The sequence below is a fragment of the Phocoena sinus genome, chromosome 13 (assembly GCF_008692025.1).
Source record: "Phocoena sinus isolate mPhoSin1 chromosome 13, mPhoSin1.pri, whole genome shotgun sequence".
NCBI lineage: Eukaryota > Metazoa > Chordata > Mammalia > Artiodactyla > Phocoenidae > Phocoena > Phocoena sinus.
The window spans coordinates 56,716,027-56,788,115 of record NC_045775.1 but is presented as its reverse complement, the minus strand read 5'-3'; the positions used below and the strand labels follow the sequence as shown (position 1 = coordinate 56,788,115).

Here is a 72,089-nt window from a genome sequence, read left to right as displayed (position 1 = left end):
TTAAATAAATAAGAGGGTGAATTTTGTGGTATATGAATTGTATCTCTATTTAAATAAACTTTGTATGGAAAAAGATGAACAACTTCCCCTTCTCTCCTACATTATAAAAAAATGGCATCTCTCTCATCCCTTCTATTCCTTTATGGTGCATTTCCTGGGATTCACTGCCAAAAAAGAAGGATTCAAAATGCTGGTGTCTCGATAAAGTGAATGACCATAACTGGTCCTTTTGTAAGAAAGTTGGTTTCCAATTTTTTGCTATCATTGAAAATTTCAGGAAGAACTAATCAAGTTGTCAGATGGTACATCAATAAAAATGACTTTTGGTGATAAATTACATACGATTTTTAACATAACAGGATGATTTCAAGAAATTGAGTAACACTATTACAAAATTCCTTCTATTTGTACCTACTTATTTATGTGAACAAATTTTCTCAGAACTTACATTTATGACAATGAAAAGTAGGAATAAAATTGGTGTTGAAATCTTCCTCATTCTAGTAATAATATTCTTCCAAAATACATGAACTAATTGTAAAAAAGCTCTATCCATTTCATTAAGAGACGTGTTTCCAATAAATTTTACTCTTTATGTTTAATAATATTTCAAACTTTGAAATATATTTTAATTGTTTTTGATCAATTGAGTGCAATAGGTATTTGTAATGTTAACTCAAACCAGAATAAATACTTTAATGCTTCAAACCCAAAGGTTATAGGAAATTTTAAAAATAATAATGAAACTTTAATGTATATGTTTATTTTTATGACGAAGAATTATGAGTGAATAATCAATAAAAGGCTTTAAATCATAAAGCAGTAACAATAGAAAATTCCAACTGTTAAAGAAGAGCTTATTTGTGTATTTTAAAATAAAATCTAGATTTTATTATATGTATAGACATAGAGTAAAAATTTATTTTAAAAAACTTTTTATTATAAAAATATTCCAAACATAAATAGCCTTAGCCTGAGAAAAGGGTTGGGCTAAGACAGTGCATGTTTAGAAATTATCATAAGGACTCCATGCTGATAGTTTCTTTTAGGAAGTAATCCTAAGGAACAGGACAGAGAGAACAAAAATAGGGTAACAGGGAAGGAGGAAAGACCCATGCAAGGGTATATTATCGAGCTGATCACACTGGAGGTTCCACTCGACAACTCAGAGCAGCCAGGTAAGCTGTACTTCAGAATTGTCCAGAACTTCTGCCCTTCACTTGTAAAGGATTGTCCCATGGAGTGTTAACTTCCCCACATTTTCAAATTTGTTCATGCCTCAGGATGACACCAGAGGTTCCTGCAGAAGTTCCACATGACAGGAAAGATTCATGGTGCAACTGAGGCCAGGTACTGCTCCAGGGGTTGCTACTACAGTGTCAAGGGTGGATCCAAAGCGTGTATGGTAGGCATAGGAGATGCCCACTGTATAAACTAAAGGAAACAGAATGCTATAATGAACACCAATACATCCAGCGTTGACAATTATCTTGCTTTATCTGTACCACTAACCATCCTTACCTCCCATTTTTTTAATTTTTAAAAATGTTTTAATTGAATGATTCTTTAAGTTCTATAGTGCTTTACAATTTTCAAAAGTTTCATACACATGATTTCATATAATCCTATAATAACCCCGTTATAATCCCCTACCCCTATATGGCCCCTCCCCCCATCTTCTCTCCACACTGGTAACCACTAGTTTGTTCTCTGTATCTGTGAGTCTGCTTCTTTTTTGTTTTATTCACTAGTTTGTCATATTATTTTTTTATAAATTTATTTATTTTTGGCTGCATTGGGTCTTGGTTGCTATGTGGGCATTCCCTAGTTGTGGCAAGCAGGGGCTACTCTTATTTGTGGTGTGCCGGCTCATTGCAGTGCACAAGCTCTAGGCACATGGGCTTCAGTAGTTGTGGCACACAGGCACAGTAGTTGTGGCTCACGGACTCTAGAGCACAGGCTCAGTAGCTGTGGTGCACGGGCTTTGTTGCTCCGTGGCATGTGGGATCTTCCCGGACCAGGGCTCAAACCCGGGTCCCCTGCATTGGCAGATGGATTCTTAACCACTGCACCACCAGGGAAGCCCTGTCATATTTTTTAGATTCCACGTATAAGTGATATCATACAGTCGTTGTCTTTCTCTGTCTGACTTACTTCACTTAGCATCATGCCCTCCCAGTCTATCCCTGTTTCTGCAAATGGCAAAATTTCATTCCTTTTTATGGCTGAGTAGTATTCCTTTGTGTGTGTGTGTGTGTGTGTGTGTGTGTGTGTGTGTGTGTATACCACATCTTTAGTCATTCATCTTAACTCCCACTGAATTTTGAAGTGAACCCCAGAGATCATGCCATAACATCTACACATATTTCAGTAGGGAATCTCTAAAAGATAAGGACTCTTTTTAACATAACACCAATCATGGCAACCTTAGAAGATTTTATTTTTTTCTGACCTCTCAAAAGAAGTATATTATTTTATTTATAATCATCTTTCGATTATATCCTCCTCTGCAATTTTTGAGATTAACAATCCAATCTAATCAAAGACTGGTGCCTTAAAATCTAATCTATATTTACTTATGACCTTAGTTTGACTGGACCTACTGGTTCCAGGGGGAGAAAAAGACAAAAAGCAGAAGACACGAAAACTCACAACAACAACAAAACAAAAATACCAAAACAAACAAAAAAACCTCACCGCTTAACCAGACACTTGAAAAGAAAGAGATAGAGAAAAAAAAAAATCATTGGCCACATTCCCATTTTTTGCTATCAAACAGCTATTACATGTTTCCCATAGTTATTTTTAACCAAGTCCCAAAATTTAAAAATTGTGATCCAAGTACTAGGATTTCACATTTTAGATAATAGCACATTTTATTTGTTAGCTACTTGGAGTGACTCTTAACCTTCCAGCTCAAAATCTATGGAACATCTCTGTATATATGTACTCAAAAAATATAATAAAAGTAATCTTTTAATGAATCATGATGACTTCCGGGATTATCTGGTGCCTTTGTTGACATATGTCTGACTTTTGCTTTCTGTACCAGGCCTCAAGCTTCCCTCTGGAGGTACATCCAACTACCTATTAGAGATGAGAGCACGTGTTTAATCCAAGTTTAAAACCCACTAATGCTCTGTAGGTATAGGGTTACAAACCAACTTGAATCTTTTGGTGTTCAACTTTGTTTGTTCTTGGCAAAGCTCGAAAAACTTAACAGGGCTCAAAAGATTTCTTGGACATGGACTTTAAGAAAAAGTATTTTGATGAGTAAAGCATAAATGAACCAGAACCCATATGGATCAAATTTTCCTCAAAATGCACATGGTCTAATAATTAATGGAAAAAGTGCTTCTAGCATGCATTTGGGGTTTTATCAAACCGCAAATATTCAGGAAAAAATAGTTTGATAGGTTCAAAGAACCCAAACTCTGATTTGATGCACCTACATTAATATCTCTTGATGTTGAATAAAAATGAGAACGATTTAGGTGTAATGGAAAACAGAGGCAGAACTTGTTCCAAAATTATGTGAATGAAAGAAAATAACATTAATGCTACAAAGTTCATCTTTGTTCATATTTGTTTTCTTAAATCCTTCTTTTGGGAATATCCAAGAATCTTTTAACTATACTCTATCTTAGCATATTAAGAGTTTTGAAAGAAAGTATTGATTGTACTTGAAAAAGAAAACTGAATGAAATATTTTGAGATACCTAATATGTCATGAAATTTTCTAACTTATTTGCAAATATTTCTGCCAGTATCAATAAATCCCTAAAATTACAGGATAAACTGCATTAATTAAAGAGCAGCACTATGTATTTAGAACCTGGAAGTTGTGTTTTTGAATTCACAATGGTGCTGCTGTGTATCTTAGCAAAAATTAATTTTACCTCTTTTCCACTAAGGCAATTACATTCAGCTACAGAGACATTTTCTCAGCAGAACCTGAACATTTAAACTTTATGTACATTTTAGTATGTTTATATCTCAAGGAACTCCCCTAACTTTGAAGAACTTTAATTTCTATTGAGCATATGAACCCTCTACAAATCTTGAATCAATCACAAATAAAAATGGCACTATTGGGCTTCCCTGGTGGTGCAGTGGATAAGAATTTGCCTGCCAATGCAGGGGACATGGGTTCAAGCCCTGGTCCGGGAAGATCCCACATGCTGCGGAGCAACTAGGCCTGTGCGCCACAACTACTGAGCCTGCACTCTAGAGCCCGTGAGCCACAACTACTGAGCCCACGTGCCACAACTACTGAAGCCCGTGCACCTAGAGCCCGTGCTCTGCAACAAGAGAAGCCACCGCAATGAGAAGCCTGTGCACCACAATGAAGAGCAGCCCCCGCTCGTTGCAACTAGAGAAAGCCCACGCACAGCAACAAAGACCCAACGCAGCCAAAAATAAAATAATAAAAATTTAAAAGATGGCACTATTTTCTTTTTTATTATTCAATTTATTTAAACTGAAAAACAACACAAATATTTTGCCCATTTCTCTCACCCCCTCATCCCACCCCCACAACCACCAATATGTTCTTTGTATCTACAAGCCTGGTTTTTTTAACATATATATTTTTTTTAGATTTCACATATAAGAGAGATTATATGGTATTTTCCTTTCCGTCTGACTTGTTTCACTTAGCATAATGCCCTTGAGGTCCATCCATGTTGTTGCAAATGGCAAGATTTCATTCGTTTTATGGCTGAATTATACACACACCACAATTTCTTTATTCATTCATCCATTGATAGACCCTTAGGTTGTTTTCATGTCTTGGCTATTGTAAATAATGCTGCAATGAACACAGTGGTGCATATTTCTTTTTGAATTAGTGTTTTCATTTTCTTTGGATAAATACTCAGAAGTGGGATTGCTGGATCATATGGTAGTTCTATTCTTCATTTTTTGAGGAACCTCCATACTGTTTTCCATAGTGGCTACACCAATTTACATTCCCATCAATGGTGTACAAGGGTTCCCTTTTCTCCACATTCTCGCCAACACTTGTTATTTCTAGTCTTTTTGATAATAGCCTTTCTAACAGGTGTGAGGCAATATCTCACTGTGTTTTTTAGGTTTTTGTTTGTTTTAAATATTTACTTATTTGACCCCGCTGGGTCATAGTCGTGAGGATCTTAGTTGTGGCATACAGGATCTTTAGTTGCGGCATGCGGGAATTTTTTGTTGCGGCATGCAGAATCTAGTTCCCTAGCCAGGGATCAAACCCAGGCCCCCTACATTGGGAGCATGGAGTCTTAACTGCTGGGCCACCTGGGAAGTCCCTCTCATTGTGGTTTTGATTTGCATCTCCCTGATGATTAATGAAGTAGAGTATCTTTTCATGTACTTGTTGGCAATCTGTAAGTCTTCTTTGGAAAAATGTCTATTCATATCTTCTGTCCATTTTTTATCAGATTGTCTGGATTTTTCCTATTGAGTTGTATGTGTTCTTTATATACTTTGGGTATTAACCCCTTATCAGATATAAGATTTGTAAATATTTTCTCCCATTTAGTAGTTTGCCTTTTCATTCTGTTAATGGTTTCCTTTGCTGTGCAGAAGCTTTTCAGTGTGATGTAGTCCCACTTGTTTCTTTTTGCTTTTGTTCCTTTTGTTTTTGGTGTCAGATTCAAAAATTCATCTCTAAGACTTATGTCAAGGAGCTTTCTGCCCAAGTTTTCTTATAGGAGTTTCATGGATTCAGGTCTTACATTCAATTCTTTAATCCATTTTGAGTTAATTTAGGGTATCATTTGGAAGTAGTGGTCAGTTTCATACTTTTGCATGTGGCTGTCCAATATTCCCAACACCATTTTTTAAAGAGACTGTCTTTTCCACACTGTACATTCTTTTTCATAAATGAATTGACCATGTATCTGTGGGTTTATTTCTGGACTCTCTATTCTGTCCCATTGATCTATTTTTATGCCCATACCACACTGTTTTAATTACTATAGCTTTGAAATATTGTTTGTAATTAGGGAATAAAATTGCTCCAACTTCGTTCTTCTTTCTCAAGATTGCTTTGGCTATTTGGGGTCTTTTGCGATTCCATACAAATTTTAGAACTGTTTGTATTACTTCTGTGAAAAATGCCATTGGAATTTTGCTAAGGATTCCATTTATAATTTGCTTTAGGTAGTATGGACATTTTAACAATATTATTTCTTCTAATTCATGAGCACAGAAGATCTTTCCATTTATTTGTATTGTCTTCAATTTCTTTTATTAAACTCTTATAGTTTTCAATATAGAGGTCTTTCACTTCCTTGGTTAAATTTATTCCTAGGCATTTTATTCTTTTGATGCAATTGTAAATGGGATGGTTTTCTAACTTATCTTTCTGATAATTCATTATTAGTATATAGAAACACAACAGATTTTTTGCGTATTTTGTATCTGGTAACTTTACTGAATTTGTTTATTATTTCTATCAGTTTTCTGATGGAGTGTTTGAGGTTTTCTATATATAATATCATGTCATCTGCAAATAGTGACGGTTTTACTTCTTTCTTTCCAATTTAGATTCCTTTTTGTTTCTTTTTCTTGCCTAATTGCTCTGGCTAGGGCTTCCAAGACTAAGCTGAATAGAAGTGGTGGGAATGAGCAGTCTTGTCTTGTTCCTGATCTTAGAAGAAAAGCTTTTAGCTTTTCACCATTGAGTATGATGTTAGGTGTGAGCTTGTTATATATGACCTTTATTATGTTGAGGTACCTTCCCACTATAACTTCCTTGTTGAGAGTTTTTATCATAAATGGATATTAATTTTCTCAAATGTTTTCTATGCATCTATTGAGATGATTACTTTCATCTTCATTTTATTAAAGTGGTGTATCACACTGACTGGTCTTTGGGTGTTAAACCATTCTTGAATCCCTGGGATAAATCCCACTTGCTCATGGTGTATGATCCTTTTAGCATATTGTTGAATTTGGTTTGCTAATATTTGTTGACGACTTCTGCATCTATGTTCATCAGAGATAATAGCCTGCAATTTTATTTTTTTCATATTGTCTTTGTCTGGTTTTGGTATCAGGGTAGTGTAGGTCTTGTAAAATGAGTTTATAAGAACTCCTTCTTCTTCTATTTTTTGGAAGAGTTTGCTAAGTATTGATATTAATTCTTTGAATGTTTGGTAGGATTCACCAGTGAACCCATCTGGCCCTAGATTTTTGTTAATTGGGGGATTTTTGATTACTCATTCAATCTCCTTACTAGTAAGCAATCTGTTCAGACTTTCCTTTTCATCATGATTCAGTCTTGGTAGGTTGTGTGTTCCTAGGAATTTAGCAGTTTATTCTCGGTTGTCCAGTTTTTTAGCATATAATTGTTCATAGTGGTCCCTTATGACCCGTTGCATTTCTGTGTTATCAGCTGTAATCTCTCCTCCTCATATTCTGATTATATTTACTCGAGTCCCCTCTCTTTTTTCTTGGGAGTCTAGCTAAAGATGTGTCAATTTTGTTTATATTTTCTAAGAACCAGCTCTTAGTTTCATTGATTTTTTTCCTATTTTCTTTTTAGTCTCTATTTCATTTATTTCTGCTCTAATCTTTGTTATTCCCTTCCTTCTACTAATTTTAGGCTTCATTTGTTGTTCTTCTTCTAGTTCCTTGAGGTGTAAAGTTAGGTTTTTATCTGAGACTTTTCTTGTTTCTTGAGGTAAGCATTTATTGCTATATACTATGTTTTCTTCATGTAGGCTTGAGGGTTACTATAAAAAATAATAGTTAACATATTTTCAGACAATGAACATGGAAATTTCACATAACTTTCAGCTAAATTTGAGTAGGATACGTAAGACCAGTAAAATTAAGACTGAATTTTCTCGAAATGAGCTAGGCGATTGGTTCAAGATAGCAGAGTAGAAGGACGTGCACTCACTCTCTCTTGCAAGAGCACCGAAATCACAACTAACTGCTGAAAAATCATCAACAGGAAGACACTGGAACTCACCAAAAATGATACCCACATCCAAAGACAAAGGAGAAACCATCACAATAAAATCAAATCCCATAACTGCTGGGTGGGTGACTCACAAACTGGAGAACAATTATACCACTGAGGTCCACCCACAGGAGTGAAGGTTCTGAGCCCCACGTCAGGCTTCCCAACCTGGGGGTCCAGCAACAGGAGTAGCAATTCCCAGAGAATCAGACTTTGAAGGCTACTGGGATTTGATTGCAGGATTCTGACAGGACTGGGGGAAACAGAGACTCCATTCTTGAAGGGCACACATAAAGTAGTGTGCACATCAGGACCCGGGGGAAGGAGTAGTGACCCCATAGGAGACTGAACCAGACCAACCTGCTAGTGTTGGAGGGTCTCCTGCAGAGGCAGGGGTGGTTGTGGCTCACTGCAGGGACAAGGACACTGGCAGCAGAAGTTCTGGGAAGTACTCCTTGGTGTGAGCCCTCCCAGAGTCTGCCATTAGCCCCACCAAAGAGCCTGTAGCCCCCAGGGTTGGGTCACCTCAGGCCAAACAACCAACAGGGAGGGAACTCAGCCCCACCCATCAGCAGACAGGCAGATTAAAGTTTTATTGAGCTCTGCCCAACAGAGCAACACCCAACTCTACCCACCACCAGTCCCTCCCATCAGGAAGCTTGCACAAGCCTCTGAGATAGCCTCATCCGCCAGAGGGCAGACAGCAGAAGCAAGAAGAACTACAATCCTGCAGCCTGTGGAACAAAAACCACATTCACAGAAAGAAAGACAAAGTGAAAAGGCAGAGGGCTATGTACCAGATGAAGGAACAAGATAAAACCCCAGAAAAACAACTAAATGAAGTGGAGATAGGCAACCTTCCAGAAAAAGAATTCAGAATAATGATAGTCAAGATGATCCAGGACCTCGGAAAAAGAATGGAGGCAAAGATCGAGAAGATGCAAGAAATGTTTAACAAAGAACTAGAAGAATTAAAGAACAAACAAGCAGAGATGAACAATACACTAACTGAAATGAAAACTACACTAGAAGGAATCAATAGCAGAATAACTGAGGCAGAAGAATGGATAAGTGACCTGGAAGGCAGAATGGTGGAATTCACTGCCACAGAACAGAATAAACATAAAAGAAAGGAAAGAAATGAAGACAGCCTAGGAGACCTCTGGGACAGCATTAAACACAACAACATTCGCATTATGGGGACCCAGAAGGAGAAGAGAGAGAGAAAGGACCTGAGAAAATATTTGAAGAGATTATAGTCAAAAACTTCCCTAACATGGGAAAGGAAATAGCCACCCAAGTCCAGGAAGTGCAGAGAGTCCCAGACAGGATAAACCCAAGGAGAAACACAACGAGACACATAGTAATCAAATTGACAAAAATTAAAGACAAAGAAAAATTATTAAAAGCAACAAGGGTAAAAAGACAAATAACATACAATGGAAATACCACAAGGTTAACAGCTGATTTCTAAGCAGAAACACTACAAGCCAGAAGGGAGTGGCATGATATATTTAAAGTGATGAAAGGGAAGAACATACAACCAAGATTACTCTACCCGGCAAGGATCTCATTAGATTCGACAGAGAAATCAAAAGCTTTACAGACAAGCAAAAGCTAAGAGAATTCAGCACCACCAAACACAACAATTGCTAAAGGAACCTCTCTAAGTGGGAAACACAAGAAAAGAAAAGGACCTACCAAAGAAAACCCATAACAATTAAGAAAATGGTAAAAGGTAAATACATATCAATAGTCATCTTAAATGTGAATGGATTAAATGCTCCAACCAAAAGACAGGCTCACTAAACGGATACAAAAACAAGACCATATATATGCTGTCTACAAGAGACCCACTTCAGACCTAGGGACACATACAGTCTGAAACTGAGGGGATGGAAAAAGATATTCCATGCAAATTGAAATCAAAAGAAAGCTGAAGTGGCAATACTCATAGCAGATAAAATAAACTTTAAAATAAAGAATGTTACAAGAGACAAGGAAGGACACTACATAATGATCAAGGCATCAATCCAAGAAGAAGATATAACAATTATAAATATATATGAACCCAACATAGGAGCAACTCAATACATAAGGCAACTGCTAACAGCTATAAAAGAGGAAAATGACAGTAACACCGTAATAGTGGGGGACTTTAACATCTCACTTAAACCAATGGAGAGATCAACCAGACAGAAAATTAATAAGGAAACACAAGCTTTAAATGACACAAGAGATCAGATAGATTTAATTTATATTTATAGGACAGTCCATCTAAAAACAGCAGATTACACTTTCTTCTCAATTGCACACGGAATATTCTCTAGGACAGATCACATCTTGAGGCACAAATCAAGCCTCGGTAAATTTAAGAAAATTGAAATCATATCAAGCATCTTTTCTGACCACAGCACTATGAGATTAGAAAACAATTACAGGGAAAAACACATAAAAAACACAAACACATGGAGGCTAAACAATACATTACTAAATAACCAACAGATCACTGAAGAAATCAAAGAAGAAATCAAAAAATACCTAGAAACTGATGACAAAGGAAACACAACCATCCAAAATCTATGGGATGCAGCAAAAGCAGTTCTAAGACGGAAGTCTATAGCAATACAAGCCCACCTCAAGAAACAAGAAAAATCTCAAATAAACAATCTAAACTTACACCTAAAGGAACTAGAGAAATAAGAACAAACAAAACCCAAAGTTAGTAGAAGGAAAGAAATCATAAAGATCAGAGCAGAAATAAATGAAATAGAAACAAAGAAAACAACAGCAAAGATCAATAAAACTAAAAGCTGGTTCTTTGAGAAAATAAACAGAATTGATAAACCTTTAGCCAGACTCATCAATAAAACGAGGAGAGGACTCAAATCAATAAAATTAGAAATGAAAAAGAAGTTGCAACAGACACTGCAGAAATACAAAGCACCATAAGACACTACTACAAACAACTCTATGCCAATAAAATGGACAACCTAGAAGAAATGGACAAATTCATACAAGGTATAACCTTCCAAGGCTGAACCAGGAAGGAGTAGAAAATATGAACAGACCAGTCACAAGTAATGAAATTGAAACTGTGATTAAAAATCTTCCAACAAACGAAAGTCCAGGACCAGATGGCTTCACAGGTGAATTCTATCAAATATTTAGAGAAGAGCTAACATCTATCCTTCTCAAAGTCTTCCCAAAAAGTGCAGAGGAAGGAACACTCTCAAACGCATCCTACAAGGCCACCATCACCCTGATACCAAAACAAGACAAAGATACTACAAAAAAAGAAAATTAGAGACCAGTAGCACTGATGAATATAGATGCAAAAATCCTCAACAAAATACTACAAACAGAATCTAACAACACATTAAAACGATCATACACCATGATCAAGTGGGATTTATCCCAGGGATTCAAGGATTCTTCAATGTATGCAAATCAATCAGTGTGATACACCATATTAACAAATGAAGAATAAAAACCATATGATCATCTCAATAGATGTGGAAATAGCTTTTGACAAAATTCAACACTCATTTATGATAAAAAAAAAAAAAAACTCTCCAGAAAGTGGGCACAGAGGGAACCTACCTCAACATCATAAAGACCATATGACAAACCCACAGCAAACATCATTCTCAATGGTGAAAAACTGAAAGCATTTCCTCTAAGATCAGGAACAAGACAAGGATACCCACTCTCACCACTATTATTCAACATAGTTTTGGAAGTTTTAGCCACAGCAATCAGAGAAGAAAAAGGAATCCAAATTGGAAAAGAAGTAAAACTGTCACTGTTTGCAGATGACATGATACTATACAGAGAAAATCCTAAAGATGCCAGCAGAAAACTACTAGAGCTAATCAATGAATTTGGTAAAATTGCAGGATACAAAATTAATACACAGAAATCTGTTGCATTCCTATATACTAACAAGAGAAAATCAGAAGGAGAAATTAAAGAAACAATCCCATTCACCATTGCAACAAAAAGAATAAAATAACTAGAAATAAACCTACCTAAGGACGTAAAAGACCTGTACTCAGAAAACTATAAGACACTGATGAAAGAAATCAAAGATGACACAAACAGATGGAGAGATATACCATGGAAGAATCAATATTGTGAAAATGACTATACTACCCATAGCAATCTACAGATTCAATGCAATCCCTATCAAATTACCAATGGCATTTTTTACAGAACTAGAACAAAAAATATTTTAAAATTTGTGTGGAGACACAAAAGACTCCAAATAGCCAAAGGAATCTTGAGGGAAAAAAATGGAACTGGAGGAATCAGGCTCCCTGACTTCAGACTATACTACAAAGCTACAGTAATCAAGACAATATGGTACTGGCACAAAAACAGAAATATAGATCAATGGAACAGGATAGAAAGCAAAGAAATAAAACCATGCAGCTATGGATCTATGACAAAGGAGGCAAGTATATACAATGGAGAAAAGACAGCCTCTTCAATAAGTGGTGCTGGGAAAACTGGACAGCTACCTATAAAAGAATGAAATTAGAACACTCCCTGAAACCATACACAAAAATAAACCCAAAATGGATTAAAGACGTAAATGTAAAACCAGATACTATAAAACACTTAAAGGAAAACATAGGAAGAACACCCTTTGACATAAATCACAGCAAGATCTTTTTTGATCCACCTCCTAGAGTAATGGTAATAAAAACAAACAAATGGGACCTAATGAAACTTTTGCACAACAAAGGAATGTATAAACAAGATGAAAAGACAACCCACAGAATGGGAGAAAATACTTGCATACAAATCAATGGACCAAGGGTTAATCTCCAAAATATATAAACAGCTCATGCAGCTCAATATTAAAAAAACAGACAACCCAATCCAAAAATGGGCAGAAGACCTAAATAGACATCTCTCCAAAGAAGATATACAGATGGCCAAGAGACGCATGAAAAGCTGCTCAACATCACTAATTATTAGAGAAATGCAAATCAAAACTACAATGAGGTATCACCTCACACCGGTTAGAATGAGCATCATCAGAAAATCTACAAACAACACATGCTGGAGAGGGTGTGGAGAAAAGGGAATCCTCTTGCACTGTTGGTGGGAATGTACATTGATACAGCCACTCTGGAGAACAGTATGGAGCTTCCTTAAAAAACTAAAAATAGAATTACCATATGACCCATCAATCCCACTACTGGGCATATACCCAGAGAAAACTATAATTCAAAAAGATACATGCACCCCAATGTTCACTGCAGCACTATTTACAATAGCCAGGTCATGGAAGCAACCTAAGTGCCCACTGACAGATGAATGGATAAAGAAGATGTGGCACATATATACAATGGAATATCACTCAGCCATAAAAAGGAACGAAATGGGGTCATTTATAGAGACGTGGATGGACCTAGAGACTGTCATATAGAGTGAAGTAAGTCAGAAACAGAAAAACAAATATTGTATATTAACGCATATATGTGGAATCTAGAAAAATGGTACAAATGAACCAGTTTGCAAGGCAGAAATAGAGACACAGGTGTAGAGAACAAACGTATGGACACCAAGGGGGGGAAAGTGGGAGGGTGGTGGTCGTGTGATGAATTGGGAGATTGGGATTGACATGTATACACTAATATGTATAAAATAGGTAACTAATAAGAACCTGATGTATAAAAATATTAAATTAAATTTTTTTATAAAAGACTGAATTATCTCATCCTCTAGCTCCTTAAGAAGTGATTGAATTTTTGGAATTATTTTACATTCAGTTTAAATTCCACACAAAATAGTAATGATCTCTTTTTTTTATACTTGAACATCTATAAAAAGCAATGTAAAAGGAATAATTTAATATTACAGCAAAGATACTGAAGTGGAAGAACTTTTTTAAGAGACAAAGTATTTTCATCATGAAAACATCTACTTTTCATTTTTTGTTGGTGTTACTGTTTTAAAAGTATAAAGAGGAGAAGGGGAAAATATTCACCATCTTTCCTAATAGCAGTAAAGCTTGGTGTCTTGTGAAGAACTCATGTTTGAGTATTTCTCTGCCACTTTTTTTGACCTGTGGGCCAGCAAGTCAGCTATCACGAGCCTTAAGTAGTGAGTCCTCAGAAAGCATTTCTAAAGATGAAGAACTCTACGAATAGGATAAGTGTGTTTTGACCAAACACAGTTGCTTGGAACCATTTATGGATGAGCCATAAATGGAACTGAATGCCATCTCCACTCCAATTTTTCTTCCTCCTCCCGTTCCTGCACACAAAAAACCTATTGTAGAAAGCAGCCGTGTAGGTTGCCAGAAGCCCAGCAAAGCCATATTAACGATATGACCCTTTATGATACAAGTTTATTTATATTCAGTGAAGTGGGTTACTGACAGTTTGGCCATTAATTTGCTGTTTATAAATCGTATTTTCCTTGTGTAGTAACCACAAGACTTTGACATTCACAGTCGTGTTGAAAGAAACAAGTTTATTAAAGAAGGCGAAAGAAAAAAAGATTGGTTCTTTGAAGTTCACCAAATTGCACATGTCAGCCCACTAAGTAAAATTCTGGTCTTGAAAAACAGCAAAATGCCTAGTATAGGGGAAAGAGAAGGGAACGCGCTGTGTGTATTCAATTCACACGTTGAAGAGGAATCAGACCAGCAAAGAAAATCGAAGTATTCCAACCCCTAAAGAAACATAATCCGAAGTTTATATCCGATGGTTTATGGGAGTTTATTGGAATATACAACAGGGTTCATGTCGTGTGTCACAAGGTGAAGCCTGTTCGCTGGTGATTTACAAGCCACATGTGCCAGCGTTACTGTAATTTATAGAACGCAGATGGTCCCGGGGTGCCCCGCTGACTTGTAGTTGAATCAGGACCTAAGCCCCGTGTGTCATCTGCTCTGGGTACCTCAGGCTCACTTCCAAAATTACGCACCAACATATTTCTGTTCTGAACTGTAAGATTCCAGAGATCCTTACCTTGTAACAGATGCAACTTAAAAAAAACTGCAGCAGAGGTGGGAAAAGAGTTAGGCTAGGAAGGGACCCGATTTTTTCTCCCTCTGCCCAAAGAAAGGTGGTTTCAGTCTCTTTAACTTCCTCGGGCAGTTTTCATCAATAGGTGTGTCACTACTTTATTATTAACAGAGAAATAAGATGCTGCATTTCAAACTGTGTATCTCTGCTACACAGAAAAATCATTAAAAGGGAAAAGAGGAAGGCTAATAAGGTATTTTAAATTTTTGCCTATTTCTGATATAAAGTACCAAAAAGCCTCCTTCCCTAGCCACCTTCAAAACTGTTATATAATTCTGTCTTTATTACAAATCCTCTTTATTACCCTCAGAGGATATGGTTCAGAGAGATGTAATAATGTGAGATGATGGATGTCTACAGAATGGATTGACCTTTTTCAAAAGATTGTTTTATCAGCACTTTAATTCACAAATTAAGGCACGTGTTGGTTTTGAAGTGGCTTTCAGGACCTTCATCTGAAGTTTCTAGCACTCCTTGTACTGGTGTTAACACATTTCATGTTGCGTTTGAACCTCTGTCGGCCAAGGAGCAGTCAGAGAAGAAAGGACCCTTGAAGTTCCATTTGTGCTGCTCAGACATCTCCCTTCGAGCTTTTTATTGAGATATATATATATATATATATATATTTTTTTTTTTGCAGTACGCGGGCCTCTCACTGTTGCAGCCTCTCCCGTTGCGGAGCACAGGCTCCGGACGCGCAGGCTCAGTGGCCAGGGCTCACGGGCCCAGCCACTCCGCAACATGTGGGATCTTCCCGGACGGGGCACGAACCCGTGTCCCCTGCATCGGCAGGCGGCCTCTCAACCACTGCGCCACCAGGGAAGCCCCTACTGAGTTGAACAATTCGGCAATCACAAACACGTGCCTGAATAACGGGCTCTAGCACCCATGCACACTGCCACCAAGAGGTCCCACGTCTCCATTCCAGCCGGCCCTCGCAGCCCTGGGGATGGCGGAAAGGACAAGAAAAAGTATGCCCAGTGCACCCTTGCACAGTTCAGTGGGGAGCACAACACTCCAGAACAGTGCTGCCCATATAAATATCCTGTGAGCCACGTATGTCATTCTAAATTTTCTAGTAGCCACTCTCAGAAAAGTAAAAAGCGACAGGTGAAATTAAGCAATAATATATTCAGACTACTATATATAAAATAGATAAACAACAAGGTCCTACTGTATAGCACAAGGAACTATATTCAATATCCTGTAATAAATTATAATGGAAAAGAATATGAAAAAGAATAGATATGTATATATGTGTAACTGAGTCACTGTGCTGTACACCAGGAACTAACACACATTGTAAGTCAACTGCACGGCAACACAAAAACTAAAAATAAAATATTTTATACAACTCAATACACCCAAAATAATATCATTCAACAAGTAATGAATATTAAAGGTATCACTGAGATAGGTTACATTTTTCTGTACTACATCTTCGAAATCTGATGTGTACTTTATACGTACAACACATCTGAATTCAGACTAGCCCTAGTTCAAGTCCTCCATAGCCACATGGGGCTGAAGACTACGCCACTGGGCAGCGCCTTTCTAGAATGTTTCTCCCAGGAAGAAGGTGATCTAGAAAACCTGAAACATGTAATAACTTTCCATAAGAAGTAGCCATTCGTACATGTTTTAATACATTAAAAAACATAGATGTACGCCATGGGTATGTATTCACTGTTTTCTTATCAAGCAAAAAGGGAAAAAAAAAGAGTCCAAGAGGAGAGCTGTAATGGAAATAAAATTGACAGCCTCTCAAAACTCAGGTGGCACTTTCCTTTTCTAGTTAATTCCTGTTTTAATTACGTGGCTTCTTGCGACTCCTTGATACCTAATAAACCAGACTCTTCGGGGCAGCCAAGCTGGGTTTTGCTTGAACTGCAGGTGTAAGGCTCAGCATGAAACATTAATCAACTTCTTAAACATGCTTCCAAGGTGTGTTCAAGCCTTTTCTTCCTGTTTGCTGGTAAAATCACATCTTTTCACCATTGTTGCCACAGAAGTGATGGAAGCAGCTAGGAGTTGAATAATGGCTTTGTGTTTTTGTCTCCCTTGGTCTGGCATAAAACATTTTGCCTCAGATGAAATAGAATAGTAAAATATAAGATGTGATTTGTTTTCTCTCAGTCTTATGAATAATATATACTCCTAAATATTGACCATTTCGTTTAAGAAAATAAATACCTGTTGGGAAAAATAAAAATGAAAGGCCCTGGGAATACATTAGGATTTCCGGTTTGAATATTTGGAACCCAGGATATGATGGGAGATGCATTTATTCCAGGAAAGTGCTGCGTGCGGTCAATAGAGTTCAAATATGGTAGAGCATGGACCAACGGTGCCATGGGGGCTCTGTTGCCACAGAGAACAGGGACGGAGGGAAGCCTTCCTGAGGTTCTCTTTGGCTGAGAACTGGCAGCATCTGACAGCATTATGAGCAGCTTGCAATTTAGCCTCAGCAGCAGGAAAATCTGCACTTGATCAGCTCTGCCATAACCAGTAAACGTCACCATGGCAAATGTGGATTTCAATGGAAGGTTTTGCAGTGCCTAGTGATAATTCTGCCAGTTCTCCCTCCTTCCCGCCTCCATCCATAAAGAGAAAGTGCGACATATGGTATTTGCATGTTATCACAAAATATGAGATACTGGGTGAAATAAATTACGTGTGAAGGGGGTTTAGCCCATAATTTCTAGTAATTTCAAAAACATGAAAATGGCTTTTGAAGTAGGAGAGAGGGCCTTTCTCCTTGGGGAAGACTTCAAAACACATCACACGCTATATAAACACAAATGTGTTTACCTTGCCGGGGCCTCCCTTTTTTCCTCCTTGGAATTCTGGCTAATTGTCAACGATGTCTGTGTTCTAACAAGAGGTTTCTTTTTTTTTTTTTTTTTGGTTTCTTTTTTCAAACCTGAATTATTTGAATTCGAGCTCTGTAATGCTGTAATGTGAAGCGCTGTTGTGAGTAGGGAAGGGCGGGGGAGGGTTTGCCAGCAAAGGAAGCTGCTGCTGCATATGAACCATGGTCTTTTTTTTTTGCGGTACGCGGGCCTCTCACTGCTGTGGCCTCTCCCGCTACAGCACAGGCTCCGGACGCGCAGGCTCAGCGGCCATGGCTCACGGGCCCAGCCGCTCCGCGGCATGCGGGATCCTCCCAGACCGGGGCACGAACCCGTGTCCCCTGCATCGGCAGGCGGACTCGTTCTGCTTCTCCCATTAACTTTCATTGCCCTTGGCTCCTGCCTGGATTTGCCAAGGATCAAACTTAAAGACCCAAGTTGGAGGGCATGATGAAACCCTTGGAAAACCCACACATCTCTGGCTCCTAACGGCTCCCACCATTTCTGCCCTTCGGAAAATATGTCCAGGATGGGTGCATGAGTATATACAAACTCTAGGCAGGTGGGTGCTTTGTCTTTGTATTAGCAATAAAGAACTAGAAAGGCGTTCATGGGTATTATTGTAACTGTAGTCATAGCAGTTATTGGATATGTGTTATGTTTATCCTCTATTTAAAATAAATGCTGGGGCTTCCCTGGTGGTGCAGTGGTTGAAAGTCCGCCTGCCGATACAGGGGACACAGGTTCGTGCCCCGGTCCGGGAAGATCCCACATGCCGCGGAGCGGCTGGGCCCGTGAGCCATGGCCGCTGAGCCTGCGCGTCCGGAGGCTGTGCTCCGCAACGGGAGAGGCCGCAACAGTGAGAGGCCCACGTACCGCAAAAAAAATAAATAAATAAATGCTGATTACTGTGTACAATATTTGGTGAGTCTGCTCTACTGTAAACTCCAGGGGGCAGGAGAACTGTCCTGATCACCCAGTGCCTAGCACACGGTCTGTGCTCAGAAACTCCTGGTTGAACAAATAAATGAATTGGAGTCAGACTTTTCCATCTTTTCTACAGGTGAAAATAAAGTGAGGATTTCTGAATCCCAACTGAACAATTGTGCCAGGATACAGAAAAACCAAGTCCTGCTGCCATAATTAAAATGCTCATCAAGTTGTGAACAAAGGCTGATAGACTCCAGTTTAGACCTTCCCTGATTCCTGAATTCCTACATCTCTCTTCCCAGTCAGTGCTTCCCGCTGGCCAGAAACTCTAAAGAGATTATTTACACTTCAATGCCAAAGGCATCCTCCCTGAGGCTAAGGCCTAGGAAGGCAGGGATGGGGGGCGGGGCCGGGGAAGCAAAAGGAAATTATCATCAAGAAAAATGCTGCAACACAGAAATTTACTAGCAATTGGGTGGCCCTTGAGAGCTTAGAAAGCACTTCCATGGACCTTTACTTTTCAGTTAATCTACATAATCTTGTATGACAAACATCATCATCTTCATTTCACAAAGGAGGAAACTGAGGCTCAGAAAAATGAAGGGCCTTGGCTAAGATCACAATGCTGAGAGATAATAGAACGTGAATTGATACCCAAGTTCTGGAACCAAGGAATCTTTTTTGTAAGTCATATTTCAAAGTCAAAATGTAGTATATATGACAGCTTTTAAAAATCAATTACTAAAAAATATCAATTAGTGAAAATGTCTTTGTCTCAATCAGATCCCCAATCTCCCTCCCCAAGGCAACTAGAATCTAAAATTTCTTCAATATTCTTAAAGAAATTTAAGTGTGTATATATTAAGTGTGTCACACTCACGCAGACACACGTAAGTAGGGGCGTAATACCATGTTCCTCTAATCATAGCTTTCTTCCCATGACCTGTAGCTTGGTGGGTAAATATTTAAAGCTTCCCATCACTTATAGATCTACATCACTGTTTTTAATTTTACAAATATAATGCATTTCCCCTTTGGTGGGTCTTTAAGTTGCTTCTAGGAATTTGTCATTGTTAACAATAAAAATTCAGGCTCATGACAGCAACCATTTCTTTTACAAGATTCCTAGTAACTGGATTGTCCACTGGTGCTTTGAATGATGTAAAATGCACTGAGGAGGCCAAGGAGGAAATTTCAGTTCTGGGACTGCCTTTCACTAGTTGTGTGACTTTTTTTTTTTTTTTTTCCGGTACGTGGGCCTCGTACTGTTGTGGCCTCTCCTATTGCGGACCACAGGCTCCGGACGCGCAGGCTCAGCGGCCACGGCTCACGGGCCTAGCCGCTCTGCAGCATGTGGGATCTTCCTGGACCGGAGCACGAACCCGTGTCCCTTGCATTAGCAGGCGGACTCTCAACCACTGCGCCACCAGGAAAGCCCTAGCTGTGTGACTTTTAAGGAGTCCCTTGAAGTCTCTGCTGCTCAGTTTTCCCAGATGTAAAATTAGAAAGTGGCACAGCAGGAAGATCCAAAGGGATAGAGCAGTATAGTGGGAGGAGATGCAGTGTAGTATTAGGACACCTAGGTTCCGCTCTTAACAAGATATGTGATAACAAAGCCTCTCAAAGTAGGATCTCTGAGACCTCCTACCCCTCCGAATTAGTCTACAGGCGAAATAATGAAGACACTGTAACTGACACTGTGGTTGTGTCATGTGACATGTGTCCATGTCCCCTTTCTTGGATATCTGCATCTCCCCTTTACAACTCCTAAGTATTGGACAAAGCTGACATCAAGCTGGAGCTTGTGACTCAGGCCTAAATTCACTAATATAATCCTTTCTCCCGCTCACAGGTTTCGGGTCTGGGATGGTTATGGACCAATTTGGATCACAAAGACAGAGAGAACTCTGGAAAAAGAGGTTTCTCACTCTTTTAGGAGGCTTCCTGGAGGTGGAAACAGGTAGATCCAGGAAGTGTTTGTGGCCATTTTCCAACCACAAAGAGATGCTTGCCTTGGGGTAAAGTTAACACCAGAAAGGAAGGATGGAGAGAAGGAAATTTAAATGGGCCTTGGTGATACTCCTAAAACCACTGAAACACACCAACCTAAAGGTCTGCCCACTTGCTTTCCATTTGGGTGAGTCAAGTAAGTCCCTTTTTGGCTTAAGTCTTTATGGTTAAGTTTGAATTAGATTTTTCTGTTACGTACAACTGAAGGCATATTAAGAGACACAGAATGAGATATCGCTATAGATACTCACATAGATAAACACAGACTAACAGTTTCTTCATGCTTATTGAGTACAGGCTGGATATTTAGTACTTTATAAACATTATCCCCTTTAGTCATCATTGCAACCCAAAAAATAGATACTACCATCTACATCTGACAAATGAGAAAACAAGCTCAGAGATGTTAAGTAACTGTTCAGGTTATGCAGCTAATCCGCAAGGGAGGTGGGACTGCACGGTTCCAAACCCTTGCCTTAAAACGACACACCTCTTCCAGCCATGACTCGAATAGATGCGCTTACTCACTTTAGCATCATTCTAACCTACATTGTGAAGGGTGAGGCTGGTCTTTGGTGCTCTGCCCTGTCAGAACCGGTCCCCAGAGAGATACACAGGGCTCCAGATATCCCCAAACCAAAGGCAAACGAACTGCTCTAACTGGCAGGCCATATCCCTACCTCCTGAGCTTCCTGTAGCCCCACACTCACTGGATTTGGGTCCCATTCTTTTGCTGCTAAATCCCCAATCAAGTTAAATAATTAATAATCAGTAAATACATTTTTTATGATGTACTCCTCCCAAGAGCATATTTGCATTTTACCAGAAACCTCTGAAGTCTTCACCCAAAGGAGAGACTAATGGAGAACACTGCAGGTACCAGCTACATTGGAAGATGGGAAGATGTGACTTTCAAATAGTTCTTTCTCGGTGACGACATTTACCACTCACAAGACTGCACCAAGCTCATTTTACTAACTGAAAATTGATAAGTCCAGTCAAATCTGGTAAAAGTCAGGAACAAAATAGCTAATCTAAAATGATAAGAAATAATTACAAAGAGAATCAACAAATTATCAAAAGAAATGAAGTCTTCTGTGGGTATGATTGTATCAGATGGCTTATAAACAAACATACACACACATAGATATACAATAGCAGCAACCTTTTTTTTTTCTGTTTACCTGATTAATTCATAGACAGAGCTCAAATTAGCCATTGCTGTCCATTCCTTTGTTTTCATCTTTTCACAGCATATATGCTTTTAGATTAATTTCTTCCCTATAACATTATTTCTTCCCTATAACATTAGTTCTCTTTACATAAGTGAAAAGAAGGAAGAAAAAAAGAAGGAAGGAAGGAAGGAGGGAGGGAGGGAGGGAAGGAAGGAAGGAAGGGAGGAAGGAAGGAAGGGAGGGAGAGAGAGTGGGAGAAAGGGGGAGAGGAAGGAAGAAAGGAAGGAAGGAAGGAAAGGAAAAAAGAAAAGGGGAAAATCTAGTTAACATCAAAAACAATTGTTGAAACAGACTTTCAAGATAAATATAAAAACTGGGGCTTCCCTGGTGGCGCAGTGGTTGGGAGCCCGCCTGCCGATGCAGGGAACACGGGTTTGGGCCCCGGTCCGGGAAGATCCCACATGCCGCGGGGTGGCTGGGCCCGTGAGCCATGGCCGCTGAGCCTGCGCGTCTGGAGCCTGTGCTCCACAACGGGAGAGGCCACAACAGTGAGAGGCCTGCTTACCGCAAAAAAAAAAAAAAAAACCAAAAAACTGATGTTATATTTATAGACTTTCTTCTGTGCCATAATTTGGACTACAGTGCATATTTTATTAGGTTGATTACTATGAAGAAATAAGAGAACCTCACCAATAATTAATTGTGCAATTAAAATCACACACCTGAATTTTCCACACGTTTAAATAAACCATTTTTAAGAGAATTACTATGTAGTCGCTTTCCCAGATGTTCCAAAGGCAAACAGATGTGTTAATTAGCATACTTTTGGACTTGAACTGTACTTAATCTCTTCCTTATAATTTTTCCTTTTATTTTCAACTCTAAATTCCTTGGGTAAAAAAAAAAAAAGGTCAAAACCTGGCTTGGTACCAACAATTAATGTCAAAAAAAAGTCAGTACATGTTTTGGTAACCAATAATTAAAATTAAACTACAAATAGGCTATGTATTATTTGCACAGATTGGGAAAATCTATCAAAGTAAAAATTAGAATACAAACAACACAGGGAAGTAATAGTGATAGTAAACACGCCCAAATAGCCCAACGCAACTTTCACAAGTATTATCTCAAGTAACCCTCAGGACCTCTCTGTGAGAAATCTGCCATTTATTATTCCCATTTGCAATTACAGAAACTGAGCCAGGGAGATCAAATTTTCACAGCTTGTATGTTGCAAAAGCAGGTAAAACTGGAACCTAAAAGCTCCAGATCCCATGCATGCTCTTCTCACTATGCAATCCTTGCTTCCAGGAAGTGAAGATTTTGATACGTCGGAAAAGAGCTTAAGAAAGAGACGTCAAGGAAGACAGCAGGGAACATTGTTATAAAGTGGAAAGAGTCTATGAGGAAGAATCTGATGACCTGTGGCACCCCAGAGAACATGTATGTAGACTAACATGGGAAGGATGGAAAGCTCTGAAGCTTTGAGATCAAGATTTTCTGGTGAAACAAGGTAAAACTGCCCCACTTTAGCAAAATGTATTTGGTGGCACGATGGGATGAAGGCCAGTCTGGCAGAAGGAGCTCTGCTGGGCAGGTTGTAAAGAGCACTGATGTTCTGGGGAGGTGTGGAGGAGAGACGGTAGGAGGCTGCTCGTTGACCTACAGCAAGGCAGAGAGGGCTATTTCCCTCCAATATCATTTCACCAAGAGGAAGAATAACAGCATTGTTGTTATCAGAAGTTGAATCACAATTAATGAGAAAACAATCTACCGAAAAGTCCCCTGGCCTCAAATCCATCAGTTTACTTTTACAATTAAGCACACAGGCCCACCCCTAAAGCATCTTGAGAAAGAGAAGAAGCACACTCAACCAGAAAAATAAATCAAGGTGCTGGCTACACATCCTTATACCAGAATCGCAACACAGTAGGGGAGGGTTAACAGATTAAGAACACACCCCTGGAGGCTTCGAGGGGACTTCTTTTTGAAGAAGCCATATATCCAAAAGCCAAGTCCACATCTGCTTACACATTGAGAAAATATTCAAAGCTGTGACTCTGTACTTCAAAAGAGAAAACAAGTAAGTGAAAAATCCAGTAAGATCTAGAGGGGAAAGTTCACATTGGAAGGGCAAATACTTTCTTTCAAACATTTGTACATGCACAATTACCATATGGAAAAAGTGGAAATCAGTGGCCCGGTGATCTGGCCGAAGTCACATAGGAATTAATGGTCAAAGAAAGTACTGAAGGAATAGACCAGGTCTTCTGATTCTTCTGCCTAGGACTGCGGCCATTACCACACTCTGTCAGCAAGAGGAATCAAGGCCCCACTTACTGAAATGGAAACTCCAGGTGTACCGCCCGTCCCCCCATACAAACCCCCAGCCAAGTGGCTACCCTGAACAGAACCCAGAGCAGCGGTCCGCACTGTCCTGTGATTGTGCTTTCACCTTCAGTGCGTCTGTCAACTTTTCCTGGGTGAGGTCATTCGGAAGTCCCGAACCTGATTTATGAATTATTTTAATTAAAGTACCCTTTCGCTAATGTCCGTGAACTTCATTGCCTGGTGGCAATGACCCTTGGCAGGAATCATCTGTAAAAGTGCCTCTCACTTTGCAGGGTAGGTAGCTCTTTGGTTTAGAGGCAGCAATTTCCAAATGCTCCCGTTTGGATCCAAGTTATCACCAGGCCAACTGTGAGTTCCGGCTTAGAACATCACAAAATCAATCTTTTTGGGTATGTTCAGAAACAGGTCAGAGTGAAGTAAGTCAGAAAGAGAAAAACAAATGCTGTATGCTAACACATATATGTGGAATCTAAAAAAAAAAAAAGGTCACGAAGAACCTAGGGGCAGGACAAGAATAAAGACGCAGACGTAGAGAATGGACTTGAGGACATGGGGTGGAGGAAGGGTAAGCTGGGACGAAGTGAGAGAGTGGCATGGACATATATACCCTACCAAATGTAAAATAGGTAGCTAGTGGAAAGCAGCCGCATAGCACAGGGAGATCAGCTTGGTGCTTTGTGACCACCTAGAGGGGTGGGATAAGGAGGGTGGGAGGGAGACGCAAGAGGGAGGAGATATGGGCATATATGTATATGTATGGCTGATTCACTTTGTTATAAAGCAGAAACTAACACACCATTGTAAAGCAATTATACTCCAATAAAGATGTTAAAAAAAAAAAAAGAAACAGGTAATGCCACTGGGAGTGGGGATGGCCAATAACCTTTCAGAGGAGACTATGGATAGGTATCAGGCTTCCTTTCAAAAAAGATCATCTTATTAGAACAATTACATAAACACCAGTAGAGCGAGACTTGGAATTCTTTGAGAACAGAGGGATAAAGAAAACCAGATAGCTGTAGAGTTTTTGCTACTATGAAAAGCTATACTACTGCTGCGGCAGAGTAAGGAAAGTATTTACAGTAAAGACAAGGAGAGGAAGATCTAAGGCATTTGGCAGGCTTTAATAACAGTGATTTGAAAAAGCGAAAAACAGAAAACGGCCCGGAGCGCTGAAGAAGAATTACAAAGGATTTTGTCAGACTCAGAGAGAGAGAGAAAAGTCCATAGTTGGAGATGAAGTTAAGGTTCTGCTCAAAGGAAGCAGAGCAGCCTTGATGGGGAAGCCTCGAGGTGCGTCTCCTTTGACGCCCTGCGTCAGGCCTTTGAGGACTCAATAGCGGTGTGATTTACGTGGCACTACAATATACACGCTGCTTACAGATAGTCTCAAATGTGGAGCAAATGTGGAAGGAGGGGAGCAATTAACTGAGCTGGGAGAATTGAGTGCAAACCTCTGAGACAAACCTAACTGACTCGGGCCAGGAAGGGAGAGGCTGCACAAAGGTTACACAGGGCCCCAAGTTCCAAAGGGCCCCGTGCTCAGTTTAAAGCTCTGTGGTCGCCTTCTTGAAATCTGTAATAATTTTTCAACATAGAGCCTCATGTTTTCATTTGGCGCTGACCCCTACAAATCATGCAGCCCATCCTGTTCTCATAACAGAGCAGCAAATGGTGTCTGGGCCCTAGGACCCCACCCAAAGCTGGGGACCTCCGATTCCTGACGTACCAGCAGGCACAAAGAAATATAGAGAAAGTCAAGGTTGATAATTTTGTGGACAAAGTGAGAAATTTGATGAGGTGGAATATTTTTTTCTTCTTGGTCATAGCCTGACCAAGGATTTATTTTCTATTCTTTACCGATTTATTTTTTATTCTTTACATTATATCTTTCTCAAAGACATGTGGGCTGGGGTTCGTTTGACCTGGTGCAGTTTAAGAGACAGGATTGTAATCACCAGGCCAACAAGAGGAAAAATGCCCCATCAACTCAACCCAATTCAATGCATTAATCTCCCTAGGAGGAGAATCTTTGTTAGGCCCTGTGGTGATTGTTTTGGAAGAGGCTGAACTGGTTCATTGAGCTGGAGAAAAACAGCACTGAACTGGTTGGCTACCAGGCCAGGGTGAATGTTTCATGTTGACGGAAATCTTTGAAAAGTTGGTCTGGAGATGCTGAGGAATACACCACTCCTAGATTGCTTTAGATCCTATTTCACCCAGTTCCTTGCCTCTGCAACCCTTCTGCAAAGTCCTCACAAGACAGCATACTGCTTCTGTAGCACAGAAGGTCCATATAAAAATATTACATTTCCATAAATTTCAATAGATAAATAATATTTATTTATTTATAAATAAAATTATAAATAAAATATTTATAAATAAAATTAAAATTTTATTTATAAATAAAAATTATTTATTTCAATAAATAAATAACATAATTAAGAGTAACCTCTTCCACATCCCACATTCAGCACTAAAATTAAGCAAGCCCACACGTATTCCAGAGACAGTGACCGAAAGGGAGGGGGCTAAGGAAACAGATGAAAACAATATAATGCAAATCTGCTATTAGCTTGGGATAGATAAAAGAATTTCTAAATTATAGCTTTTGGTAATGTTTAAATTGAGAGTCTAGTAATCTGGTTGCAATTGTACTTAGGGGCATTTATTCTTTATTAAAAAAAACAGATTAAGGGGAAAAAAACTAGAGTTGCTAAGCCCACCACCAGAAAAATCTTTGGAGGAAGCCTCCAGACCTTTGAAGTCATGTATAAACCCCATCACCACGGGGTGCTTCAAAGTTAGGACACCGAGCCTAGGCCTGCCTGTTGATTTTTAGAGCCGAAAGTGAACCTAGAAATCACTCAATTTATAAACATTTTTTTCTGGTAGGAGAGGTCCTTGGTGAGAAGATATCTTCTGCTAAAGTCCTCAATGCACAACAGGTGGTAATGGGGAGAGAGGAGGCCTGTGTGGTCAACGCCATCATGACCCCCAAGTGACCACAATCTGACCAGTTCTCCCACAGATGGCCCAGAGAAGATGGGACTTGCTGCAGGTCTCACATCCGATAGAAGCGGGTCTGGGACTCATGCTCAGGCCTCCAGACTCAGCCCCGTCCTCCCTGATAGGAAGCAGGCAGGAGAATACCAGTACCTCCAGTCTCAGCCAAACAGGCCACCCCATCTTGCCCTCAGCCCGGACACCCTGAGGCTATACTGTGCCGAGGCCCAGGCTGGGCCATCCCTGCTCTACGGATCTAGAGGGAAGATATTCCAGGAATCCAGGCCTACAAACGGATGAAGACGGTCCTGAGAAATTACCTCTGCCCTCCCTATTCATGGGGTCACTGCAGTCAGGATCCCAGAGCTCTCTGAATGGGGCCTTCCCTATTATCATTCCTATCCCCAAATCACACACACACACACAAATATACACACATTCACTGTGTTTTGACGTGACCAGAGCCTTCTTCAGAGGAAATACTCCACAAAAATGTGATTTGGGTCTTATTTTGAAAACCCCAAATATAGACTTACCTGGTTTTGTGAGGAACTGAAGTGCTATACACCAGTAGCTCTCAAACTGGAGTGTGCACCAGAATCCCCTGAAAGTTTATTCAACAGATTGCTGGGCCCTTTCCCCAGAGATTCTGGGGTGGGGCCTGACAAAGTGCATTTCTGACAAGTTCCCAAGTGATGCCGATGCTGCGGGTCCAGGGACCACACCTGGACACACCTCTGCTGTAAAGGTCTGGGTCTGAGAGAACGTTCGCTCCAGCAGGCATGGCTTCACAATGCCACAGGGCTGAACACCCCTTCTGAAGAGATGGTATCTGTCGCCTCAGTGCTATGCTAGAGTTTGCTAGAGTTATCTTCAACATGAAGTAGCAAGGGCAAGTCTTGCTAATACGCTCAGCCTCTGACTTCCTATGATACCTCCTGCCCTGCAAAGTCATCTTAAAAGGGATGGATGTCAGAGCTCCAAAAGGACTCCTCTGGTCCTTAGAGAGTGCAAATTTAACCAGTGAGGCAGGACAGAGTGGCTGTATCAACAGTGGCAAAACCGAGAACATTGACAGGATCATTCAAGGAGAAGAGGGGAGGGCATGAAGCCATGCTAAAGGGAAGGGGATGAAACTGCCTTGAAATTTCCAGATCAGCTATTTATATGGTCTCAAATCTCAGGTTCAAGACCATGGCCCTGGAGAAGCTTCAAGGTGGCGGAAGAGTAAGACGCGGAGATCACCTTCCTCCCCACAGATAAATCAGAAATATATCTACCTGTGGAACAGCTCCTACAGAACACCTACTGAAAACTGGCACAAGACCTCAGACCTCCCAAAAGGCAAGAAACTCCTTGCTTGGGTAGGGCAAAAGAAAAACGAAAAAACAGAGACAAAGAATAGGGACGGGACCTGCACCAGTGGGAGGGAGCTATGAAGGAGGAAAGGCTGCCACACACTAGGGAGCCCCTTCGCGGGCGGAGACTGCGGGTGGCGGAGGCGGGAAGCTTCGGAGCGGCGGAGGAGAGCGCAGCAACAGGGGTGCGGAGGGCAAAGCGGAGACATTCCCGCACAGAGGATCAGTGCTGACCAGTACTCACCAGCTGGAAGAGGCTTGTCTGCTCCCCCGCCGGGGCAGGTGGGGCTGCGAGTTGAGGCTTGGGCTTCGGTCGGATTCCAGGGAAAGGACTGCGGTTGGCGGCGAGAACACAGCCTGAAGGGGTTAGTGCGCCCCGGGCTAGCCGGCAGGGAGTCCGGGAAAAGGTCTGGAGCTGCCGAAGGGGCAAGAGACTTTTTCTTGCCTCTTTGTTTCCTGGTGCTCGAGGAGAGGGGATTAAGAGAGCTACTTAATAGGAGCTCCAGAGACGGGCGTGAGCCGCGGCTAACATGGCGGCATGGGACGCTAAGGCTGCTGCTGCCGCCACCAAGAAGCCTGTGTGCGAGCACAGGTCACTATCCACACCCCCCTTCCGGGGAGCCTCTGCAGCCAGCCACCGCCAGGGTCCCGTGACCCACGGACAACTTCCCCGGGAGAACGCACGGCACGCCTCAGGCTGGTGCAACGTCACGCCGCCGCTTCCCCCGCAGGCCCGCCCCGCACTCCGTGCCCCTCCCTCCACCCCCACCCCACCCCCCACCCAGCCTGATGAGCCAGAGCTCCCGAGTCAGCGGCTCCTTTAACCCCGTCCTGTCTGAGCGAAGAACAGACGCCCTCAGGCAACCTACACGCAGAGGCGGGGCCAAATCCAAAGCTGAACCCCGGAAGCTACGCGAACAAAAAAGAGAAAGGGAAATCTCTCCCAGCAGCCTCAGAAGCAGCGGATTAAATCTCCACAATCAACTTGATGTACCCTGCATCTGTGGAATACATGAATAGACAACGAATCATCCCAAATTGAGGAGGTGGACTTTGGGAACAAAGATATACATTTTTTCTCCCCTTTTTCTCTTCTTGTGAGTGTGTATGTGTATGCTTCTGTGTGTGATTTTCTCTCTATAGCTTTGCTTTTACCATTTGTTCTAGGGTTCTGTCTGTCCTTTTTTTTTATTACTTATTAAAAAAATTTTTTCTCAATAATTATTTTTTATTTTAAAATTTTTATTTTATTTTACTTTATTTTATTTTATTTTATCTTCTTCTTTCTCTCTCTTTTTTCTCCCTTTTATTCTGAGCCATGTGGAGGACAGGCTCTCGGTGCTCCAGCCAGGCATCAGGGCTGTGCCACTGAGGTGGGAGAGCCAAGTTCAGGACACTGGTCCACAAGTGACCTCCCAGCTTCATGTAATATCAAACGGCGAAAATCTCCCAGAGATCTCCATCTCAACACCAAAACCCAGCTCCACTCGACGACCAGCAAGCTACAGTGCTGGACACCCTATGCCACACAACTAGCAAGACAGGAACACAACCCCATCCATTAGCACAGAGGCTGCCTAAAATCATAATAAGGCCACAGACACCCCAAAACACACCACCAGACGTGGACCTGCCCACCAGAAAGACAAGATCCAGCCTCATCCACCAGAACACAGGCACTAGTACCCTCCACCAGGAAGCCTACACAACCCACTGAACCAACCTTAGCCACTGGGGACAAACACCAAAAACTACGAACCTGCAGCCTGCGAAAAGGAGACCCCAAACACCATAAGATAAGCCAAGTGAGAAGACAGAGAAACACACAGCAGATGAAGGAGCAAGGCAAACACCCACCAGACCTAACAAATGAAGAGGAAATAGGCAATCTACCTGAAAAAGAATTCAGAATAATGATAGTAAAGGTGATCCAAAATCTTGGAAATAGAATGGAGAAAATACAAGAAACGTTTAACAAGGACTTAGAAGAACTAAAGATGAAACAAGCAACGATGAACAAAACAATAAATGAAATTTAAAATTCTCTAGAAGGGATCAATAGCAGAATAACTGAGGCAGAAGAACAGATAAGTGACCTGGAAGATAAAATAGTGGAAATAACTAATGCAGAGCAGAATAAAGAAAAAAGAATGAAAAGAACTGAGGACAGTCTCAGAGACCTCTGGGACAACATTAAATGCACCAACATTCGAATTAGGGGTTCCAGAAGAAGAAGAGCAAAAGAAACGGACTGAGAAAATACTTGAAGAGATTATAGTTGAAAACTTCCCTAATATGGGAAAGGAAATAGTCAATCAAGTCCAGGAAGCACAGAGAGTCCCACACAGGATAAATCCAAGGAGAAACACGCCAAGAAACATATTAATCAAACTATCAAAATTTAAATACAAAGAACAAATATTAAAAGCAACAAGGGAAAAACAACAAGTAACACATAAGGGAATCCCCATAAGGTTAACAGCTGATCTTTCAGCAGAAACTCTGGAAGCAAGAAGGGAGTGGCAGGACATATTTAAAGTGATGAAAAAGAAAAACCTACAACCAAGATCAGTCTACCCAGCAAGGATCTCATTCAGATTTGACAGAGAAATTAAAATCTTTAGAGACAAGCAAAAGCTAAGAGAATTCAGCACCACCAAACCAGCTTTACAACAAATGCTAAAGGAACTTCTCTAGGCAGGAAACACAAGAGAAGGAAAAGACCTACAATAATAAACCCAAAACAATTAAGAAAATGGTAATAGGAACATACATATTGATAATTATCTTAAATGTAAATGGATTAAATGCTCCAACCAAAAGACATAGACTGGCTGAATGGATACAAAAACAAACCCGTATATATGCTATCTACAAGAGACCCACTTCACACCTAGGGACACATACAGACTGAAAGTGAGGGAATGGAAAAAGATATTCCATGCAAATGAAAATCAAAAGAAAGCTGGAGTAGCAATTCTCATATCAAACAAAATAGACATTAAAACAAAGACTATTACAAGAGACAAAGAAGGGCACTACATAATGATCAAGGGATCAATCCAAGAAGATATAACAATTGTAAGTATTTATGCACCCAACATAGGAGCACCTCAATACATAAGGCAATTACTAACAGCCATAAAAGGGTAATTCGACAGTAGCACATCATAGTAGGGGACATTAACACCCCACTTTCACCAATGGACAGATCATCCAAAATGAAAATAAATAAGGAAACACAAGCTGTAAATGATACATTAAACAAGATGGACTTAATTGATATTTATAGGACATTCCATCCAAAAACAACAGAATACACATTCTTCTCAAGTCCTCATGGAACATTCTCCCAGATAGATCATATCTTGGGTCACAAATCAAGCCTTGGTAAATTTAGAGAAAATTGAAATCGTATGAAGTATATTTTCTGACCACAACACTATGAGACTAGATATCAATTACGGAAAAAATCTGTAAGAAATACAAACACATGGAGGCTAAACAACACACTACTTAATAACCAAGAGATCACTGAAGAAATCAAAGAGGAAATCAAAAATTACCTAGAAACAAATAACAATGAAAAACAACGACCCAAAACCTGTGGGACAGGACTTCCCTGGTGGCGCAGTGGTTGAGAGTCCACCTGCCGACGCAGGGTACATGGGTTCGTGCCCCGGTCCGGGAAGATCCCACATGCCGTGGAGCGGCTGGGCCCGTGAGCCATGGCTACTGAGACCGTCCATCCGGAGCCTGTGCTCCGCAATGAGAGAGGCTACAATAGTGAGAGGTCTGCGTACCGCAAAAAAAAAAAAAAACCTATGGGACAGAGCAAAAGCAGTTCTAAGAGGGAAGTATATACCTATACAAGCCTACCTTTACAAACAAGAAACATCTCAAATAAACAACCTAACCTTACACCTAAAGCAATTAGAGAAAGAAGAACAAAAATACCCCAAAGTTAGCAGAAGGAAAGAAATCATAAAGATCAGATCAGAAATAAATGAAAAAGAAATGAAGGAAATGACAGCAAAGATCAATAAAACTAAAAGCTGGTTCTTTGAGAAGATAAACAAAATTGATAAACCATTAGCCAGACTCATCAAGAAAAAAAGGGAGAAGACTCAAATCAATAGAATTAGAAATGAAAATGGACAAGTAACAACTGACACTGCAGAAATAAAAAGGATCATGAGAGATTACTACAAGAAGCTATATGGCAATAAAATGGACAACCTGGAAGAAATGGACAAATTCTTAGAAATGCACAACCTTCTGAGACTGAACCAGGAAGAAATAGACAATATGAGCAGACCAGTCACAAGCACTGAAATTGAAACTGTGATTAAAAATCTTCCAACAAACAAAAGCCCAGGAACAGATGGGATCTCAGGCAAATTCTGTCAAACATTTAGAGAATAGCTAACACCTATCCTTCTCAAACTCTTCCAAAATATAGCAGAGGGAGGAACACTCCCAAACTCATTCTACGAGGCCACCATCACTCTGATACCAAAACCAGACAAAGATGTCACAAAGAAGGAGAACTAGAGGCCAATATCATTGATGAACATAGATGCAAAAATCCTCAACAAAATACTAGCAAACAGAATCCAACAGCACATTAAAAGGATCATACATTATGACCAATTGGGGTTTATCCCAGGAATGCATGGATTCTTCAATATATGCAAATCAGTCAACGTGATACACCATATTAATAAATTGAAGGAGAAAAACCATATGATAATAGATGCAGAGAAAGCTTTCAACAAAATTCAACACCCATTTATGATAAAAACCCTCCAGAAATAGGCATAGAGGGAACTTTCCTCAACATTAAAAAGGCCATATATGACAAACCCACAGCCAACATCGTCCTCAGTGTTGAAAAACTGAAAACATTTCCACTAAGACCAGGAACAAGACAAGTTTGCCCACTCTCACCACTATTATTCAACATAGTTTTGGAATTTTTAGCCACAGCAATCAGAGAAGAAAAAGAAATAAAAGGAATCCAAATTGGAAAGGAAGAAGTAAAGCTGTCACTCTTTGCAGATGACTTGATACTATACATAGAGAATCCTAAAGATGCTACCAGAAAACTACTAGACCTAATCAATGAATTTGGTAAAGTATCAGTATACAAAATTAATGCACAGAAATCTCTGGCATTCCTATACACTAATGATTGAAAAATCTGAAAGTGAAATTAAGAAAACACTCCCATTTGCGACTAGAATAAAATATCTAGGAATAAACCTACCTAAGGAGACAAAAGACCTGTACATAGAAAACTATAAGACACTGATGAAAGAAATTAAAGATGATACAAATAGTTGGAGAGATATGCCATGTTCTTGGATTGGAAGAATCAGCATTGTGAAAATGACTCTATTACCCAAAGCAATCTACAGATTCAATGCAATCCCTATCAAACTACCACTGGCAGTTTTCACAGAACTAGAACAAAAAATTTCACAATTTGTATGGAAACACAAAAGACACTGAATAGCCAAAGCAATCTTGAGAAAGAAAAACAGAGCTGGAAGAATCAGGCTCCCTGACTTCAGACTCTACTACAAAGCTACAGTAATCAAGACAGTATGGTACTGGCACAAAAACAGAAATATAGATCCATGGAACAGGATAGAAAGCCCAGAGATAAACCCACGCACATATGGTCACCTTATCTTTGATAAAGGAGGCAACAATATACAGTGGAGAAAAGACAGCCTCTTCAATAAGTGGTTCTGGGACAACTGGACAGCTACATGTAAAAGAATGAAGTTAGAACACTCCGTAACACCATACACAAAAATAAACTCAAAATGGCTTTTAAAAAACCTAATTGTAAGGCCAGATACCATAAAACTCTTAGAGGAAAACATAGGCAGAACACTCTATGACATAGGTCACAGCAAGATCCTTTTTGACCCACCTCCTAGAGAAACGGAAATAAAAACAAAAATAAACAAATGGGACCTAATGAAACTTAAAAGCTTTTGCACAGCAAAGGAAACCATAAGCAAGACGAAAAGACAACCCTCAGAATGGAAGAAAATATTTGCAAATGAAGCAACTGACAAAGGACTAATCTCTAAAACATACAAGCAACTCATGCAGCTCAATACCAAAAAAAACCCAACCCAATACAAAAATGGACAGAAGACCTAAATAGGCATTTCTCCAAAGAAGATATACAGATTGTCAACAAACACATGAAAGAATGCTCAACATCATTAAACATTAGAGAAATGCAAATCAAAACTACAATGAGATATCAACCAGTCAGAATGGCCATCATCAAACGATCTATAAACAATAAATGCTGGAGAGGGTATGGAGAAAAGGGAACTCTCTTGCACTGTTGGTGGGAATGTAAATTGATACAGCCACTATGGAGAACAGTATGGAGGTTCCTTAAAAAACCAAAAATAGAACTACCATATGACCCAGCAATCCCACTACTGGGCATATACCCTGAGAAAACCATAATTCAAAAAGAGTCATGTACCACAATGTTCACTGCAGCTCTATTTACAATAGCCAGGACATGGAAGCAACCTAAGTGTCCATCAACAGATGAATGGATAAAGAAAATATGGCACATATATACAATGGAATATTACTCAGCCATGAAAAGGAATGAAACAGAGTTATTTGTAGTGAGGTGGATGGACCTAGAGTCTGTCATGCAGAGTGAAGTAAGTCAGAAAGAGAAAAACAAATACCGTGTGCTAATACATATATATGGAATCTAAAAAAAAAAAAGAAAAGAAAATGGTCAGAAGAACCTAGGGGCAAGATGGGAATAAAGTTGCAGACCTACTAGGGAATGGACTTGAGGATACGGGGAGGGGAAAGGGTAAGCTGGGACAAAGTTAGACAGTGGCATGGACATATATACACTACCACATGTAAAATAGATAGCTAGTGGGAAGCAGCCGCATAGCACAGGGAGATCAGCTCGGTGTTTTTTGACCACCTAGAGAGGTGGGATAGGGAGGGTGGGAAGGAGCGAGATGCAAGAGGGAAGAGATATGGAGACATATGTATATGTATCGTTGATTCACTTTGTTATAAAGCAGAAACTGGCACACCATTGTAAAGCAGTTATACTCTAATAAAGAAGTTAAATAAATAAATTAAATAAATAAACAAATAAGACGATGGCCCTTTCCCGGGCAGGAGGCAGTAATATGTTTCACTGGAAGCGGAAAAGTAAAAGCAAAACCCTCTTCTCTATAAATGATAAAGCTGGTGTTCATTAACATTTGAAGAGACAGTACTTTTTGTATTCCAATAACTCTTTTATTCTTTTGGATGAATTCAACAGACAGAGATCTGCTTCCAATTGTGTTCCCTATGAAAATAATATAATTGATTTCAGAGAAGTGTTATTTCCAAATTAGTTTATTTTCTCGTTTGTATATTTTAATTTCTTGCTTAATTTCTGGTCAGAAATCCTATGAGCTATGCATTTTAATTTATAATTAAATAACCAAGTAATAATAGAACATTACCAATATGCTGTTCATAAAAAGCTAGTGCTTTAAAAGAAATACATAGGGACAAAGCATAGTGAAGAAAATAGAGAAATACAGGTTAAAGTTGAAAGTTGGTTCTTAATTTGCCATTATTACCGTCTCGACTCAATTCCATAATAATTGCCTAGTTATGTGCTAGGCACTATGGGAAAACTAGTAAATTAATAGACGTAAGAGAACCTCACAAATGTTAAAATGGGGAGAAATTTGCATTATAATTAATTAACAGAAGCATAAGGTAATGTCACTGTCCTCAAAATAGTTTGAAGTACCCCTAGCAGCCAGCCGTCTGATTTAGCTTTTTCATAATATGAGCATCTTTTCTATAGCACCACTGACAAGGGCCATCAGGCACTATTTAAACCATTTCAGATGCTCAGGCAACTCAGATAATCCACACTGATGGGACATGTTGAATAAACCCAATACCTTATCCTATGGGAACCCATCAAAAACTTGAACATGGCTTTCATGGCCATCACTTTAACCTTTCAGCAGATTCAACACTGTATTAGCAGTGTTCTCCAGAGAAACAGAACCAGTAAAATACACACACACACACACACACACACACACACACACACACACACACGCACCGTGGGGCAGGAGAGAGAGAGAGAGAGGTGGGGTGGGGGGAGAGGGAGGAAGAGAGAGAAAGAATTGGGTCATGCAGTTGTGGGAACCAGAGAGGCTGCAGTCTGTAAGGCAGGCTGGAAATTCAGGTAAGAGTTGGTGTTGCAGCTTTGAGGTGAATTTCTTCTTCAGGAGACCTCAGTCTTTGCTCTTAAGGCCTTCAACTGATTGGATGAGGCCCACCCATATTCTGGAGGTAATTGACTTTACTCAGAGTCTGCTGATTTAAATTGTAATCACATCTAAAAAATATCTTCACAGCAACATCTAGACTGGTATTTGACCAAATGACTGGGCACCACTGTCCAGCCAAGGTGATGCATAAAATTAACCATCACATCATTTCACCCTTTGGTTTCATTGATACGTCAGTTAGAATTCGAGCCACTGCTAGGGACAAGGACTTCATTCCCTGGTTTTATGTTTCTCTGAGAAGAATTAGAGTCACATTGGCTGGCAGCCTGATTGTTTAATCTAGGAGACGTCGCTGAGCGTTCCTGGCTGAGTCCACACAGCGTTGGTAGCAGACCCACCTGCCTGCAGACTATGACCTTCTCCCTGCCTGTGCTGAGCTTACCCGGCAGGCTCAACCCCTTCTAGGCAGAGGCCTGTGGTTCTGGCAGCTACACTTAGTGTTTGGGTTGGGGGACCGGATTCGCATGTCTGTTTAACCACAGTTCAAGTTCTTTCTGAAAAAGCTGACATTTGGATTTCTATCTACCTGACTTCTTTGTGTGTTTCTCAGGTGAATCTGAAATCTGAGAAGACAAGGGTGTGATTGTCACCTCTAAATCCTCATCAGCCTCCCCACTGGGAATGTGCTCTACTTGGTCTATGACCATTTTCAAATGGGCTCTCAGAATGGAACCAACCTTTCCCCCATCATGTGATAGTGCAGATTAAGTGAGGCTGCCCCTCCTTTAATCCGTGGCCTTTGGGGGTCACCCCATCGGTGCTGTCTCTTCCAAGCTGTGTGACCTCAATCTCCCTTTTGATCTCAGTCTCCTTGTTCACAAAATGGGCTAATGTTACCTACATCATAGAGATGCTGTGGGGTTTAATAAATGAGGTTATGAATTTAAAGCATCTGATGAAAATGCCCCATAGATAGTAGGTGCTCAATACACAGTGGCCAATAATAATAATAATAATAATAGGGGCTTCCCTGGTGGTGCAGTGGTTAAGAATCAGCCTGCCAATGCAGGGACCATGGGTTCGAGCCCTGGTCCGGGAAGATCTCACATGCCACAGAGCAACTAAGCCCGTGCGCCACAACTACTGAGCCTGCATGCCACAACTACTGAAGCCCACGCACCTAGAGCCCGTGCTCCACAACAAGAGAAGCCACTGCGATGAGAAGCCTGCGCACCGCAACAAAGAGTAGCCCCCGCTCGCTGCAACTAGAGAAAGCCCACGCGCAGCAACGAAGACCGAACGCAGCCAAAAATAAAATAAATTAAATAAATAAATTTATTTAAAAAATAATAATAATAAAATTGTGGGCAGTTCCTATCACAGTCTTGGTTCATCTGGGGTCACTTCCAGACAAGTTCTCCTCCCACAATTTGTATTAGTTTAATGAACTGTTAGACCAAAAAGCAGAATTTTATACCTCATCAGTTTCAAAGCTGAATCATTTGGGTGTGTTACCTGTTGAAGGAATCCTTCCCACGTTCAGTAATCTCTGCATCTTACCTCCCACCCTTTCTAATTCTTATAAATCATCATATATTTATTGTCTGATTTAGGTCTGTTCTCTCTTAATTCTTTGGGAACAGTTTTCCACCAGCTATACATACCTAATTATAATCTCCTCCAGGTTTATAGTGTCCCTAGTTATCACGAGGAAGATCTTGTCAAATTGAGGCTTCAAACGTTTACTGACCCTGTTACCGTAACCAGACTCTGGGCTGGGTGCAGGAGTTGCCAAAATGCAAGATCCAGTCCCTGTCTTCAGAAGCTTCCAGACCAGTGGGCAATAGGGACACCAAAAAGCAGGTACAACGCAGAATGGCCTTCCCTGCAAGGGGAAGCAAGGAGGGTCAGACGGCACAGACGAGGGCCATCTTGACCCCCTCTGGGGTTAAGGAAGACTTCCCAGAGGACAAGGTGTCTGAGTTTAATGTATAGGAGGGGAAGGATTTAGCCAAGCAGAGAAAGCAAAGAAGCACGTTAACTTCAGAGGAAAGAATCCATCCAAAAGCAGGGCATGGAGGAGAGAGGAGATGGCAAAGGAGGGGAACTGTCCAGCTTGTTAGGGCCAGAGCCCAGGGTACCCATGGGGCAGTGGACCCCAGGGGCCCACATGAAGGGTAGGAATGCCATGCACATACTGCTCTATCACCCCACACACAAAGAAGAGCAACTGAAGGATTTTACACGGGGAAGTAACGTGATCCAAATGGCATTTAGGAAGATTACTATAGCCTTGTATGGGAGGAGAGAAAAGTTTCTTTTCAAGAAGCTTTTCAGTGCCACAGCTGAAGGCAAAGATATCCAGAAGAAAGTCTGTGGCAGAAAATTTCCTTATTTGAGGGCTAGATTTTAAAGGCGTTACGCTTGGGAGGAGAAGTTACAATGTTCTCACGGTAAAACAAGTAAAGGGAGTCATAGACTTGAGTTGGGTGGGACATCACAAGGCCACCTGGACCACGTCCCTGCTTTGATGCAGCCATGGTGTCTCAGCTGGCATAACGGTGCCAAGACAGCTGAGGCTTGGGAATCGAAGTGACTGGTCCACGTGATAGAACCTGCAGTCACGGGTGGAAGGCCGAGATGTCGACTGCCGCTATGCCTGGAGACCTCTGTCCACTGCAGGCCCTTGCCATGACGATATGGCGAGTGGAGAGGACACAGAACGGGAAACTGGCTTCTGCCTTCAGATCTGCCAGGAAGGAACGACTGTATTCAGTTTCTTGATGCACAGTCATGGCAGTGACGATCCTCACGCAGAGAATTTTCCATTTATTCCCCTTTTTGGAAAATAATAGCCAAATGGGACACTCCACCACCTGTGCTCTGGGACAAAAATTTTTGAAGAGGTTTATTTTAAGGAGAGAAGCACTTGCAGAGATTGCTTTTACTACCTTATAGATTTCTAAAGTGCATCAGGTCTTCTGAGGTACCCTTGCTAATTCGAGAATGTCAGGAAATACAAAAACACTAATTTCCAGAGACATGAGCCTTGAGCCATTTTCTGGCCCTAGCCTATCATTGATACTTTATAGGGTAAGTCAAAATGGGTCAGATCTGGCCAAGAGAAGAGCAAGGGAAACATTCTTGGAGGGAAGGAGGAAGGGAACAATCTAAGCTAAGAATGAATGTGAAAGACTAAAGCTGCAGAGATGGACTAGGGTGTTCTCTTGTCAAGACAAAAGAAGGTGACACCATACGTAACAGTAGGCAGGTGCTTTGTTTCACTGTTTAATAATAATTACAGCTAGTTTTTATATAGTTCTTATCCTGTGCCCAGCACATGCATTAACTCATGGGAGTCTCACAGTAACCCAAGGAGATGGATACTATTATCGCCCCACTTTACAGGAGAGAAAAACAAGTTGCAAAGAGATTGAGCAATTGTCCACCCTCACACAAAGAGAAATTAAACCCAGGGAATTTGGCTTTTAACCTGACACTAGGAAGAGTTGCATTTAGCTGTATTTTGTTCTTGTCGATTTTATTAATAGCAGATGCAAACAGGATTTTAAGATCATTTTGTTTCTGAGTTGAAAACACATGCCTTGGCCTTAATTCACACCTGGGGGAATTTTAATTCTTGGTTGTGCTTCCTTGAGGCCCATATTATTTTCAAAAGTATAATCGGAAAATATAAAATAATTATGGATACTGGCTTCTAGATTAAACAACTGCTGAACTTGGGCAAACAGATCAAATTAAGGCTGAATCTCTTTCTTATGAAAAATTTCCTGATTTTATATGTAGGAGTTTGTTTTTGTTCTTGTTGAACTCCGGGACTTAGAAGTAGACATATTTATTTAGTTTGACCCAGATCTAGTATGTGTTGCTTGGTCTATTCTTTTTAGTTTATTGTATCTCTTAATCTTCTACACATGCGACCGGGGACCTCAGTGATGAGGGCATTGGAAAAATCTAAACAAACAATAAATTCTGGCTACACGATTCCCTATAAATGGAGTGCTTAATAAAATAATGCTTGGAAACATGATGTTAGAATGATCAGATCTGTATGAAGTAACCAAATTATAAATTTCCAGTGCTTGCCATAACTGGTAATATTTTTTCTTATAGCCTGAAATATTTGTGATCAGTATTTTGTACATGATAAAACAAAACAGTTCTTTGTTTTGAGAAGCAAATGTGGTTCGGTATTAGATGGTTCAAATAAACCTAGAAGCCATGATGATTTACTCCTAATTCTGAAGTTTCAGTTACAAGCCCGATCTTCTTGGTTGCCCCATTGGAGTTCAGAAAACTACTCTTTCCTTGGCAATGACTGAACACCCTCACAGAAAGCTTCCCTGAACTTTCACCTGGCACAGGCCCTGGCACACTCAGGTGGCACCTGGTGTCTGTCCTCAGTGGCACCTGGTACTGAGAACAGCATTCCAAATTGCCAATAGTCTCAATTGACATAGAGCTTTGCTTTAACTTATTCACTTGTTCCTGGCTGTTCTCTTTTCCTTGTGTAGTCCAAACAGTTTAGCCATTCCACAAGTGTTTATTAAATACCTACTCTGCTCTAAGGAGTGAGGAAAGGATGTTAAGTTAGAATGACATAGCCACTGTCCTCACAGAACTGATGGTCTAGAAGGGAAGATACAGTAACAATAAAGCATGACGGTAGAAGTACAGTTTGCAATGGAAATGCGTAGAGAATATAAATATCAGAATAAATACACTAAAATGTTGAAGCAGTTCTCCTTAAGTGGTGGGACTTTAGTTAACGCTTTCAAATTTAGTACCGTATTTCAAGGTCTTTCCAAGTTTAATTTAATGGGCAAAGATATTTTTATAAAGGGAATTTTAAGAACAAAATATATTTTTAGTCTATTTAAATACTTAAGTTTTAAGATTTTTTTTTACTATTATCAAAAATAATTTTCAAGGCCTTCCCTGGTGGCGCAGTTGTTGAGAGTCCGCCTGCCGATGCAGGGGACACGGGTTTGTGCCCCGGTCTGGGAAGATCCCACATGCCGCTGAGCCTGCGCGTCCGGAGCCTGTGCTCCGCAACGGGAGAGGCCACAAAGGTGAGAGGCCCGCTTACCGCAAAAAAAAAAAACAAAAAATTCATATTTATTCTGTTATGAAGCACCATTTTTCAGACAGTGACTCTAGACCCCATTCAACCTAACAAAGCCCTTCCTTCAATTATGCCACCATTGGCTGCCTTAGACAAACACACTTCCCATTTTGAAAGGTCTTAGGCAGCCCTCACCACCACATTGCCTCTCCATGAAATCTCATCTACCTCATTCTTCCTCCTCTCAATTTCATGAACAGATGCTGAAGAATACAAACTGTAGTCACATGAAAGTTTAGACTATTCCATGAATTTATCCTCAGATTCTCTTTCAGAAGCTCTGATGTCAACAAAACAACACATAGATTATATTTGTTTATACAAGTGAAATCAACAAGATCATCAATTATAACAAGATAAAAGACCTTGATTATGTCCAAAGACCAAGATGATTTAGAAGGAAGCCAGCCAACGTGAAGCAGCATCCAGAAACTTTACAGATGCTCTGCTGTCGGTATCTGTTTGATAAGATTGCTATTTCCAATTTGAAGGTAGAAGTCTGTGGTCCTCGTTTCTTTGTAATGCTAAAAGTAAACCAAGAATAATTGCCTCAGGCGGTAAATGCGTTTTCCTAATAATAAAAGTAATAACACAAGTTTGTTAGAAAGAACTTACAGAGCCCAGAAAAAGTTTATTGAAGAAAACAAAACCCCACAATCCAACTGAGAGATGCCCACTTTCACCTTTAAATCCCTGTAGAGTTGGTTTTATACTGATTGTAGGGTATATTCTGCCCTTTTCACTTAACTTACGTTGGGAGTATGTTATTACTTTATATATATTTCTTTTCACGGCTTTCTAATACTCTATTGAATGGATATACTACTTACTTAACAATTCTCTTATTTATGTATGTTTAGATGATGCCTATTATTTTGCCATTATGTTATAATGAATATTTTGCATTATACACACATCTAAAAGACTCTAATAATTAATAATACAGATCAAATTAAAAATTTGAAGACATGTAAACATGGTTCTGCAGGTTATAAATCATAAATTATCCTTGTTTCCCACCCTCACGGTGCTTTTTTACATGACCAACCAACTTAAAAACATCTACATTTGTTAGTGCATCAACCTTTTCATTATGTGTTTTCAAATTTGTTTTAATATCCTGCTTTATTTCAAAAATTCTTTAATGGAACTTGGAAGTTTTTGCCTTTTAATGCAATATGTATAGTTATCTTCTCTGAATAATAAATTACCCCAGAACTTAGCCTAAGACAACAAATATTTACAATCTCACACAATTTCTGTGTATCAAATACCCAGGTGCAGCTTAGCTGGACAATTCTGATTCAGGGTCTCCTATGAGATTCTAGTCAAGCTATCAACCTTCAGTCATCGCAAGCCCTGAGCGGCTGGAAAATCCACTTCTAAGCTTACTCATATGGTTGTTGGTAGACTATAGTTCCTAACTGGCTGTTGGCTGGAGGTCTCTGTTCCTTACCTTATGGGCTTCTCCATAGAGCTGCACAATACGGCAGCTGTCTTCCCCAGAGTGAAAGATTCAAAAGAGACAGAAAGAGAAAGGATGCCACAAACAGAAGCTACAGTTTTTTGTAACATGTACCATCACTTTTACCATATTCTATTGGTCACAAAGACCAACCTTGGTACGGTGTGGGAGAGCACCACACGAGGGTGTGAATACCAAAAGAAGAGGCTCATTTGGATTTTATTTTGAAACCATAAAATCTTAGAGACTGACTACAACATACAGTAATCTTTATGAGGACCCAAAATACGTTTGTAATGATCTCCTGTCAAAAAATCCTCCATGAGTTGCTACTGAGAAGACAGTTTACCACTACCTAGTAAGTTGAATATTCACCGGTCCCACAATCTCAACTCTAGGTTTAACTTCCTAAAGAACGTCTTTCAGTCTTTCACATGTGCACCAGGGCACACATAAGAATGTTCTATGCAGCAGTGTTTGTAATAGAAACCAATCAATAACAGTCCAGATGCCCATCAATAGAATAAAATAACACAATTAATTGTGGGCTGTTGGTATAATAAAATGCTATACAGCAGTGAAACTGACGGACTAAGAACTACCCACATCAGTCCATTTGCAACCATTGAATGAAAAAAGCAAGACACGGGTATGATATATTTCACAATAAAGTAAATTTAAAAAGCACATCGTAGGGGCTTCCCTGGTGGCGCAGTGGTTGAGAGTCCGCCTGCCGATACAGATGCAGGGGACACGGGTTCGTGCCCCGGTCCGGGAAGATCCCACATGCCGCGGAGCGGCTGGGCCCGTGAGCCATGGCCGCTGAGCCTGCGCGTCCGGAGCCTGTGCTTCGCAACGGGAGAGGCCACAACAGTGAGAGGCCCGCGTACCGCCAAAAAAAAAAAAAAAAAGAAAGAAAAAAGCACATCGTATAGTAAAAACATTACAATGATACTTTCAATAAGAAAACGGTGGTTAACAGAAATGAAGCACTCACTATGCAACAGGCACTGCGATAAGCACGTCAAGTTGTTTTGTTTTCATTTAATTCTCACAACAGGTAGAAGGTTAAAATTAGTCTTTTTTCCCTCATTTTCCAGATGAGAAAGCTTAAACTTATAGAAATAAAAACATTTTCCCAAGTTCACACAACCAGTATGTCATAGAGCTAGGATTTGAACCCAGGCAGAATGATTCTAGAGCCAACTGTCCTAACTGCTAACTTAAAATCTGGGTTTGTTCCTAGATTTAGCTCCATGTGTCAATGACAAAATGAAACACTAAATTGCTTATGTGTTGAAATGATGTCTGAATGGATACCTAGTCCTTGCACAAGGTGAATGGCAATTCATCAACTCTCAGGTTCTCCCGCCTCTCTGCACTGTGCCCTGACAATGAAATAGACCTCACCTTTCTACTAGGATTCCAGGCGACTCTCCTGTAAACACCAACTGGATAACAGGGCATATTTATTGAGCATTTACTGTAAGTCAGGCATTCATCTAAGTGTTTAGATGCACTAACTCATTGGATGCTCAAAACACCCTCTGTGGTAGATGTTACTAGGATGCCCATTTTACAGGTAAGAGAACAGGCTTTGAGAAAACTTCCCAACAATTACACAGCTTGTAGGTGGCAGTGTCAGGACTTAAACCCAGGCATTCTAGCTTCCAAGCCTATGGTCGTAACCACTCATATACTGCCTCCCATGAAGTATTATGCTTAGAGTAAAGGCACATAAGGAAAAAACTGGCTCTTTTTCTAATGAAATATATAAAATATAGAGACTTCACTGATATTCTAAAGAATTTCCATTATCAGATTTTCCTAAGGTGTCAAAAAAATGTAACATTTTAACATGTGTACTAGGAAAAAACATGATGGCTTCATCTTGGAGACAGTAAGAACAATACAGTTGTGTTTGAGGGTTTTTTTTAATTGAAGTATAGTTGATTTACAATATTGTATTAGTTTCAGATTTACAGCAAAGTGATTCAGTTTTATTTATATATATATGTATATATATATAAACTTTTTCAGATTCTTTCCGCTTATAGGTTATTATAAGATATTGAATATAGTTCCCTGTGCTATACAGTAGGTCCTTGTGGTTTATCTATTTTATATATCATAGTGTGAATCTGTTAATCCCGAACTCCTAAATGCTCTTGAGTTTTTAATTTAATTTTGTTACAAGTTCACTGTCTTTCTCATCTCAAGCTAACAAGATTTAATTCAACTAGTTAACACATTACAGGCATTTGATACACATTTATTTACTTTAAGTCATTTTTTAGAGTGAGGAATAACATTTTATATATTAATCAAAATTTGGGGGCTCCCACTATATATGAGGCTCTAGAACAAAACATATCAAGTTGGAAAACACACAGTCTCTGCCCACAGGAGTCCCCAGCCTACTGGTTACAGTGCCTATAATGACAGTGCATATAATTACCATTCAACGTGTCAGGTTCTAAAACAGAGGAATACACTCTACAAGTGACTGACTCAATTTACGCTGCCCTAAAAAATAGGTGACTTTTGAACTGAGCCATACAAGATAAGTGCCCATCACTAGGCAGAAACGGAAAGGAAGGGCATTTCTGGTAGAGGGCACAGCACGGTCAAAAGTGTGGAGGCACAAAAGCGTACCACGTGTATAATTTTTTGCTGCCAGGGTGCAAATTGCTTAGGGGGACATGGTGGAAAATGATCCTGGAAAGGCCAGTGGCAGGAGATTATGAAAGCCTTTGCCTGACTCCATAGTTAGGCCTGGAGGCAACAGGGAAGTAAAGATTTTTTAAGCGGGAGGGTATCATGGCTATTATTTTATAATGATAACTCTGGTGAAGCGAGTCTGAAGGTTATTTTAACAATTCAGTCAAACAATACCTGGAGACTGAACCTTATGAAACAAGTAGTATTTCGGACCCCATTTTACAGATGAGAAAATCAAGGCACAGAGGAATATAACACCTTGTCCAATGCTGCACAGCTGGTAAAGAGGGGAGCCAAATTCAAACCCAGGTAGTGGGACAGTAATGTCTCCTGCCTGCGAGGTCGGCTGATGATCATGGCAGGTGAGAAGGGAGAGAGCTAGCTGGCAGAGCCTTGAGCTTAAACTACAGGGCAGAGTGGACGGTGCTCCCAGAGAACACTATGTGGATCACAGAGAAGAAGCAGGTTGGGTGAGGAATCGATGAATTCCATTTCAGACATGAGTGCAGGAGGTCTGTGAGAGCCAGGCCATGACACCAGAGGGCTGTTGAAAATGCCAGGACTAAGCTTCAGGAGAGGTGTGGGCAGAGAAAGTCAACCCAGACATGGAATACCCTGCTAAATAGACTCCGTTCCACCCAAGACCCACATCCTGAAGACGCAGAACCTGAGGCCCTGAGAGGCAGTTCAGAAGACAGAGCTCTAGAGCCAGACTCACGTTCAAATGCTAAGCTTAAATGTACGTTCTGGGAGACGTTTCTTCACTTTTCCAACCAGAGTTTTTCATTCATTACTGGAGACTATAATACTTCATTTGCCACATTGTTATAAGGATTTAAATTAATATGCATATAAAGCACCTGGCACATTGCTTTCCAAAAGTAAGTGCTCAGTAAATGGTGATCATTATTATTATCATTTCTATTTGTCGAAGGTGAGGCTAGAACAGAGAAAACAGTCTGGGCAGCCAGCGCCGTTACTCTCTTGGCAGTTTTTCCCATAAAATTCTCTTACCTACATGGAATTGTCACTAATATCTCAACCCAAGAAAAGAAGGTCCTTTTGAGGAATATGAGTTCTCTATTTGCCAAAAGAATAACCTAGAGAAATGAGATTAAAAATTGTATATATGTATATGATAAAATATAAAACATGGATTGAAAACAAAGCAAGTGCCACATTTCCTAGATTCTTAAGTGACTGAGGCAAATTCATGGGGTAGCTCATGGCCTCTAAAGCAGAGTCAGGGCAGATGAATGGTAGAAAGTACACTTTCAGCCATGGTCACCTGGCTCAAGATTTTCCATTGCGACAATATCTATGTCCACAAGGGGCACATCTCCCAAGAAGGGTGGTATTTCAGGAGTCACAGAAAATCTTGAGATCTGAAAACCCAACAGAAAAGACTTGAACTTAGAAATCAAGTAGAAGCTTTAAAGACCAAAGGCTATGTAAGCATTTATGTATCACTTTGTCATTCCCAGCTCCTTCAGCCGTGTTTTATTTTGGGATTCAATGTGGTGACTAACAACATGGTTATTTAGGCAAAGACCTTAGGTTTGAAAAATTCCAGAAGAAGAGAATTTCTGGGAAAAGGACTCTAATTCACATTACACACACACACACACACACACACACACACCCCCCACATATACAAAGTTCAAAACACAAGCCAATACACTTAAAAAGGAAAAAGGACATTGGAAATAAATGAAATTTATTGTTTAATTTGATTGCCTCTAAGATAATATGTTCAGTAAGGATGTGAGTATAAGCAATGTGGAAAAAGTAAAAAATTGAAAAAAAAAAAAAAGAAGAAGAGGAAGCAGTGCCAACCTCATCCTTTAGAAATAAGGAGAGATGTTTCGAGATAAAAATCTTTTTCCCTCCCCACTAAAGATTCCTGGCCTTTTCACTTCTCTTTTCTGAGCATTGCTGCAGGGCGTCAGATTCTGCTGGTTCGCTCTCCTTCCCTGTTCCCGCCCCAACCCGTGCTTATCTGAATATATAAGCCTGCCCTTTGCTCAGATTTATGGGTTGAGCCAGAGCTGTGTGTATTTACAGTGTTCTGACCCGAAAACCCCAGGCCGAAGGAGAAGAGGAGGAAACTGAGCCCATTCCATAAACAGAGACAGATATGAGGGGGAGGTAGAAGGCCTTGCTAGCACTTAACATTTTTAACTATTTGGCCAAGCTTAAGAATTAGTGATTAGATTAGAGCAAAAGAAAAACGAGGGACGAGAGTGCAGACTTGGGGGGAGTAAACTGTGTATTTTTGCTCTAGTCACTTGGAGGGTCTAGGTTGCCAGATGGGAGTGGGGTTAAATTTAATGTGAAAGGTCCGAAAGAAAGTTGGTAACTCGGATACAGAGGGAGCTCTGGGAAGGCAGACGGTGTACAAAGAGGAGGATATAAACAACATTTAATAAGTTGGAAAATTTCTCCCACCACAAGTTGAACGTCTTGCGTTTTTTAAACTGTAATGGGTTATAGGAGAAAAATCTCCTGTTCCGTGCTTAAATGAGAACACATTGCCATAGATTACCAAAACCTAATCAATTTTGAGTTGAAATATTTTTCTCAGGGTCTGGTGGCCACTTGAAAGCAATTCCACTTTCAAACAGGGCTGCTTGGTAAAGGGACCCCCCCCCCGCTACGCCGAGCTCTGGTACACGCACCAGTTCAAATGGGAAAGAAAGAGCAGCTGAACCTTAAGCAGTGCTTGGCACCCAAAAACCGAACCCCTCTTTCCCCGGGGCCACATCTTCACCCATGAGCAAAATGTGAAAGCACAACTTCTGTTTGGGCTATCCTCAAATAATCTACTTGCTGGAAAAACTTGAATTCGTGTGGAGAAACTGACCTGCCAACTGAGGAAATTAGAAATAATCCGGCATTGTAAGTAAAGGCTACAATATTCGCTGGAGATCGCAAAAGCAAAGCAACTGGGACAACAGCGTAAGTGACTCACCCACAAATCAATTCACATTGCAACAGAGCAAAGAGCTGCGATGCATGAGATTTGACCCGTGATTGGAGAATTTGCGAAATGCCATGGAGTTGTTTCTTTTCGCTCATCTTAATATAAAGCAATCTGGTTCCCGTGATGTTCCCTGTTAAAGCATCTGCTAGAATGATACTGTTTGATTGGAATTTTTTTTTGTTTTCTAAGGTATGGTCTGGGTACTGAAGAGTATCATTATTATTCTAAATGGGTTTCTGTGACTCGGATTGAATTATCACCAACAACTGCGTGAGAACATGTGTGTGCTCAGCACTGTGTGTGGCACTTCATAAATGTTAACTTGTTTATTAGTGTTATATTATTATTAAAGTGGTCAGTAGGAAATCAAAAGTAAAATTGATTCTACAACTGAACTTTGAAAAATGTATAATGCAAAAATGCGCTGAAATGCATTTTCTCTTCCATTTATATTTGGCATGTTCTGTTCAAAATTAAACATAAAATTCAAAGCTGTGGAGCTAAAGAAGGCATTTGAATTATTCCATCAGGGCAAACTGAGTACACAGCAGTGAAAACTTGGGCTAAAGGTGCTGAATGGGAAACAGGTACCCTAACCAGGTTGCATTTCTAAAGTCAAATGAAATGCATGATATTCCAGAAAACCAACACTTTCTTGTTAGCATTTTTTAACTTTCCTCTAAAATAACAAAACTTCTGCTTTGTCAATAACGCATGCTCAAAACAGATACAAGTGCATGATGAGGATTTCAGAGGAATTTGGGGACTATTATATCGCAGCTAAAATGCCTTCCTGTGTCATTTCTTTTGAGATCCATTTGCCAGTGAAATCATTTTGTTCTCTAACATGGTGTGGATCATAGCAACAGTTCAGATGTAACCATCTAGGAGCAGAGGCCTAGCTCAGTGTGCCAGAAGAAAAAAAAAAAAAAAACACGTACCACAAAGAGCATTGAGATGAATGGCTCTATTTTATGAGCCATAAAAGTTTTATTCATCTTGACACTGAAACAGGTTTAGGCAGTGAGTTGACACGCCTTAAATAAATAAGTGGAATTAATTCCCCAGCCCTTGAAACAATAGCAGCATGCACATAGCGCAGAGAAATGCCCCATTGTTTCCTGTGGCTGCCTGATATTGATATTATTTGTGTTTTTCTGTGCTGCTGCCTCAGGGGCCTGGTTGATCCACTTCAGATTCATCCCCTGTTTTATTAGAGGTTGAAAAAGGTTCAAGACCTGTTTGCACCACAGCTCCCACCGACAGCTAAGGAACCAGTTTGGCGTCTGGTTTGTCTGTTGTTTTACTGCTGACCTTCCAATCAACTTTAACCCCTGACCTCCAGAGGCATCTATCATGACAAGAGGCTGTTTAACACAAATGGTGCCCATTTATAGGGGAAGAGACTCAGAAGATTTCCTTTTTATGAAGAATTTAGTTTTTCACCCCTCTTTTCTCAGTCACCACAGGTGAAATCCCTCTTAGCAGCTGGCTTATGAAATAATGGGAAGGGAGGCCTTAATGAGCAGAAAGCACCCTCAGCTGGAGACAAATATATGCAAATGAGATGCACAAACAAAAGAGCCTGGACAGAGAAATATCTGCAATTCCAGCAAAATGCTGCCTGCAGCTCCAAGATGAACAGCTTTGATAAAATGGTAACAAAAAGCACCTTTTTATTCTCCAGCGTGTTTTACATTGCAATAGGCCATTGTCATTTGCAAGCCAGTGGAGCATGTAGGGGTTTTCTGCACTGTTTCAGAAAACTGTTTAAACATTTGTTTTAAGGCATTCATGAAATATAATCAATGGACTGCTTCTGTGTTGTCGCTGTGATTTTTTTTTTACCTGAATATGTTTTAGATGTGACTGTAGTTCTTTTACCTGTTGGTCTTTTCATAGTTTCATACTGCTGTCTCGCTGAGCTATTTCACGTTTTGGTGACTGTTTCTTCCACGGGCCAGAATGATTTTTTTCTTTCTAATTTCAATGAAAAGAGACGTCAAGTTAATAACTAGTAAGAATCGGCTTTGAGGAAGGGTTTGAGCCATCACAGACCAGCACCCAAACAACTAGTTTTAATGATGGCAATCAAGTGTGTAGAGCTAATTCAAAGACAGGCATGTAACATGCTGATTTTAATAAGCATTAAAAAGGCAATCTCTAACTTTTAAAAGTCTCTTTTTAATTTAATCGTCCTTGGTTAGTTTGCTGCCAAAACAAACAAAACCATTAAAATACGTTTTCAATATGTATCCGCAGTGTTATTTGATGGTGTTTTAAATGAGCATTGTGTTGGGGAAATATTGATTTGATGAGCTTTAAAAATGGAAAAGCTAAAATCATTAACCTATTTGGGGAGAAAAAAATTTTTTTTTTTCTCTCAAAAGGAATTAAGCCCCAACCCCAATCTCTTGCCAGAAGACAGGCTGGACCCAGGACAGAGAAATTGCTGCATTTGAGCATATGTATGATGTTTAGGTTAATAATCAAGGCAGTTAAGGTGAGAGATGAAACACTAGACGCTTCCCATGTGTCAAAATACCATCGCTCTAAAAGCTCAGCAATATTTGGTTCTTTCATTTATAATCCAATCCTAGCGTTCTGAGTAAAGATGTACGAGGATCCTTACATTTGCTTTACCTAAATTATTTCATCTTGGTAGCCTGGATTGGAGCGGAGACATTTCTTCTGAGCACTGTGTAGCTTTCACATTTTATGTGCATTTCATCAGACAAATGTCAAATTTGCTAATAACAAGAAAATCTCCTCATTTTTAATCATGCCACTCCTGTTGCATGGGTAGGGGTGAGAGGGGGTGGGGAGGAGGGAGTGAATATAAAAGCACTGAGCAGTCTGACCAAAGAGCAGAAGGAGAAAACGCTTCTTTGGGTTTTAAAATGACACATGCTTGGTTATCTCCATGTCTGCATCAGTGCATCATCAAATTCAGAAATTCAGGAGTTAATAGAAACTTGGTTCTATTAGGGATGCTTTTGCCAGCCCAGGTTTGAAGCAGCATAATTATGCTCAACTGCTGTTGTTTGGAAAGGGCAAACAGCATCTTAGGCACAGAACAATGAAATTACAGCTGAGATTTAGGTTAGCAAAAGACGTCTTCTCTAGGCTTTTATGATTCATTATTTCCCATTAAATACAGTATTAGAAGTGTACACTAGATAGCTCATGGTTGCTGCTCTCGGAGCACATTATCTATATTACGCAGGTCTGGGGAGCAGAATTAGAAAACTTTGGGGGAATGAGCAATGTGTGTTTGCTGATAGAAGTACCATATGGCTCATCTTCTTCAATTGCTTTCATTGCGACTCTGATGCCGGAGAAATTAAAGTTTTATTTGATGTGGCACAGCTTAATGAACTGTCTTCTGTTAGGAAAATTGAATATGTTTCCTGTTATTTGAGCGCAGAGCCTCCATGGTTTGGCTGATGAGGGATGCATTATGTATTGTTTATTTAGCATTTGGAAAACAAAAGCAAGATATTGAAGGTAAAATTGATTACTGCTGGATTGCATATATAAATCAAGTTTTCTCCCTTTAAATTTCCCTTTACAATCCTTTGGTAATGTTTTAATATGAGATTGTTCCAGGTTTTTGTCTTTTCAAAGTACGCAGAGCTTCGTTTTTTTTATCGAGATACCTTTATTTGCAAACAAGCCACACGAAATGCTAAACCTAGTATTGCTATATTTATAAAGTTCGAAGAAATGATATTGGGAGAGATGAAAATAATTCAATTTGCGTGTCTCTAATGGCAAAACTTCCAAGTGAGCCCCCAGTCGACTTTGAGAGAATCTAACATTTGCTAGCTGAAAGGGGAATGTCATTTTCTTTTGTTTGAAATAGACCACTTACGAACATGCCTTATGAGAAGGAAGGAATTTTTGATATTAGGAAATACAAACCTCAAAATATCAAATTTTAGATTTTTGAGTTAGTTGTCAGTGAATGAAAAGCTGGACTCAACCTGTGAATTAAAAAAAAAAAAAAAGAAGTGTATATTCCATGAATTTAATTTTTTACTGAATAAATATGTTTAAAGAAAACATATAACCAAAAATATACTTACATGATGAGAAAACTGGGATGTCATCCATGTGAATGTTCTCTACTCCCTGAAGAATCTGCAAAGAGATACACTGAGCATTTTGTTTAATTTCCCCCTTTTTGTTCTGGATCTGATCATGTTTTAGACATATAAAATGTGAATGATCTCTAAAAAGACTGAATGTAAGATCATCTAATCGCTGTGTCTCTTTCATTTTTCAGTGAGAAATATTCCTCTCATGGGCTGATGACTCAGACACACAGCTCTGCAACAAGCAACTAGGATAAAAAATAGTTAAAATGAATCAACATTTATCTGGAATATACAGTCTTGACCTAAAAAAAAGTCATCTGTCTTCCATGTCCTGTGATGTTTTGAGGATTCTGGCAAATATGTCAGTTAAACAAACTTCTCTCATAATCTAAATACTGTCTGTTCGAGAGAGGCTTCCAATGTTTACAGCCCATAAGTAAAGGAAAAAAAAAACCCTGGTATTTAACCAAGAATAGTGCTCTTGAAAATGTCTCTGAACAAAGTGTTTAAGCAAAACTTTGGCTCTAGATATTTTCAATTCCTTATTCATCTCCTGATTCTTTTTTTCAGTGAGGTATTTTGGTACGCCATCATTTCACTCCTTTTCTTGAAATTAACGAATTCATTTCAAAAAATTAACGCCTGACTAGTGACCTGGTCATACAAACTTCCTTAAGAAACAGTTGAGAAGAAAACAGCACATTTTTATGAACCCCATCTCCTGCCAGCGGCCTGGGAGGAGGAAGACCATTATGCATTGTTATCAGCGTGGTGTAATTTGACTGTTGACAAAGTATCCGTGGCAGTGAGAAAGAGCGCAGTTAGAAGTGTGGCGGATTGTAATCAAGAAGATGCTTAGCTGTGCAACACTGCATCTTGAGCAGATTTGAATCAACATTGCCTTAAGGGGACACACACACACACATACCAAAAGGAAAAAAAATCCATTAATTTTTAGAGGGAAAATTAGAGTGGCACTTAATGAAGTAAAATTTGACATGCGTTAATTGCTCTGCAGCTCCCCTAATTAGAGATTTTCAAATTCTTTTATTGCTGTCACTATGATGGCACATCGTCTTGCCGGACAAATAGTGAAATTGTAAATTCATCTGATCAGGAAGTTTTACGGAGGAAGATTGGACTGTATCCTCGAGCCCACTTCCAAACTGTGGACAGTTGGAGAGCAAAGAGGGGTTCTCAGCTTTATCTTCAGCACAGATAAAAATAGGCCTATTAAAATAGTTTCAGTACAGTATGAGACTTAATGTAAAGAAAGCAGGTGCTGATGCGATTTCCTTAAACAGATGGAAATGTTCCTCTGGTACTCATGCCTCTGTTTCCGATGAAAGATTTCAGGTGGAAAAAAAGCTAGCGAGATGCTGCATTATATACACGTTCTTATATTTCTACTTATGTTCTTCAGAAATTAGAGACAGGAGGATTTTCCCAGGCCGTGTCATGTTTTTCTGAAGTCTAAGGCAAACAGTACTTTTGATCCCCTTCTTAATCTCAAAGTAATTATACTGCTGTTTGGCCCTCAGCATGGCACCAAATATGATACCATAATAATTTTGGTTTCCCTTTTTCAACCCCTCTTGTCTAGCCCTTGAACCTCTCTTACTTCATTAACATATTGAATTTTTTTCAATTTTCCATTTTCTTGCAATAACAATATTAATGCCAGGGTGAAAGCTTGATTGGAGCTAAATTACTTGTTACCTGCTGGCGTTTATTTATATGGCATGGAATTATCAAGCTTTGCTATTGTCACGCCTTGGGCGAATTGTTTATGACACCAGTAATAGGAGTAATTGTTATTGTTGAAATTACCTGTCAGCTACCCATAGCAGTGGCCCTTGTCCCACTGACAAATAGTGACAAGGGAGAGGTATCCTCCATGCGTCCCCCTGATGGCTTCTCCTCTGATAATAAGAAGTGCAGGGCCTCTGATAATTTGCCTGTCACTGTTGAGTGCAGCTCAGAGAGAGTTGGCCAAATTGTTGTCATTCACTTTGACAAAGACAGCAAAATGCTCCCGTGCAGGAAGATTATCAAAATAAATGAAATCGCTTACACCCCCTTTGTTTGTTTGGCTCAAGAATTGCCTGGCTTTGTATGAGGTTCTGAAATTAGGGTCCATTTCTTCTGGGTATCGTGCTGTTCATACTAAGATGAGGATCCCAGGCAAGAGAGGCATTTTATAAGACTCACTGTTTTGCAATTTACATAGGTTATGAAAAAATTATATTCAGGTATAAAGAGAGTCAATAAAATTGTAACAAGAAGTCTAAACATGTGGTTGAATACCTTCGTTTAAAGCATGTGTAAAATTCACACCTTTTTCTCTCCTGCCTTCTTTCTATCCCTCTTTTTTTCTTTTTTGACCCACGCCGGCATTCAAATTCAGTTAGGTGTTCAAAAGCACACATTTCCCGGTTGCAATCAAGTTTTCTTTAAAAGTGTGGAAATCTGCATCTCTGACTCTTAAAGCCTTCAAAGATTACCCAGTCAAATTTAGGATTATTATTTCAAATGTTTTTTCATTGGAAAAATATTATTTCAAATGTTTCCTTTCCATAAATTATCTTTTATTTATATAATATATTCATGTGTAAAGAGAGAAAAGAAACGTAGTTCCAGGTATGCAGCATCAATTTTCACAGGCTAACAGAGGAAGCAAAATGACTCTGTTATTGCCAGAGTTCAAATATAAATATTTGCATTTTAAAACCCCTTGGTTGCAGCCTGTGAACCTGTCATAGAAGAGAGAAGGGGACAGGAGAGTGAGGGATGGTGTCCGGGGGTCTCCCCATCTGAAAGAAATGGGCTTTAAAGTAATCAAACCTCTGCTCTTGTAAAAGCCAAAATCATTCTCACCATTTCACCAAAGGCATCATTTCACGCTAGGAAGATTCTTATTTTTAAGGGGCCTGTGAGGTTACTGCTCGTAGGTCTTCTTGACAAATCCTTGCCATTATGAGAAGTTGCAAAGAAAAGAAAAAAAAAAAACTAGGATAAATGTAAAAATATCGGCTCCTTATAGGGTAGTAATCAGCTGTTTATTGGTCTCTACCAGACACGTAATGACCAAGCCCAGTGTTAAGTGCCAGCAACATCGCCCTGGGCCCTTCCCTCCTAAACACTGGCCATTATCTGATTAAAGAACCTCCAAAGAAGTCACTATTGCATAATTTTATGGGTTTTAACAGTGCAGGTTGGCTGGCAGGAAAACTACCTAGGAGGGTTGATAAAGCAATAGTGAAATGATTTTATTTACTCCACTTATACCTTGCTCTCTGAAAGTGTCTCTGAGTATCTCACACGCTGGTGGCGGCAGAAGACACCTAAAATTGGTTCAAATAGGAATTGTGTGAGAGGTAGGGGAGGCACGGGGGTGGGGGGACAAGAAAAGTAAAATTATCCATCTCTTAAAGCTTTTCATGAGCTGCACAATTTGAAGTAATTAACAACATCGTTACAGGCATCTAGACCTTGTCTTTGGTGTTTGGTATTTCAAGCAGGTAAGTTTCTAGCAGTGCTTAAATCATACATGCGATAATATGATGATGGGAATAAAGTGTTTCTAATTCTTAAAAATAGTGTAGTCTTCTAAAGGCAACCACTCGCTGGTTAACGAGTGTTGAATGCCCCTGATTAACAAGTGGAAGGCAGCGACATAATTAAGAGGTTATCTGCAGTCATAAAAATGCTCAAACCTGTCAGAATGTGATCCCTTTAACAGATAATTTTTAAGAATGTAGCATGTCCTCGCTTTCTCTGTCGAGACACACGTTAGTGATCCCAGGAGGGAAAATAAACATACGTTTTTAAATGAAGATATTTTAAATGTACCCCATATTTCAGTGTGTGGCTGTAACTTGGTCTTTTTTATGTTCTTCCTATAAAACCTAAATTAAGCCTCTTAGGAGTGGTTTTGCTGTAGGTTTCATCTAAAAACACAATACATTTTAAATGATTCCAGTACTTGAGCACACTTTAACATGTAATCACTAATGTGCATTCTCTCCCCTCCTCTTCCAAGCATCAGCTCTTCTAAAGGGATGAGGCTTCTTTAAAATTTAGCTTCATTTGAAATAGAAACTTTTAACAAATAGTAATTACTCCTGCAGCTCTATTGATGAAATGACTAGCAGCAAATCTTTTCTCCTCTCTCTCTTTCTCTCTCTCCTGTAACATTTTGAAAACACCCATCAGTGTCAATGAAACTGCACACATCTCCTTTGCTGCTCTAAATAAGGCTCAGCAATGTTAAGAAAAATGTCAGAAAAAGCTCAGTGGATTAAAGTAACATTCTGCACCGTGTCACCGAGAATGGCAGGGCAGACTGGCCTGCATAATTCTGAAAGATATTTTGTGTAAAATGCTTCCTCTATAACGAAATGAAATTTTATTTGGAAAGATTTAAGATTGTATTTGATCACCTACAACATTCAGTTCTTTTTCTAAATCTCATTATTCCTTAATATGCCTTTGGTGTGTATCTTTAAAATTAGAACAATAATACACTCTTTGTAGAATGTTTCTCCACCCATGTGCAGCGTTAAAATACATTGTGGACTCGTCAATGCATTTTTCTTTTCTTTCTAAAATTCCTAGGATGTTCATTCAGTGAAAGTAGTAAAAACTCTGGCTCTTACACATGTAAATTCATTGAACTAATCAGTCCTTGTTCCCCCCCTAAATAAAATTTGTATATGGCTTTGGAGATTTTCAGCACAGTTCATTTAGTGATATCAAAAAAACATAAAGCACTTACATTTCATTCATGTATTGAAAATAAATGAATGGTTGAGGATTTAGTTTGTTTTATTCTACTTTTCTAAAGAATACTCAATTATTGAAAGAAACGAGTATAATTGTAGTAAAACATCCCACAGTATCATAAGTATGTTATTAAAACTTAGCAGTTAGAAAAGAAACATCTTACAAATTCAATACTAGATACCAATAGACATGACAAGATTAGTTTCACAAAACAAGGTAAATCTCCACTGATTTTAAACAAACTTTTTCAAACACAGGTTAAAAATGAATTTAGACAAATTTGTCTCTTAACCTTTAAAGATTTCCTGCCCGTTTTTGTATGTCCTTTATTACGTTAATTTTTATTTAAATTACACCATTAACTGGATATGAATTTATCAAGAATACATGTATTGATTTATAAAACAGTACCATTAATTATTATAATAGCTAGATGTAGCTGATATTACAAAGCCATTTAAAGGTTTTTAATATAACTCGGACATACATAGATAGATAGGCATTATGGACACGACTACAATTCAAACTGGCTACCAGCAGTTAATGAAATCCTTGATTTATATTCTAGTTTAGAGATTGATTATATTGTTGCTTTGTAAAACTATTTATATTATGCCATTTTTCAAAGGATGTCTCAATAAAAAAGCTAAATAAAATATTCAGTCAATTCCCAAAGCAGATTTTGTTTTCTATATTTTAAATGCTAGTGAAAATAATTGATTGTGTGTGTTCCAAGCTTTGTCATTTCCATTCCAGAGGTGGCTTTCCTGATGGGAGACTCGTTTGCAATGCACACTTTCACACACTCTTGGATCCTTGCAGAAACAAACCCCTTCTCTTTATTTCATTAGCCGCACCCCCCCCCAAACAACAAACCCATGTATATTTCACAAAACCCATGCATCAGGACACATAAGTCTTTTTGGCATCTTTTATGTTATGCATTTTTTTTTCTTAAGGTTGTGGAAAACTGGGACTTACCCCAAAGCCGCAAAACAGGCAATCACGAAGGAGTATTTGGGTAAGAATGCAATCTGAAGAGAGAAAAAAAAAAAAAATGAGGAAGAATATAAGCAAATAACAGTTACACTTTCAAATTGCTTTTCAAATGTTAATTAGCCAACGAATAGGTTGAAAGTTAAATTCTTTTCACATTGTACTTGGTTTGGGTCTCCTAGTCTCTTTATTTATATCACTTTTCCTTGCCTGGCAACATATGTTACCGATTTATTATAGTATTTTTACTGTTAGCAGACAAATCTAAAAGCTAGCTGAGAAGGCTAGCTTCATCTGATGACTTTAACAACAACTGCAGGGCATCCTTGAGGGTGAGCCAATAGGCTCTTTTGAAGCTATAATACTATTAACCATTTTGATGCTGAAATATTTCTTACAGCTAAAGTTGGTTCTGTCTTTGTAGGCACTCTGGGTTTTACAGACACAAAAGGTAAATGTAAATGATTTGTTTTGCAAATATTTCAATAGCCTTCTAGGCACTTTCCTCCATGTGTCTTAAGTGCCCTAAAAGCCGTATGAATGCTGTGGCTTCTTTATTTCCCCCTTTCTTTACAGGACACTGAAATCTGGGCACAAAGTGATAAGTAAACAGCTATCAAGCATCAAGTTAAATTGTCACTTCACCCTCCCCCATGCCATTAATTTTCTGCTATGCTATTAAAAGAAACAAACATTCTTTGGCGTTTCAATGATCGCATCTTTCTGACATATGTACAGCCCAGAAAAGTAAACTTCAAATGAGATTCTTTTTTGGCTAAAAACCTGCAATTCCTTTCCAAATTAGAGATGTCATATATTATGGTTATTTTAATGGATAGGTAATAGTAGCCAAAAATTTATGCCTTTTAATATGTATACAAGAAAACGTCTGTTTCACTTTAAAGTTGCCAAATAATAAACTAAAGTATTCACTTTAAAGTTGCCAAATAATAAACTTCCGTTTTGATCATCTGTAATTTACTTCACTCCAAATTGTCTAGTCATTTTAACTTAAAATTTTTATAAACGATCTCCTTTTCCACTCAAATATCTCATGCGGAGTTCACTTACAATTTCAGGTAATTACATTTTATAGAAATTCTCTTGCACATGCATGACTTGAAAATTTTGAAATTAAATCTTAAATATTGGAAGCCAGCATTTCTTACCTGCAAGATCTGGCTCAGTAACTAAAATTTCACATCATCTTGATATTAGAATTCAACCAATAAAACCGAGATATGCATGGCAGTAGTTAGGGGTCTGGCTGTGAAAAAGTGAATTTTGCGGTCCTGGAATGCTCTCTGTACCCCTGGGATCCAGAAAGCACTAAGACATACTGTCTGTATAAACATATCTAGTAAAGAGATTCTGCCTGCAAATCGTAGCAATGACTCTGCTCTCCAACATATTTAAGAATACACAATCATACTGGTTTTAAGACAAAACTGCAAAATTGCCTTCAGAACAAGTGGTGAAATAACCACCATCTATCTGACCATTCACTGATTCTAATATTTTTAATTGAATAAAAATATTTTTATTTATTTCATCCTTGTACTTCGATATACTTTCCAATTTTATTTTAGTATTAACTATAATGACCCCATCAAAATGATGAAGAAAAAGTTATATTTTTACATATATAGTTATACAGTTTCATCCTAGTCTAATTTAGGATAATGTCTAAGTGGGCTATTATTTATATCTATTATCAGATATTTACTGTATTTATTTCTTTGTCCCCAAGAGGCATCTTATGGTGACGGTGGGTAATTTTAGGTCAGAAGCAATTATGATCAAAAGGATTTCAGCTTCAGAGAATGAGCCTAACTTTCCAAATGCACAGCAACTCCAAAAAAGACCATATATGTCATTGGGGTTATGAATACCCAGGCAACTCACTTGCTAGTCCTGTCATTCCATGAATAAACCATCCCATAAATGTGCCTATTAGGACACATTCGTTTTTAAATATTAATTTTCTTAGAAAAATGAAGGGAGACAATGCTGTTGGTGGCCCTAGAGGTTTCTTCTTCTAAAAAATTATATTCTTGAAACAAAACTGAATCTCCAGCAGAGTTTTATCCCCATATTTGGAAGCACACCAGCTGTGTACATGGGGCTCCAGGCTCCATGTTGTTTGTTGCTGAACTTGACGCTCTTCTAGACCAGGCCCTCTACTCTGTGACACAGTGCCTTGACAGATGGGATGGGATGGACTGTCCCTTAGTCTGTCCCCATCCACCCATACCTACCACATTCTTTCACTCTCGTCCACCCCAAAGCAGGTGCCTTTGAAAGGCCTGAATGTAAGATACAGTTTCCTCTGGTTTCCCAGCTCAGGTCCTGTCATTACCTTTCTCTAATATATCTAAGCAGCCCCTTCCAGAGACTGGTCCGAGCCTAAGCTGGGATCCCCCCTTTCCTGTTGTTCCCTCACCTCTACCCCGACCTCCAAGGGCCACCCCCCTGCTTTCTGTTTCGTCCATCACCTCAGTTTCTTTTCCCCCGTTTCTGACCTGCACTTTTTCTGGATCAGACGCAGGCAGGTTGAGAGGTAATGAGAACCAGATGGACAGAGTGCAGAAATTGCCCAAATGGGTATGAGAATGTGGGAGCTGTCAGGCATGGAGTGAAGCTGGAATTTTTCAGCAATAAAATGGGATTTATCGCCACTCTACCACAGTCATTGCCGACAACCGTTTACCTTGACAGAAACCCCATTCCGATAGGCCACGCCGATGCAGATTCTTTTTTCCAAAGAGTGATGATTGGTATTTGTTCTAAGGCTCAAATGGCCTGCACTAAAGGTGAAGCATTAGGCCAAAGTCCTGTATTCCCCACTGAGGCAAATGAACCTGCTAAAATAAGTTCCTTCCACAATGGCTGTGTAATTGAAACCAGAAAGTGAGAGAATTTGATAAATTGCTTGACCCTGAAGGAATGTTAAGGTCATAAATTTTCATTGCATTTTTTCCTCTCTCTTTTTTTTATTTTTATATATTGATTATATTTAGTATTTGCTTCGAAATTCAACAAGCTTACAGATCATCGGTTGTGGCCCCAGGGGAGAGCACAGTAAATCATCAATTAAGAGGGTAGGGGATATTCTCCCCTCATCTTCCAAAGAGGAATGGCAGCTCCTCAGTATTCCAAGGACAGTCATGGAGGTGTCTTCCATCTCAGAATTATTCCAACTTAGCACGCAATTTGTCCTGGCACGGACAAAGTAAAATCCACAGGAAAGATTTTTCGCAGAAGGGTGCTGCTACACTTCTATCATTTAAGAATGATGAACTGTTAAGATGCTGGCAATACATTTGCAGCCATCACACCCACATACCTTTTTCCCTCCTGTAACCTAAAAATAAGAACAGTTGGATTTTCGCTAAAAACCGTGATCCTCTTTTTTAGAGGATCACGTGGGAGTGTGCCTGCGTGCGTGCGCGTGGAAGCAACATGCTTCTGAGCGCTGGTTTTGGCAAAGTCCGCTTGAGATTTTTTCAAACTTACTTTTGTTGAAATCTGGATGATCTTAATGCGGAAATAAAACATAGGTCATAAAAACAGTCCAAGCCACATGTTACAGAATACAAAATGGACTGAAATACTGAAGTCATCGCATAGCAGCAAATTTCTACACATCTTGCTTTAAGGTTTTACTTGCTTTTCTAAAAAGTGAATGAATGAAGCTTGCCAGCATTTTAATTTAGCTGTATTTTCTACCGATTGTTTATAGTGATACGATATGAAGATATATACTCTCTCAACCTGAAGCACGTTAAATAATTTATTGAGAGCCAAAACTTCTCGTCCTTGAAATTTTTAAAGAACAATCTATCTCCTGGGTATTTATGTGCTTGGCTTGTTCTCCCTGTTAAATAAGTAAAATCAGAAGTATTTGATCACTAATGTATACATTTTATGTTCAGAATTTTCAGGATTCAGGAGATCCCAAATGGGATACAGGGCAGAATTTTTGACTGACGATTGGGACAATTTCCCTAATTTAGGAGAGATTGATTCATGCTGATTTATTTTCAATTATTAATTATCAGTTTATTGGTTGAAACCAATACTAGCTCTAGGATGTATAAGAATTAAATAACCACATGCATTTTTTTTCAAAACCATCTAAACTGCATAAGTGAAAGATAATTTATGCTTCATTCTATAAAGTATTATCAGTAGGGGTGAGGCTAAATAATCTCTAGTCCCATAACCTACTTTCTTTTGTTCAAATGTAATATCACTAACGTATATTGAGTACATATTTCTATGTCAAAAAAAATTTTTTTTGTCAAGTAAGGAAAGAAAGAAATTCCAAATCTTTCTTATTCAAAAAGACAAAAGCCAGAGAATTTGTGAGTGATATAAAATAGTAAGTAGGACAAGAGCTGTTGAAAAATCTTGGAAACTGCCACCAAAGTACAGGGGAAGGTGAGAATTTTCATGTTATTCCTTAGATGTGTATAAATAATAAGAATTCAGCAACAATATATTTTCATCTTATAGCGGGGGGACCATGATGTACATATGATCTACTTTTAATCTTGTGGCTTTGTCAGTGTTAAAAATGGAACTTGGGAGGGAGGAGCTATGGGGATATATGTATATGTATAGCTGATTCACTTTGTTATAAAGTAGAAACTAACACACCATTGTAAAGCAATTATACTCCTATAAAGATGTTAAAAAGAAAAAAAAGGAACTTCTTCCGCACTTAAAAATTTTGTCACAAGGCTGTTTCAAATAAATAAATATATGTACACATATACATATATATAAGCATAAATAAAATATGAACAGAAAATGGCTTCAGTCACTAATATTTTTGCAAACTAACGTTCAGCCGATGCAACTCAATTTTATTTTGCATCCCATTAGTGTCATGATGGTAATGACTAGCCTTTATTCACTAACAGTTTGAGTCAGCACTTTGAGACATTTTCAAATTAGGTCATACTGCACATTTGTGTCTGATACAAAGGTTGATTAAGAGAGCTGCACAGTTTTAAAGTGATGCGGTGTGAGTTGAATTAAGTTCTCTCTGATACTTACGGGAAATGTGAGCCACCATAACTAAGCAGAAATAATGTATGGGCTATAGGGGGGAGAATATATTTCCACAGGGAGCTTGAAGTCATACTCATTTACAATTTCACAAAGTCCTCTGTCTGTTATGGAAGAATTCTATCATGGGGCCTAGAAAAAAGCAATGAATTACAATAAGGACACTGGAGGCCTGGTCCCCAGACCTGTTTCAGTGAAAGTCAGTTTTTGCCTTTATGTCCCTTTTGATCGTCTCAATAAAGACCTTTTTTTTCTTCTAGACACTGTCTACTGCTTTTCTGAAGTCAGAATGATCCGGTGTCACAACCAAACCATTTACCCATAATACAACGATTCGGAGCCCAGGCTAAATTGCTCTATGCAAGCTAGACCTGGGGAAAATAAAAAAGTCTATTTAAAGTGATATTGTCATGGCAAATCCATAATCTCATCAAAAATCTGAAGAAACAGGATTTTCTTTAGTTGCCCAGCACTTCAAATAGGTTGTAAAAATGGCCCTACAAGGCAAAGTAACTTTTAATTGGGTTTAAGGAGAACAAAAATAAAAGCTGAAACTCTTTGATTGTTGGTTTGTCCAAAAGGGCAAAAATAGCCGTTATTATTAACACTGTACTCACTTCATGTTGCCCTCTCCATAGCATAAAAAAGCCACAGAAGATTTTCTAAATATATATATTTTTTAATTGTGCCAGTGGCCTTAAAGAAACCTGGAGAGAAACCCAAACAGTGGATGGCACTAAACTGAAAGAAAGGCTCCTTGGCTTGGCTAGCTTTGGTCCCAGGATGCAAAAGAAGTTACTATAATTCTCTTGCACGTACACTTTGCTTGCTTTGCAATAGCATCCTGAAACATAATGCAATCAAATCACATTTTATTTCGATAAGTCTGGGACAGCGTGCACTGCCTTGCCCCCTCCAGACCTGTTACCTCCAGTTTATTCTCAGTTTCTTTCCATCTGAATTTTCATAGCAATTTGGACCGAACTTGTTTTCTTGGGCAAGACACCTAAGTAAAGTAAGAGGAAGGGTTCCACCAAAGAGAAGGTGTACATGTTGATTGTTTTAAAAATAAATGCGTTTAATTAGGAACATGAAATTGTAATGGCCACAATCATTCTCAATGTTTATAAATGTGTTTATATTCCAGTTTCCTGAAGATTTGTGCAATGAAAGAAAAACAGCTATCAGATCTTAGAAGGAATATAAACAATAACTGGAAGGAAAGAAGAAAGGAAGGGAGGAAGGGAGGGAGGGAGGGAGGGAGGGAGGGAGGAGGGAAGAAAGAGGAAGAAAGATTGGCTTCAGCCCCTTCCCTCAATCCCAGCAAAGGTCTGTTCACTAGCCACCTACCCCTCTTCATTGACTTCTGTCCTTCAGCTGTGAAAGATCACAATCCATAAAAGTGATACATAAATTTGCTGCCTCCACCTTTGCTGATTTCTTATTGCTTCTCATAACCAATATTTTTAATATTATAACTTGAATTTGAATAACCCCTTGTTCTTGCTAAACTCCAGAGGTTGCTCTGCCCAGCCCTGATTATTTATCACAAAAACAAGGCTCGTTGAGTATCTTCAAGCGGAATTTCCTGTGACTCCGATTAAAACACAGATATCCCTGGATTCAGAGCCTGCCAATTAATGCCCGAAGCGGTGGTGGCACTACGTCTCAAGCACGTACATTTTCATTTTTAACACACCCCTGGTGTATGCAATCACTTAATTTACATTTTCAAAAGGTCACTTGTGGTGCTAGCTGGAATGAATTGTATATTTTACTTATTTTGCAGTAGGCTAATTTGCCCAGCCAGGGAGACACACTTTTCCCAGCCACTAGGATGACATAAATCTGAATCAGCCATCATATAACAACGAATAGGTAAAAGTAGTTTTGCTATTTTGTTAAGCAGTTACGAGAATACTTGAGTTTCTCCAACAGTTTAATTTAGCACATGAGAATAGCATCTAGTGAGCTATTTTTATTAATAGTGGGTTTTTAATTATTATTTTGCAGAATGGATACAGCAACATTACCAGAGTTCAATATGACTTTTGATGATCTGGTGTGCAGTGATTAAATAAGGTTAATCTTCATTTTATATGCTAATAGAATATTTATAATCTCTACAGCATATCCAATTTAACGATTTTATTCTCTGTTGTTCAGAAAGTATTTCTTATTAGTGAAAGAGAGAATACCCTTACGTTCACCACAGAGGCTAGTTTAATTGGGCTTGAGTGCACTGTGTATAATTAGTCCACTTCTCTAATATTTCATCTATAATTACACAATGAATAATGTGCTTAAATTTCATAAAACTAGTGGCTTCAAAGAAAGACTTCCCAAAAAATGAGCATTCTGTTTTCAAGCTTTCCCAAGCCTTACTAAGAGCCTGATGAAAATATGGCTGAAGCCAGTATGAACTTCTTGAATGGTGAATGGATGCCCAAAGCCTCTGAGGCTAAAAGCAAAAATAATGTCCCCTCCAGCTCCACTCATCTCACCCAATGACAATGTTAGCAGCAAGGCTGCTTGGACCAGGCCCAGCTGCCACTGGAGAAACAGGATCAAAGTCCCCACATGCTATATTCCCAAGGTCTCTGCAAATATCAGACTGCAAGATGGAATTTTGAATGGCAAAGCTGTTTTGTTTGGGGTTTGGGTATTTTTATCCCCCCAATATTTAGAACTCTTTTGGGCAAACTCATTCCAGACAACAGCCTATGAAGTTGTATCATGGAAACCAATTTTTAATTTTGTTAGGGAATGTGATCACATAGAGAAAGAGGGGAAAAAGAGAGAGAAACTGGTGTATGATTTTGAGGGTTCCTCTACTGATTGAAGGGAGTTAGTTGGACCTCTGAGTGTACATGTATGTATTGTTCATCTTAGGTCAAACAAGGCTATTTTTACACTAGCACTGTAGTTACTTGCAAAATTTGAAAAAAAAAAAAAGACTTCAAGGACAAAAGAAAAATGTATTATGGGGTTTTAGGAGAGTTTTTTTCAAGGGCCATAGGAAGCCTCCGTTTTCAGTGCTATCCAGCTAAGGGGAGTTAGCCAAGATCAACAGCATGTCCACGTGGCCTCTTCAATGTGCCTTCTCTTATACCCCTGAAATATACTTCCTATAAGGCCCTTACATGGTTCTTACTTCCTCACTTTGCCTTTGAACGTGTTTGTTCCACTTCTACCAAAGAGAGTGCCAGTTGCCAAAATGACTACTGTGACCCAGCAGCCTACCCACTGGCCAAAAAAGGGCCTGAAGACTTCAAAGAGAATCTCTTATCTTTTGAACCAATAACTACAAATGAAAAAGCCATTGGCTGTGGTTGAGTCAGGAAAATAGAATCACCACCAGGTACTTCAACAGAGGGATATAAACTAGGGACCTAGTTACAAAAGCGTTGGAAGAACTGAAAGGCTAACTGGAGACCACCAAGAGTTTGGCAATAGCAGGAAGCCACTGCCACCCCTAGACCTACAGGACAAAGGGAAGGGGGCGGGCTCTGGGACCTCAGAGGAGATGCTGCCATTGCCAGAACCACCTCCAAAGCAGGCTGAAGGTTGAGGGGTTGGGATTTCCCAGTCTCCCCTCCTCCTTGCTCAGAATCTCCCTTTGTAGAAGGGAGATTGCAGATGGCAATGTGCTTTGCAAGGCTAAGCCCCCTAAAATACAAAATAGCAAGGAAAGGGCAGGAATGGGTTTAAGAGTGAACAGGTAAATGACCAAGCATAGCTCCTTCTCAACAGCCTTAAGACTTTTGTATGAAGATAAAATTCTCAGCAGATCCCTGTGTGAGTATAGTAGAAGGAAATTGATATTTATTTTGGTTTCAAATTCCTAAAATGCTATCTATACCAAGGAGCACCAGCTGGGAAAATGGCTGTCATGTTGAAGATAAACTCAAACATAGTTTCCCTGGGTGGATTAAAAAGGGGTACAAGTGCTTAAAAAGTTGAGACCACCCTCAGTCCCAAACCCTTGAAGTTGCTTGTCAGGGTAATGTATCAATTTCTACCCCAGCGTGGCCCATGGGCAGCAGAGTGAGGCACAAATAGAGGTCAATCTTGACTTCAACATGCAAGCAACCTAAATGTCCATCGACAGATGAATGGTTAAAGAAGATGTGGTACGTATATACAATGGACTACTACTCAGCCATAAAAAAGAATGAAATGATGCCATTTGCAGCAACATACATGGACCTAGAGATTATCATACCAAGATACTAAGTGTAAGTCAGAGAAAGACCAATATCGTATGATATCGCTTATAGGTGGAATCAAAAAAATGTAAAAAAAATATACAAATGAACTTACTCCCAAAACAGAAAGAGATTCACAGACATAGAAAATAAACTTACAGTTACCAAAGGGGAAAGGGGGAGGGGAGGGATAAATTAGGAGGTTCGGATTAATATATACACACTCCTATATATAAAACAGATAACCAGCAAGGACCTACTGTATAGCACAGGGAACTGTATTCAGTATTTTGTAATAACCTATAAGGGAAAAGAATCTGAAAAAGAATTTATGTATATAAATATAAATATATATATATATATATATAACTGAACCACTGCTGTACACCTGAAACTAACATGATATTGTAAATGAACTACACTTCAATTTAAAAAAATCTTGACTTCAAATTCTCTGGTTTCTATGGATTTTGTACACCCCAAATTTTGCTTGAACAAAAATAGGTTTTGTCCAGAGACATTTTGCTGTGCCCTGAATGAACAGCAATTCTATGTCCTGTGCCCCCCTTTTCACGGCACTGCTGCTGCCCCATAGCCAGATCAACTATTTAAAAGACATTGTTTCTATCGTCTTCATATCCCTTAAGCTCCTTTCCCTAGACACCAGCTAACACTAAGGGGGCTTGTTGTTCAGGCTCAGGAACAAAGCCTCCTTGAAACCTAGACACAGGTACACTTTTCAAGGTTTAACATCCTATCTTCTTGTTCCTCTATTTTCTGTCATATCACTTGCCCATTAAAATGCATGGTACAGTTAAAAGAGATTTGCATTTGGCCCTACAAAATGAAGAATTCATAAGTTGGCTTTTTTTTTCCTCCTGAAAAGAATCCATATTACTTGGAAAGGGAAAGACCAAAGGGAAATTATTGCTATTTTAGACAGCAGCATAAATTTTCTTCCTATTTTTAACCTAGGTTTTAATTTAATAAGTTTTATGACCCTTATATTAAGTACATATGTTTTACAAGACATTGTGTCCCTCGAGTCACCCTGAATTTGCTCTACTGTACCAGAGTTAAATGAATGAATATTGTGTTTCTGATTGTAGTTCATCCTGTATTTGATCCTTATAATATGCCTGGTAAACCTTCACAAAAACAGAGAACGACAACACAACTTAATGGCCATTTAAGGCTAGCATATACTGTTTTAAAATAAGCAAATGAATGGGTGTCCCTTTGAAGTATTTTAAATTTCAGATTTCTCTCCCACTGGTGTTTATAAAAACAATTAAGGACATACAAAATACTGGAAATAGTCTCTGGTCTTCAGAATTGGCAACTAAACATACAAGCCCTTTATGTGTTTATTCCATTGGCCAAGGCAAAGGTAAATTTCCTTCAAATTAAACCTTCAAACTTGAATATGGTTCTCTTTTTGGTAATCTGAAGTGATACCAATTTTCTTACACAAGATGCTCCCACTCATTTGAAAATGAGTTTGATGCTATTTAAACATAAAGAGGGTCCCACCAATCCTGAAAAAATAAAGATTATTTGAATAATGACTCTGGTTATTTAAAAGAAAATTTTGAGTTCATAGCAGAATGGAGAAAATCACCTATAATATTAGTGTAGAGGTAAGTGTAGTAGTCAGCAGTTAGTTAATAAAGAGGTATATTTTCCTGAGCTCATGTGGGTGGGGGAAGGAGCTAGGGGAGCAAAGCTCAAAGTTGAGCTCAAAGTTGTGTGTGTAAACATTGCAAAAATGTAACAACCTTGCACTAGTGACAGAATTTTGTTTTTTGAGTTATTAAGATGTAACAGATTTTCACATCCTACCAGAGTACAGGAGTTACTGCTTAGCTGAATATTCATCCAGAAAATCTTTATAATGTAATTAAAATTTGTTTTGAAATATGCTTTATAACTTTTCTGATTGTTTAAAATGGTTTTCCTACCCATGCCAAAGTTTCATAAATCAATAGCCTACTAAAAGTGCATTTTAGGTCAATGGATTAAGGGTGGCACAAACTCAAGGTGGCAAATTAGCCTTTATACCACAATTTCAGATTATGTGCCAGACTATATAACTGTGTACAGTTAAATTTAGTAATGTATCCAATCCAATTCAAGAAGTCATTCGTTTCTTTTCTGTTCATTTTGTTTGCTTTTGTCCTACTTCAGTGACTTGAAGGACATGACTTCAGTGTACTGGTGAGTCAGTAGAACCTCCCTCAAAGCTCTACATAAGAATTGATGACCTTCAAGATGGGTGAGGAGTAAAACGTGGAGATCACCTTCCTCCCACAAATACATCATAAATACATCTACCTGTGGAACAATTCCTACAGAACACCTACTGAACGCTGGCAGAAGACCTCAGACTTCCCAAAGGCAAGAAACTCCCTACGTACCTGGGTAGGGCAAAATAAAACACGGAGACGAAAGAATGGGGAAGGAACCTGCACCTCTGGGAGGGAGCTGTGAAGGAGGAAAAGGTTCCACACACTAGGAAGCCCTTCACGGGCGGAGATGTGGGGTGGGGGGTCGGGGTGAAGCTTCGGAGCCACGGAGGAGAGCACAGCAACAGGGGTGCAGAGGGCAAAGCGGAGAGATTCCCGCACAGAGGATCACTGCCGACCAGCACTCACCAGCCTGAGAGGCTTGTCTGCTCACCGCCGGGGCAGGCGGGGGCTGGGAGCTGAGGCTCCGGCTTCGAAGGTCGGATTCCAGGGAGAGGACTGGGGTTGGCTGCATAAACACAGCCTGAAGGGGCTAGTGCGCCACAGCTAGCCGGGAGTCCAGGATAAAGTCTGGACCTGCCTAAGAGGCAAGAGACCATTGTTTTGGGGTGCGTGAGGAGAGGGGATTCAGAGCACGCCCTAAAGTAGCTCCAGAGATGGGTGCGAGCTGTGGCTATCAGCGCAGACCCCAGAGACGGGCATGAGTCGCTAAGTCTGCTGCTGCAGCCACCAAGAAGCCTGTGTGCGAGCACAAGTCAATATCCATCCACACCTGCCCTCCCGGGAGCTTGTGTAGTCCGCCGCTGCCAGGGTCCTGTGATGCAGGACAACTTCTCCGGGAGAAAACACGGGCACACCTCAGGCTGTTGCAACGTCATGTCAGCCTCTGCTGCCGCAGGCTCGCCCCGCACTCAGTACCCCCTCGCTCCCCCTGGCCTGAGTGAGCCAGAGCCCCTAATTAGCCTCTCCTTTAACCCCATCCTGTCTGGGCAGAAACAGATGCCCTCAGGCGACCTACACGCAGAGGCGGGGCCAATCCAAAGCTGAACCCCAGGAGCTGTTCAAACAAAGAAAGAGAAAGCGAAACTTTTCCCAGCAGCCTCAGGAGCAGCGGATTAAATCTCCACAATCAACTTGATCTGCATCTGCATCTGTGGAATACTGAATCGACAATGAATCATCGCAAAATTGAGGCGTTGGACTTGCGTGATTTTGTTTGTATAGCTTTGCTTTTACCATTTGTCCTAGGGTTCTGTCTGTCTGGCTTTTGTGGGTTTCTTTAGTATACTTTTTAGTTTTTGTTATCATTGGTGGATTAGCTTTTCGGTTTAGTTGCTCTCTTCTTTC

The 72,089-nt window shown here is 39.6% G+C and overlaps 1 long non-coding RNA gene across 1 annotated transcript; it reads right to left on the bottom strand.

Moving 5' to 3' along the window:
- Window positions 1-38,398: 38,398 nt before the first annotated feature.
- On the bottom strand, window positions 38,399-59,469 carry LOC116764806. Its single transcript, XR_004353018.1, has 6 exons — window positions 59,198-59,469; window positions 53,420-53,474; window positions 53,256-53,317; window positions 51,216-51,311; window positions 42,528-42,686; window positions 38,399-39,899 (listed from the first exon to the last, which is right to left on the bottom strand). It is a non-coding gene; the product is annotated as an uncharacterized LOC116764806 (long non-coding RNA).
- Window positions 59,470-72,089: the final 12,620 nt, after the last annotated feature.